This window comes from Gossypium arboreum, chromosome 4 (assembly GCF_025698485.1).
Source record: "Gossypium arboreum isolate Shixiya-1 chromosome 4, ASM2569848v2, whole genome shotgun sequence".
Classification (NCBI taxonomy): Eukaryota; Viridiplantae; Streptophyta; class Magnoliopsida; order Malvales; family Malvaceae; genus Gossypium; species Gossypium arboreum.
The window spans coordinates 33,581,172-33,653,260 of NC_069073.1; the positions used below are offsets into that span (position 1 = coordinate 33,581,172).

The 72,089-nt window shown below is 36.4% G+C and overlaps 1 protein-coding gene across 3 annotated transcripts; it reads left to right on the forward strand.

The window, feature by feature from the left end:
• The first annotated feature begins 21,343 nt into the window (after positions 1 to 21,343).
• On the forward strand, positions 21,344 to 28,636 carry LOC108457872 (uncharacterized). 3 transcript variants are annotated; one of them, XM_017757059.2, is made up of 13 exons: positions 21,350 to 21,518; positions 21,730 to 22,045; positions 22,155 to 22,243; positions 22,699 to 22,807; positions 23,838 to 23,905; positions 24,870 to 24,947; positions 25,478 to 25,542; positions 26,657 to 26,723; positions 26,834 to 27,016; positions 27,646 to 27,702; positions 28,025 to 28,120; positions 28,221 to 28,363; positions 28,433 to 28,636. In XM_017757059.2, exons 2-12 carry the CDS (start codon positions 21,733 to 21,735, stop codon positions 28,359 to 28,361), a joined length of 1,266 nt encoding a protein of 421 aa, XP_017612548.1. In that variant the 5' UTR covers positions 21,350 to 21,518; positions 21,730 to 21,732; the 3' UTR covers positions 28,362 to 28,363; positions 28,433 to 28,636. The 3 variants fall into 3 exon arrangements, 2 of the variants coding, with proteins under 2 accessions (XP_017612548.1, XP_052882428.1); XR_008281205.1 differs by lacking the exon at positions 28,433 to 28,636 and having other exon boundaries at positions 21,344 to 21,518; positions 28,022 to 28,120; positions 28,221 to 28,253; XM_053026468.1 differs by lacking the exon at positions 21,350 to 21,518 and having other exon boundaries at positions 21,544 to 22,045.
• Positions 28,637 to 72,089: the final 43,453 nt, after the last annotated feature.

Genomic DNA, 72,089 nt, shown 5'->3' on the forward strand with positions numbered 1-72,089 from the left:
AAAATAAAATGGAGTAAGCATTACATGCTTAGTAAGTTCGTATAACGAAAACTAAACTTACCAATCTTGTTTATTAAATCTAAACATACAATATCATGTTTTCCATCCATTTGACATAATTGCCTAAATACATGCATTCAATTAAACATATTAGTCACAAAATCTTCATATCAATCAAGTAAACATAGATGAGCTCTTCATACTATTTTCCTTCAAGACATCATTCATTTCATTCTATAATTCTCTTATCATGCCAAGAGGTTTTGTGTCCGTTGAATCATTGAAATTCTGATGGATACTTAAGTGGTACACTTGAGGTGTATGATTCAATAACCCTACAATTCTTTTTCAAGAGTACCCATTAGGGCACTTAATCGTGGAACACACTCTTGAGTCACATATCGTATAACAGGATTACCAGTCCAGGCTAAATCCTTTATATAACGTACGCTCGGAAGAGTCCAATTAGGATTACCAGTCCAGGCTAAATCCTAATCGTAACGTATACTCGAGAAGTATTATATCAGGATTACCCGTTCGGGATAAATCCTTTCTATAATGAGGTCAATAGGATTACTCGTCAGAGCTAAATCCGTCAGCAACAAAAGCAGGACCTCATCCATTCTGGGAAAGCACTTATATTCATCGAAATTCAATATTCAATCAGGACTTAACCTCTTTTTAACCATTTCAAGCATGTATTAAATTTTTCATTATAGCATTCAAATAATGTACATAAATATAAGTCACATTCCATACAAACACAACATTCAATTTAACATATTTACATGCTCAATTAAGTTACACGAACTTACCTCGACACTTCTTCGCGTAAGTAATCTACTAATTCGAAACCTTTTCTTTTCCTCGATCTAATCTTGAATTTGTGCTGTCTGGATCTATATAAATAGCTTTAATAATCAATTTCTCATATTTCATACTCATTTGGACTCAATTTACGTTCTAGGTAAAATTACCATTTTGTGCCTAACTTTTCCATAAATTCCAATTTCGACCTTAGGCTCGGAAAATGAAACTTGTGCAATTTACTCCCTCTACCAAGCCTAACCAAAATCCCATTACAAAATTTCCAGACATGTATTCATAAAAATTCAAAATTTTTCATCAAATTTCACAACTTTACATTTTAATCCCTAAATCATGTTTTTATCAAAAATCACTTTGTAAAAGTTGTTTATCTATCAACAACCTTTCATTTTATACCATAAATTTATAATTTTTAGCATATTCATCCATGACCCAAATTTCATACCTTGATAACTTTTCAGATTAATCCCCCAAATAGATAGATTATACTACCCCGATTCCAAAAATAATATAAAAATTACTAAAAACGGGACTTGATTTCATACCTTTTTAAGCTTGGAATGTTTTCTTCCTCCCTCCTAGGGTTTCCATAGAAATTTTGGGGAAGAAGACATGAAAATAAGATCATAATTTCTTTTTAATTAAATATCATCTTTTAATTTTTGTGATTTCCAATTTAGTCCCTACTCTTTGCTAATTTTTCCATGGATGAGTCACCAAAAATCTACATACTTTTCTTTGATGGTCTAATTACCATATAAGGACCTATAGTTTTGAATTCCATAGCTATTTAATCCTTATAGCTACTAGAATTCAACTTTCACATTTTATGCGATATAGTCCTTCCTATAATTAAACACTTAATCGATAAAATTTTCGTATCAAAATTTTCACACGACATATCTAACATAATACGGACCATATAATAAGATAAAAATAAACTTTATTTTTGGATCGAATTTGTTGTCCCAAAACCACTGTTCTGATTTCACTGAAAAATGGGCCGTTACATTCCTAACATAATGCAAACCATGCCATAATATTAAAACAAATTTCCTTTCCGGCTAGGATTTCTGGTCCCGAAACCACTGTTCCGATTTCACTAAAAATGGGCTGTTACAAAATATACATTACACTATTGCAAATCATGGAGATTTTTTTGTTCGTGATCAGGTACATGTTCTAGAGATATATATATTTAGTTTGGTGTGGAACTGTGTTTGTTTGGGATGTCAAGTATTTCCACTTGGTTTTCATTTGTTTGAAATATAGTTGTATTTAGAATCTTTGAAAGAATTGTGAATTTTAATAATAATGATTTAGCGTGTTGAAAAAAAAACTATATGATTTTCGAGCTATGTTTTTATTAGATTTTAATTGATTTTTAAAATTTTTAATGATTTCTTGTATTATCATGATTTTTATTAGATATTAAAATTTCTTCTCGATTTTGTTAATTTATAATTTTCATTTATAGAGACAAATCAAGACGAAATAGTTTATCTTCTCGAGAAAAAAAGATAATTCCATTGAAGAAATAAAAGTGGGACTGAAAGTGCAATACGAAGAAGAGGCTTATAATCTTTATAATCAGTTTGCTTTGAGTAAGGGGTTTAGTATTCGAAGAGGAAATAAAGAGACGAAGTATGACTGAACTTATAAGACAACGTTAATTTTATGATCAAAATTTGGGTATCATGGACACGAAGATGTTGGCAAAGTGAAAAAATTTAATCGTCTAGAGACAAGGACAGGTTGTCAAGCTAAAATTCATTTTACAATAGAAAAAGGTGTTTGGGTTGTTTCTTACTTTAATGATTATCATATTCACCACTTAGCAACTTCAGAAGAAAGAATTAATTTAAGATCAGTAAGAAAAATTTTAGAAGGACATGGAGATGTTATTCATTCAATGGTTGCTTTAGGAATCAAACAAACAAGTTCATATTCGTTTCTCAAGGAGATTGGGTTTGAAAATATTACATTTACCAAACGAGATTGTCATAATTTCTTGCGAATTGTAAGAAGGAAAATGATTGATGCAGGGGATGCAAATAGCATTATCAATTTTTTTCAAATAGAAACAAGTTGAAGACCTTATGTTTTTCTATTAAATGCAAGTGGACCAGAATACTCGACTAGCTAATTTTTTTTGGAGAGATGAAAGATCAAAATTGGATTACGATTGTTTTGAGATGTTCTTGTGTTTGATACCATGTATAGAACCAATAAGTATAATTTGGTTTGTGCTCCATTTGTCGGAATCGACAATCACTGGAATATGGTTTTGTTCGGTTGTGCTTTTTTATCAGATGAAACCACCGAGTCATTTACTTGGCTATTTGAAACATTTTTAGAAGCCATGGGCCATGGGCAACCAAAGAGTATTTTTACTGATCAAGATCAAGTGATGATGAAAGCATTAGAGATGTCCTCCTAGAATCTTCTCATAGATTATACATGTGACACATTTCAAATAATGCTAATAGGGGGAAACTGTGACAGCCCTAAAGTGACCCTAGTCGGAAAGCGGTTTCGGGACCGCTAAACCGAGTCACCAAATTATTTGGATGTGATATTTATGGTATAAAATATGTGAATATGAATGTGCGAAAATCTTAAGCTTCGATTTAGTAAATTGCATGTGAATTTAGTCAAAAGGACTTGTGTGACACTTTTGAAATGTGATAGGCTAATCTACAAGGATCTAATAGTGCACGTAAACAAAAAGGAGGACTTGCATGTCAAATTCCCCCTTTTTAATTGCTAGTGGCTGGCCATGACAAAGGATGATGGGCAAAACATGTCATAGACATGTTTTGTTGGTGCATCATGGGTGGAAAAATAAATTAAAGAGCACGGGCAAAGAAAGAAAAAAAAAATGGTCTCATCCATGCTCCCCCCCTCCCCTTGCCGTGAATGGAAAAATAGAAAACAAAGAAGAAAAAAAAATGTTCATCCTTTGATTCATCTTTTGGCCGAAAATTTGAAGGAAAAAGGGAAGAAGGGAGTGAAGCATTCGGCTATCCTAGGTCACTATTAAGGTAAGTTTGATGTTTTGCCATGAGATTCATGTATATTTGAGTAGTTAGCTTGAGTTCTAACTAGCCATGGTTCCAATCCTTACTATGTCATGGAGATGATATTCGGCTAAGGTAAGATTGTGTTGATATCATTTGCATTCTAAAAGTGAAGCTTTGTAATGGTGCATGTGATGGTGTATTGATGATGAATGTGTTATGGAAAGAAATCGGTCTTCTTAAGAATATATTTGTGAATGTTTATATTAGTAATAGCGAAATTAAAGAGGTTTGATGTCTTGAACAAATGTTGATTATATGATTCAAAATGAGATATGTCAATGATGAAGTATAATCGGCCATGGAGGTAGCTCATTTTGGAAGTGTGATTGTGGTATATTTTCTTTGTGATTGATTATAAAAAATTTGGCTTAAGTGAGGTAATTGGTAAAAGATGTGTTTATGATGTAATACATATGTTCTCATAAGCTAAGTTATGTATATGTGATATCTTGCATATTGGTTGTTATGGTAAGGTTTGAGATATTGACGTATGAATATGTTTTGTTTGTGGTTCGCAACTAATGGTTAAGTTGTTAAGTTACATGCTTGAGTAGTAAATATGTTAAGAATGGTTCTAAAATGTATATGGATGCCGTGTGATGGTGTTTGATTGGGAAGTAAATTGTTTGATTTAGCTCAAGAGCCTAGAGGGTCAAAGTCGGATAAGGAAAAGAGGAAGTAAACGAATAGCCGTGGATATCTAGTCGTCGACCACTTTCGAGGTAAGTTTTAAGCGATAAATCGTTGAGTAAATTCAATCATAATAGGGCATAATGAGTTGATTTGATAAGATATGATGTGGCCATGATATGTCTTAAACCCAAATGGTAAGTTCATAAGTGTTTGGACTTGGAAATTTAAGAGCAAATTGTAATAAATTGCTTGGACAGCAGCAGTAAGGTGATTTTAGAAAATCACTATAAATTGTTGGTGTGGAATTATAGGCTGAATAAAATATGTAATCAAAGCTTCGTTGGTCTAGTTTCTCATAAAAGAGACCGTGGAAGCAAAGAAATTTCCTATAAAGAGATATTTAATGTTGTGCGGGACAATGTCGGAATGACTCCGAAATCCCCTGTTCTGTTTTTGGAAAATCATTATAATTCGTACAAAAATGGTTATGAGATAAGATTTATATGCTTAGACTCCTTAATGAGTCTAGTTTCAAATGGAGTCAAATAGAACACATTATGAATTCTGTACAATGAAAAATTTGATTCGTAGTGAAGAGTGGTCAGATTAGTCAAACAGTGAAACAGGGGAAACTTTAAGAAATATCTGGTATTGATTGGCCAAACCTAAAATTCTGAAAATTTTATGGGTCGAAGATAAATGAGTCTACATTCGGGGAAAATTAACGGCAATTGATTTTGAGTTTTGTAGCTCCAGTTATAAACAACTTAGTGACTGTTGGTCAGAAAAACTGCTTGTAGTGAATATGTGATTTTGTTGTAAACTTTGATGAAACTATTTGAGTTGCTTATAAGCTATTGCTGAAATTGATGTACAAGAAAAAATATGAAATATGTATGATATACATATATGTGTGATAAGGCCGAATGGCCAATGCGATGAATGTGAAAGTGTATGTATATGTGATGAGGCCTAATGGCCGATGTGGTGAATGTGAAAGTGTATGTATATGTGATGAGGCCTAATGGCCGATGTGGTGAATGTGAAAGTGTGTGAAAGTGTTTGTATATGTGATAAGGCCTAATGGCCGATGTGGTGAATGTGAAAGTGTATGTATATGTGATAAGGCCTAATGGCTAATGTAAAATATATGTGTGATATGCATATGTGGTAAAGCCGAATGGCTAATGTGAATGTTGTAACATGTGATTAAATGTACATGAAACTTGAATTTGTTCCGGTGAGACCCGATGACTACGTGTGGAGATTATGACCGGTAAGACCCGATGACTACGTGTGGAGATTATGACCGGTAAGACCCGATGACTACGTGTGGAGATTATGTCCGGTAAGACTTCTTTTATAAGAATTGCTTATAAAAATACATAATGAAAGGTTAAACAGTATGTACTCCAAGCTTATATGTGAGCTTGATTTAAACTAAACCATAAGGTAGTTATGTGATGTATACGAGAGCAATCTATGAGACTATTCCTATGATTATGATGAGATGTGCATATTTGGATAAAGGGGTGGTATGCCCGAAGAAGAGTGAAATAAAATACGAACAACCATGTTATAACTTGATTGTTATCTGTTGACTTTGCTTGAAACTTACTAAGCATTGTAATGCTTACTCAAGTGTACTTTGTTTCCTCTGCTTTATAGATCTCATTTGGAAGCTACAGTGCTCGGGGATCGTCAGCAACTAGTCACACTATCATTATCCACTGTTTGGTACTGCTATGTTTTGGAATATCTTATGGCATGTATAGAATAGACTAGTAGTGAGAGGATATCTTGGTTAATGTATAGGACTACCCTTTTGGTGTAGGTCATGTACCCTTCGGTTTTGTGTAAATTCAGATAGCCATGCGAAAATGGCTTAGATATACTTTGATCATAGCATTATAATCGTTGTATGTTGTTTGTCAAGAGGTATGGAAATGTTGGTAACGGTTAGCCATGGGAATGGTCATTCATGATCACTTTTGGTATATGTATGACAAACTCTAGTTGATCCATGGAGGATCATGAAATAGGTAAAGTTTACCTTAAAATAGATGCTGGTAGCAGCAGTGACGTGAATGTGAAAAATCACTAAAAATAGTAGAAAGGGAATTAAATAGTGAATAAATTATGTAGTCGAACCTTGATGAATCTATTTTCGTAGGAAAGTAACGAAACAATCATATGAACAGTATGTTAAGAGATATTTAAGTTTTCGTGAGACAGGGCCAGAACGGTTTCTGGATTCCCTGTTCCGAATTTGGAAATTCATTGTAAATTATCCAGAGATAATTAGGAGTCATGCCATATATTTATAGATTCCCCTTTTAGTCTAGTTTCTAAAGAAACAAACGGCATCAGTATTGAAGCCCTGTACAGGGAGATATCCAATTCGTAACGCACGAAGGTCAGTGTAGTCAATCCCTGCAACAGGGGAGAATTTAACTAATAAACTGTACCAATTGGCCTGACCAATAATTCTAGAAAAAAATTTGTAGATGCATATATGAGTCTAGTTTCAGGGAAAAATTACGAAAATGGTTTTCGAGTTTTGGAACTCAAGATATGATTTTTAAAGTGATAGTGACGCAGTTAGCTAACTGCCTGGAAAATTTTAAAATGGACCGTGAAAGTGAATGGTTTAAGCCGTTAACCCCTCGTGTCCGATTCCGCAGCGGACTCGGCAATGGGTGTTACAATTTTATTGGTATCGAGCTACGGTTTAGTCGATTCTAGGACTAACGTAACACGCGTGAGTCTATTTATACATGCCATAAAGTGATAAAATGATAGTGTGACGATTTTTGACTATTAAAATGTGGTTCTTGTATTGTAATGAATCTTGATCCCGATCGAGTGTAGCAAGCTTCGACTATGAGAATTTGTGATATAACTTCACTTAGATACACCTAAATTATTAAGTTGATCAGGTACGTATCATGTACTCGTATTTGAATTTCGATTTGGATTGAACTAAGGGTATAAGCGATGCAATGTTGAAAGAGTTTTATGACTATAAATGTGATTCTTGTATGTGGCTATGGAACTGGAAGTTGAGTGGTCGATAAGCATGTTGTGTTTGTATTCAAGTAATGTAAATGATATACAAATGTGTATTGCTATATGTGTATATGTACATGAGAATTGAGAGTGATGTATCCGAACTAAGTTCCGAAGAGCAATCATACTAGTGACATGTATTCGGGCCTTCGTGCCTAGTAGGCTTTGTGCCGGTAATTTGAGCAAAGTTTAAGTGTTCATTTCTATACGAATTCAAACTTAAATGAGATGATATGTTTAAAAGTGTACATATATGATGTTTTATAGACTTGGTTAAGTCCTTTCAATGGGTAGTAACGAATGAATATGGGCATTACGTGTGCGAATGATTGAGGCACTATGTGTGCGAGATCGATGTCGAGGCACTATGTGTGCGAGATCGATGAATCGAGGCACTATGTGTGCGAGATCGATGAATCGAGGCACTATGTGTGCGAGATCGATAATCAAGGCACTATGTGTGCGAGATCGAGAATTGAGGCACTATGTGTGCGAGATCGAGAATTGAGGCACCTTGTGTGTGCGAGTTTTTCAACGAGCACTAAGTGTGTGAAATGAGACTCATGTAAGACCTCGTGCAGGGACGAAGGCATTGATTTGAGATAATGTGTAAGACCATGCAGGACATGGCATCGGCTCGAGATGTGAGAATATGTAAGACCATATCTAGGATATGGCATTGTAAGAGCTATATGTGCTTGAATTAGTTGAGCCCTTACAAGTAAGTATTCGCTCAGTTGATAAACAAGCTACCGGCCTTTGGCTAAATTGATCTTTTGTGTATGAGCATAAGGGTTGGTAATGTGAAGTAAGTTCTTGAGTGCATAGAGCTTAAATTATGATTTGATTAGATCATGTTTTAAGCAAATTGAAATCACGCTCTTGGTGTGTGGCTATTGAGCCGAAATTGTAAATATGATGAGTGTCTTGTGTTGGAGCTTTGGTAATGAGAATGTAATAAGAATGTGTATTGATTTGTTGATATATGTGCTTGGTTATTCGAATGGTACCCGGCTAAGTCCGAAGGCTTTTGTGCTAAGTTACTAAATCCGGGCTAATTCAGAAGGCAATTGTGCGAATAACTATAACGGGCTATGTCCCGAGGACAATCGAGCGAGTAGCTATATCCGGTTAAATCCCGAAGGGACGTGATTCGGAAATGAGCAATCTTGCTGTAAAAATTTCAATTAATACGCTTGCAAAAATTCCAGCAATGAGGTATGTTCAGTATGTCTTGAATGAATTAAATGTTCGGTGTGTGGAAGTTGAATATTGATATACGACGGAGTTATAAAGGATATTTATTGGGATTTTTGAGTATATGTGTATTTTCGGCCAGGATACAGCTTATATATGGATGAAAATGTGGGTTACAAATATGTGGGTTGATGATGTGAATTATACATGTTAGTATGTGCTTGATATGTGTTTGAAATGCAATTGTGAATTAAATTAAGTGATTATTGCTTATGAAATCAAGGAAATGAGATATATGTGCATACTTGTAGAAATGTTTATGTATTTGTTTTGAGATAAGAAAATGATTTTATAGATCGATGTGAAATCAATAATGAATTACAATTGCTATCGATGAGCTAATGTTTATATGAATATAATTCAATAAGAGGACGTTATTCTAAACTATGCATCGGTAGAAATTTTCGGGGACGAAAATTTCTTAAGTGGGAGAGAGTTGTGACAACCCTAAAGTGACCCTAGTCGGAAAGCGGTTTCGGGACCGCTAAACCGAGTCACCAAATTATTTGGATGTGATATTTATGGTATAAAATATGTGAATATGAATGTGCGAAAATCTTAAGCTTCGATTTAGTAAATTGCATGTGAATTTAGTCAAAAGGACTTGTGTGACACTTTTGAAATGTGATAGGCTAATCTACAAGGATCTAATAGTGCATGTAAACAAAAGGAGGACTTGCATGTCAAATTCCCCTTTTAATTGCTAGTGGTGGCCATGACAAAGGATGATGGGCAAAACATGTCATAGACATGTTTTGTTGGTGCATCATGGGTGGAAAAATAAATTAAAGAGCACGGGCAAAGAAAGAAAAAAAATGGTCTCATCCATGCTCCCCCTCCCTTGCCGTGAATGGAAAAAAGAAAACAAAGAAGAAGAAAAAATGTTCATCCTTTGATTCATCTTTTGGCGAAAATTTGAAGGAAAAAGGGAAGAAGGGAGTGAAGCATTCGGCTATCCTAGGTCACTATTAAGGTAAGTTTGATGTTTTGCCATGAGATTCATGTATATTTGAGTAGTTAGCTTGAGTTCTAACTAGCCATGGTTCCAATCCTTACTATGTCATGGAGATGATATTCGGCTAAGGTAAGATTGTGTTGATATCATTTGCATGCTAAAAGTGAAGCTTTGTAATGGTGCATGTGATGGTGTATTGATGATGAATGTGTTATGGAAAGAAATCGGTCTTTCTAAGAATATATTTCTGAATGTTTATATTAGTAATAGCCGAAATTAAAGAGGTTTGATGTCTTGAACAAATGTTGATTATATGATTCGAAAATGAGATATGTAAATGTTGAAGTATAATCGGCCATGGAGGTAGCTCATTTTGGAAGTGTTATTGTGGTATATTTTCTTTGTGATTGATTATAAAAAAATTTGGCTTAAGTGAGGTAATTGGTAAAAGATGTGTTTATGATGTAATACATATGTTCTCATAAGCTAAGTTATGTATATGTGATATCTTGCATATTGGTTGTTATGGTAAGGTTTGAGATATTGACGTATGAATATGTTTTGTTTGTGGTTCGGCAACTAATGGTTAAGTTGTTAAGTTACATGCTTGAGTAGTAAATATGTTAAGAATGGTTCTAAAATGTATATGGATGCTGTGTGATGGTGTTTGATTGGGAAGTAAATTGTTTGATTTAGCTCAAGAGCCTAGAGGGTCAAAGTCGGATAAGGGAAAAGAGGAAGTAAACGAATAGCCGTAGATATCTAGTCGTCGACCACTTTCGAGGTAAGTTTTAAGCGATGAATCGTTGAGTAAATTCAATCATAATAGGGCATAATGAGTTGATTTGATAAGATATGATGTGGCCATGATATGTCTTAAACCCAAATGGTAAGTTCATAAGTGTTTGGACTTGGAAATTTAAGAGCAAATTGTAATAAATTGCTTGGACAGCAGCAGTAAGGTGATTTTAGAAAATCACTATAAATTGTTGGTGTGGAATTATAGGCTGAATAAAATATGTAATCAAAGCTTAGTTGGTCTAGTTTCTTATAAAAGAGACCGTGGAAGCAAAGAAATTTCCTATAAAGAGATATTTAATGTTGTGCGGGACAGTGTCGGAATGACTCGAAATCCCTATTCTGTTTTTGGAAAATCATTATAATTCGTACAAAATGGTTATGAGATAAGATTTATATGCTTAGACTCCTTAATGAGTCTAGTTTCAAATGGAGTCAAATAGAACACATTATGAATTCTGTACAATGAAAAATTTGATTCGTAGTGAAGAGTGGTCAGATTAGTCAAACAGTGAAACAGGGGAAACTTTAAGAAAAATCTGGTATTGATTGGCCAAACCTAAAATTCTGAAAATTTTATGGGTGGAAGATACATGAGTCTACATTCGGGGAAAATTAACGGCAATTGATTTTGAGTTTTTTAGCTCCAGTTATAAACAACTTAGTTGCTGTTGGTCAGAAAAACTGCTTGTAGTGAATATGTGATTTTGTTGTAAACTTTGATGAAACTATTTGAGTTGCTTATAAGCTATTGCTGAAATTGATGTACAAGAAAAAATATGAAATATGTATGATATACATATATGTGTGATAAGGCCGAATGGCCAATGCGATGAATGTGAAAGTGTATGTATATGTGATAAGGCCTAATGGCCGATGTGGTGAATGTGAAAGTGTATGTATATGTGATGAGGCCTAATGGCCGATGTGGTGAATGTGAAAGTGTATGTATATGTGATAAGGCCTAATGGCCGATGTGGTGAATGTGAAAGTGTATGTATATGTGATAAGGTCTAATGGCTAATGTAAAATATATGTGTGATATGCATATGTGGTAAAGCCGAATGGCTAATGTGAATGTTGTAACATGTGATTAAATGTACATGAAACTTGAATTTGTTCCGGTGAGACCCGATGACTACGTGTGGAGATTATGACCGGTAAGACCCGATGACTACGTGTGGAGATTATGTCCGGTAAGACTTCTTTTATAAGAATTGCTTATAAAAATACGCAATGCGAAAGGTTAAACAGGTATGTACTCCAAGCTTATATGTGAGCTTGATTTAAACTAAACCATAAGGTAGTTATGTGATGTATACGAGAGCAATCTATGAGACTATTCCTATGATTATGATAAGATGTGCATATTTGGATAAAGGGGGTGGTATGCCTGAAGAAGAGTGAAATAAAAATACGAACAACCATGTTATAACTTGATTGTTATCTGTTGACACTGCTTGAAACTTACTAAGCATTGTAATGCTTACTCCGTGTACTTTGTTTCTTCTGTTTTATAGATCTCATTTGGAAGCTACAGGCTCGGGGATCGTCAGCAACTAGTCACACTATCACTATCCACTGTTTGGTACTGCTATGTTTTGGAATATCTTATGGCATGTATAGAATAGACTAGTAGTGAGAGGATATCTTGGTTAATGTATAGGACTACCCTTTTGGTGTAGGTCATGTACCCTTCGGTTTTGTGTAAATTCGGATAGCCATGCGAAAATGGCTTAGATATACTTTGATCATAGCATTATAATCGTTGTATGTTGTTTGTCAAGAGGTATGGAAATGTTGGTAACGGTTAGCCAAGGGAATGGTCATTCATGATCACTTTTGGTATATGTATGACAAACTCTAGTTGATCCATGGAGGATCATGAAATAGGTAAAGTTTACCTTAAAATAGATGCTGGTAGCAGCAGTGACGTGAATGTGAAAAATCACTAAAAATAGTAGAAAGGGAATTAAATAGTGAATAAATTATGTAGTCGAACCTTGATGAATCTATTTTCGTAGGAAAGTAACGAAACAATCATATGAACAGTATGTTAAGAGATATTTAAGTTTTCGTGAGACAGGGCCAGAACTGTTTCTGGATTCCCTGTTCCGACTTTGGAAATTCATTGTAAATTATCCAGAGATAATTAGGAGTCATGCGATATATGTATAGATTCCCCTTTTAGTCTAGTTTCTAGAGAAACAAACGGCATCAGTATTGAAGCCCTGTACAGGGAGATATCCAATTCGTAACGCACGAAGGTCAGTGTAGTCGATCCCTGCAACAGGGGAGAATTTAACTAATAAACTGTACTAATTGGCCTGACCAATAATTCTAGAAAAAAATTTGTAGATGCATATATGAGTCTAGTTTCAGGGAAAAATTACGAAAATGGTTTTCGAGTTTTGGAACTCAAGATATGATTTTTAAAGTGATAGTGACGCAGTTAGCTAACTGCCTGGAAAATTTTTAAAATGGACTGTGAAAGTGAATGGTTTAAGCCGTTAACCCCTCGTGTCCGATTCCGCAGCGGACTCGGTGCGGGTGTTACAATTTTATTGGTATCAGAGCTACGGTTTAGTCGATTCTAGGACTAACGTAGCACGCGTGAGTCTATTTATACATGCCATAAAGTGATAAAATGATAGTGTGATGATTTTTGACTATTAAAATGTGGTTCTTTGTATTGTAATGAATCTTGATCCCGATCGGAATGTAGCAAGCTTCGACTATGAGAATTTGTGATATAACTTCACTTAGATACGCCTAAATTATTAAGTTGATCAGTGCGTATCATGTACTCGTATTTGAATTTCGATTTGGATTGAACTAAGGGTATAAGCGATGCAATGTTGAAAGAGTTTTATGACTATAAATGTGATTCTTGTATGTGGCTATGGAACCGGAAGTTGAGTGGTCGATAAGCATGTTGTGTTTGTATTCAAGTAATGTAAATGATATACAAATGTGTATTGCTATATGTGTATATGTACATGAGAATTGAGAGTGATGTATCCGGACTAAGTTCAAGAGCAATCATACTAGTGACGTGTATTAAGCCTTCGTGCCTAGTAGGCTTCGTCTTGGTAATTTGAGCAATGTTTAAGTGTTCATTTCTATACAATTCAAACTTAAATGAGATGATATGTTTAAAAGTGTACATATATGATGTTTTATAGACTTGGTTAAGTCCTTTCAATGGGTAGTAACGAATGAATATGGGCATTACGTGTGCGAATGATTGAGGCACTATGTGTGCGAGATCGATGTCGAGGCACTATGTGTGCGAGATCGAATCGAGGCACTATGTGTGCGAGATCGATGTCGAGGCACTATGTGTGCGAGATCGATGTCGAGGCACTATGTGTGCGAGATCGATGAATTGAGGCCTTGTGTGTGCGAGTTTTTCAACAGAGCACTAAGTGTGTGAAATGAGACTCATGTAAGACCTCGTCTGGGACGAAGGCATTGATTTGAGATAATGTGTAAGACCATGCCTGGGACATGGCATCGGCTCGAGATGTGAGAATATGTAAGACCATATCTAGGATATGGCATTGTAAGAGCTATATGTGCTTGAATTAGTTGAGCCCTTACAAGTAAGTATTCGCTCATTGATAAACGAGCTACCGGCCTTTGGCTAAATTGATCTTTTGTGTATGAACATAAGGGTTGGTAATGTGAAGTAAGTTCTTGAGTGAATAGAGCTTAAATTATGATTTGATTAGATCATGTTTTAAGCAAATCGAAATCACGCTCTTGGTGTGTGGCTATTGAGCCGAAATTGTAAATATGATGAGTGTCTTGTGTTGGAGCTTTGGTAATGAGAATGTAATAAGAATGTGTATTGATTTGTTGATATATGTGCTTGGTTATTCGAATGGTATCCGGGCTAAGTCCCGAAGGCTTTTGTGCTAAGTTACTAAATCCGGGCTAATTCTCGAAGGCAATTGTGCGAATAACTATAACCGGGCTATGTCCCGAGGACAATCGGCAGTAGCTATATCCGGTTAAATCGAAGGACGTGATTCGAAATGAGCAATCTTGCTGTAAAAATTTCAATTAATACGCTTGCAAAAATTCCAGCAATGAGGTATGTTCGTATGTCTTGAATGAATTAAATGTTCGTGTGTGGAAGTTGAATATTGAGATCTGACGGAGTTATAAAGGATATTTATTGGGATGTTTGAGTATATGTGTATTTTCGCCGAGTTACTGACTTATACATGAATGAAAATGTGGGTTACAAATATGTGGGTTGATGATGTGAATTATACATGTTAGTATGTGCTTGATATGTGTTTGAAATGCAATTGTGAATTAAATTAAGTGATTATTTCTTATGAAATCAAGGAAATGAGATATATGTGCATACTTGTAGAAATGTTTATGTATTTGTTTTGAGATAAGAAAATGATTTTATAGATCGATGTGAAATCAATAATGAATTACAATTGCTATCGTTGAGCTAATGTTTATATGAATATAATTCAATAAGAGGACGTTATTCTAAACTATGCATCGGTAGAAATTGTCAGGGACGAAAATTTCTTAAGTGGGGGAGAGTTGTGACAGCCCTAAAGTGACCCTAGTCGGAAAGCGGTTTCGGGACCGCTAAACCGAGTCACCAAATTATTTGGATGTGATATTTATGGTATAAAATATGTGAATATGAATGTGCGAAAATCTTAAGCTTCGATTTAGTAAATTGCATGTGAATTTAGTCAAAAGGACTTGTGTGACACTTTTGAAATGTGATAGGCTAATCTACAAGGATCTAATAGTGCACGTAAACAAAAAGGAGGACTTGCATGTCAAATTCCCCCTTTTTAATTGCTAATGGCTGGCCATGACAAAGGATGATGGGCAAAACATGTCATAGACATGTTTTGTTGGTGCATCATGGATGGAAAAATAAATTAAAGAGCATGGGCAAAGAAAGAAAAAAAAAATGGTCTCATCCATGCTCCCCCCCTCCCCTTGCCGTGAATGGAAAAAAAGAAAACAAAGAAGAAAAAAATGTTCATCCTTTGATTCATCTTTTGGCCGAAAATTTGAAGGAAAAAGGGAAGAAGGGAGTGAAGCATTCGGCTATCCTAGGTCACTATTAAGGTAAGTTTGATGTTTTGCCATGAGATTCATGTATATTTGAGTAGTTAGCTTGAGTTCTAACTAGCCATGGTTCCAATCCTTACTATGTCATGGAGATGATATTCGGCTAAGGTAAGATTGTGTTGATATCATTTGCATGCTAAAAGTGAAGCTTTGTAATGGTGCATGTGATGGTGTATTGATGATGAATGTGTTATGGAAAGAAATCGGTCTTCCTAAGAATATATTTGTGAATGTTTATATTAGTAATAGCCGAAATTAAAGAGGTTTGATGTCTTGAACAAATGTTGATTATATGATTCAAAATGAGATATGTCAATGATGAAGTATAATCGGCCATGGAGGTAGCTCATTTTGGAAGTGTGATTGTGGTATATTTTCTTTGTGATTGATTATAAAAAATTTGGCTTAAGTGAGGTAATTGGTAAAAGATGTGTTTATGATGTAATACATATGTTCTCATAAGCTAAGTTATGTATATGTGATATCTTGCATATTGGTTGTTATGGTAAGGTTTGAGATATTGACGTATGAATATGTTTTGTTTGTGGTTCGGCAACTAATGGTTAAGTTGTTAAGTTACATGCTTGAGTAGTAAATATGTTAAGAATGGTTCTAAAATGTATATGGATGCCGTGTGATGGTGTTTGATTGGGAAGTAAATTGTTTGATTTAGCTCAAGAGCAGTAGTAAATATGTTAAGAATGGTTCTAAAATGTATATGGATGCCGTGTGATGGTGTTTGATTGGGAAGTAAATTGTTTGATTTAGCTCAAGAGCCTAGAGGGTCAAAGTCGGATAAGGGAAAGAGGAAGTAAGCGAATAGCCGTGGATATCTAGTCGTCGACCACTTTCGAGGTAAGTTTTAAGCGATAAATCGTTGAGTAAATTCAATCATAATAGGGCATAATGAGTTGATTTGATAAGATATGATGTGGCCATGATATGTCTTAAACCCAAATGGTAAGTTCATAAGTGTTTGGACTTGGAAATTTAAGAGCAAATTGTAATAAATTGCTTGGACAGCAGCAGTAAGGTGATTTTAGAAAATCACTATAAATTGTTGGTGTGGAATTATAGGCTGAATAAAATATGTAATCAAAGCTTAGTTGGTCTAGTTTCTTATAAAAGAGACCGTGGAAGCAAAGAAATTTCCTATAAAGAGATATTTAATGTTGTGCAGGACAATGTCGGAATGACTCCGAAATCCCCTGTTCTGTTTTTGGAAAATCATTATAATTCGTACAAAAATGGTTATGAGATAAGATTTATATGCTTAGACTCCTTAATGAGTCTAGTTTCAAATGGAGTCAAATAGAACACATTATGAATTCTGTACAATGAAAAATTTGATTCGTAGTGAAGAGTGGTCAGATTAGTCAAACAGTGAAACAGGGGAAATTTTAAGAAAAATCTGGTATTGATTGGCCAAACCTAAAATTCTGAAAATTTTATGGGTGGAAGATAAATGAGTCTACATTCGGGGAAAATTAACGGCAATTGATTTTGAGTTTTGTAGCTCCAGTTATAAACAACTTAGTGACTGTTGGTCAGAAAAACTGCTTGTAGTGAATATGTGATTTTGTTGTAAACTTTGATGAAACTATTTGAGTTGCTTATAAGCTATTGCTGAAATTGATGTACAAGAAAAATATGAAATATGTATGATATACATATATGTGTGATAAGGCCGAATGGCCAATGCGATGAATGTGAAAGTGTATGTATATGTGATGAGGCCTAATGGCCGATGTGGTGAATGTGAAAGTGTATGTATATGTGATGAGGCCTAATGGCCGATGTGGTGAATGTGAAAGTGTATGTATATGTGATGAGGCCTAATGGCCGATGTGGTGAATGTGAAAGTGTATGTATATGTGATAAGGCCTAATGGCCGATGTGGTGAATGTGAAAGTGTATGTATATGTGATAAGGCCTAATGGCTAATGTAAAATATATGTGTGATATGCATATGTGGTAAAGCCGAATGGCTAATGTGAATGTTGTAACATGTGATTAAATGTACATGAAACTTGGAATTTGTTCCGGGTGAGACCCGATGACTACGTGTGGAGATTATGACCGGTAAGACCCGATGACTACGTGTGGAGATTATGACCGGTAAGACCCGATGACTACGTGTGGAAATTATGTCCGGTAAGACTTCTTTTATAAGAATTGCTTATAAAAATACATAATGCGAAAGGTTAAACAGTATGTACTCCAAGCTTATATGTGAGCTTGATTTAAACTAAACCATAAGGTAGTTATGTGATGTATACGAGAGCAATCTATGAGACTATTCCTATGATTATGATGAGATGTGCATATTTGGATAAAGGGGTGGTATGCTAGAAGGAAGAGTGAAATAAAATACGAACAACCATGTTATAACTTGATTGTTATCTGTTGACACTTGCTTGAAACTTACTAAGCATTGTAATGCTTACTCAGTGTACTTTGTTTCCTCTGTTTTATAGATCTCATTTGGAAGCTACAGGGCTCGGGGATCGTCAACAACTAGTCACACTATCACTATCCTTTGTTTGGTACTGCTATGTTTTGGAATATCTTATGGCATGTATAGAATAGACTAGTAGTGAGAGGATATCTTGGTTAATGTATAGGACTACCCTTTTGGTGTAGGTCATGTACCCTTCGGTTTTGTGTAAATTCGGATAGCCATGCGAAAATGGCTTAGATATACTTTGATCATAGCATTATAATTGTTGTATGTTGTTTGTCAAGAGGTATGGAAATGTTGGTAACGGTTAGCCATGGGAATGGTCATTCATGATCACTTTTGTTATATGTATGACAAACTCTAGTTGATCCATGGAGGATCATGAAATAGGTAAAGTTTACCTTAAAAATAGATGCTGGTAGCAGCAGTAACGTAAATGTGAAAAATCACTAAAAATAGTAGAAAGGGAATTAAATAGTGAATAAATTATGTAGTCGAACCTTGATGAATCTATTTTCGTAGGAAAGTAACGAAACAATCATATGAACAGTATGTTAAGAGATATTTAAGTTTTCGTGAGACAGGGCCAGAACGATTTTTGGATTCCCTGTTCCGACTTTGGAAATTCATTGTAAATTATCCAGAGATAATTATGAGTCATGCCATATATGTATAGATTCCTCTTTTAGTCTAGTTTCTATAGAAACAAACGGCATCAGTATTGAAGCCCTGTACAGGGAGATATCCAATTCGTAACGCACGAAGGTCAGTGTAGTCGATCCCTACAACAGGGGAGAATTTAACTAATAAACTGTACTAATTGGCCTGACCAATAATTCTAGAAAAAAATTTGTAGATGCATATATGAGTCTAGTTTCAGAGAAAATTACGAAACTGGTTTTCGAGTTTTGGAACTCAAGATATGATTTTTAAAGTGATAGTGACGCAGTTAGCTAACTGCCTGGAAAATTTTTAAAATGGACTGTGAAAGTGAATGGTTTAAGCCGTTAACCCCTCGTGTCCGATTCCGACAGCGGACTCGAGTACGGGGTGTTACAGAAACAATCACACACATCCCTTCTTTTTTTTTTTTTTTGTTTCTCATCCTACTAACACTAATATTTTATTGCCCATGCTCTTTATTTTATTAATCCTTACATAATGCATTACCCCAACATGTTTATGACATGTTTTTAGCCATAATATTTTGTCCACCCATGCTCATGGCCGGCCACTACTAATTGGGGGGGAAAATTGACATGCAAGTCCTCCCTTTTGATTTCATGCACTATTAGATCCTTATAGATTAGCCTATCACATTTCAAAAGTGTCACACAGTCCTATGTACTACATTCACATGAAATTAACTAAATCGAAGCTTAAAATTTTCGCACATTCATATTCACATATTTTAGACAATAAATATCACATTCAAATAATTTGGTGACTCGGTTTAGCGGTCCCGAAACCGCTTTCCGACTAGGGTCACTTTAGGGCTGTCACAGATATCCTTATAGATTGTATTACATAGACTATTCAATCAAAATTGGGAGATAGAGAAAGCCTCTATAGACTTTGGAATAACGGTTATTGGAGTCTCATTTAGGGTTGTAAGACTAGAAAAACTCTAGAATACCTTTGAGATCAACATGATAACTTTATGCTTCACTTGAGGTCAACATTTCTGGTAAAAGAAAAGGTGAAGACCATTTGGCTTGAAGACTTTAGTAGGTTTGAAGGACCAGATTACCTTGGCTATATCAACACACAAAACTTCTAATAAAAGAGATTGTGATTTGAACTTTGAGAAACAAGGCCAGGTATGTTTAGCACCCCTAGATGAGATTGCAGAGAATTCCTCAAATGTTGAGAACAATTTGGAGAAGTGCTCTTGAGCTAAGGCCTCAATATTTGTTCTTATCGTGATCCACCTATCGTTCGCATAAAAAGGGACTTACAATTTTATTGAAATTTCTCTTGATCATGGTAGATAGATGGAAGAATCTCGTTTTACATTCTCATTCGATAATCCAATTAACTCTAGATTTTAGAGCCCAAATGGATTCCTTTTTGGAGAAGAGCTCATGGAATTCATTCATAATTTTCTTATGAAGATTTATAAGGAAATAATTCAGCTCTTTAGTTAACGCTTTTTCCGCTTCAGATATTTTAACAAGCAAACAACTCTTTTTCCAAAACACATTATGAAAGGTAAATTTATTCCATTCTAATAGAAAGGTAGTGATGAATGAAATGGTATTAGCCAAGGAATTGTTAGGGATAACCTAGAATCTTTTAAAGATATGCTTAAATTTAGGATGATCAAGTCACATTGTAGGAGTCTAAAGGAGTTCTTCTAAATTTTCAAACATCATTATGAAAATTAAAAGTTTTTTACAGTTAACATGTATGTGAACTAGATAAAAAATAAAAGAAGAATTATGAAAGTGTTGAAGTGTAAGTAAATCCATCTTCAAAGGTTGAAATATTTCACCATTGCTTAAACTTAAATGAAGTTTATGATTTAGTCTTATATGTAAATGAAGCTTAATTTTAATTCTTGAAAATTTTAATTCGTCTTACTTTTAAAAATAGTCCATCATTTGTGTTTTTTGTCAAAATTTGTATCATGTAGTCATTGTGAATCTATTATGTATAGTTGATGAAGAACAAAATTTAAGAAAAAATTAATAATGTAAAATATTGAATTAATTTTTAATTAAAACATTTTAAACTTGGTTAAAATACAGAAAGCATAATTTGGCTAAACAAAAAACGAAAAAGCGGATGCTGTAAAGGAGAATTATGTTCATGTTTATTTGATTAAAGTATTTTAGCTATTTTCAATTAAAAGCTTGGTTAGTTATTTGAGAAAATTTACTATTGTGAATTTTTTTTTAAGATTGAACTAAAATCAAATCTTAGTTAAGTTAAAATTTTAAACTTGAGAAATACATTTTTTTAACGTTTCATTATTTTTCTAATTTAAAAATAAAAATATAATTTCACCTTATAAAACTATTAATATTAATTAAAAATAAATTATTTAATTAGAATAGTTACGATTTTTTTAATTTATAAATAGAATATCATAATAAATATATTTAATTATTACTTAATTTGAAAGTGAATAAAAATGGACACGAAATGAAATCAGATAATTTTTGCAGCTTCTTACAATCCACTTTTAAGAGTTAAGACACGAAAAAAAAAAACAGAAAAAAGAGAGGTAAGAGGAACAGAGAACGAAGAAAGGCAAATTTTATTAAAACGGCAACGCTTTAGAAGGGTTTTAGCATCTTCTTCATCTCTGGTATTCCCCCTTTTATTTCATCCCTTCCTTGTTACTGTATTTTATTTATTTGTTGTTTCATTGGTGTTTTAAAAGTTAAGATCTTAAAAATCATCGGCAAAATAAAAAAAAAAATGGAGCTTTCAGCTTTTTATAATGAAAACCCAAATTCATTATGATCTGAGTTTTCTTTATTTTTGTCTATCAAGTGACTTTTCATTTTTTTGGGTAGAAAATGGAAAACCCAGAAGCAAATCATCTTCCTGAGGTGGATTCATTACCAGATGGCTTTGTTGAGAGTCCTACAGATTCATTGGCTCCAAAAACTCCAATTTTGGAACAAGAAAAGCCTTTGCAATCTGATTATAAAGAAGAGGATTTAGTTGCCACCGAGTTTGGAGCAGGCAAGGGCCAAAAGCAAAGAACATTTCCATTTCCATTGTCTGAAGGGGACAGTTTTAATGGTTCTTTGGGCTCTGTAGATGGTAAATTAGAATGCACTGAGGTGAAAGTTGATCTTGAAGGGGAGTATCAAAGTATAGAAAGATGTAAATTTTCTTAAATTTCAATTTGTTTATGAGATTTTGTCTTTCCATAAATGAAACTTAGGTAGATTCCCCTCCCCCCCTTTCAGTGCTCATCGGTTGATTTTTGCAGCTGTTGAAGGTGTATCAGAAGCAACTTTGACTCCTTTGAAAGAAACATCTTCATCAGAAAGTGTCAATTCGCTGAAAGATAAAAAACCAGTTAGTATATCATAGTGCATTACTAAGTTCTTGCAAATTCTTATGCTTTTGTGTAGTTTGGTATGCGAATTGAGTTGAGTAATGGTATTTATTGCTTATTTATATGGAAAGCATATTTTGTCTCCTTGCTATACTGAGAATAATGTCTGATTAGTTAGTATGTCTTGTCTGGATTATAATCCTTATAGCAGTTCATAAGGATTACAATATGATAATTGGTTTTAGGAATTTGAATGTTTCACTATGTTAGTCTATTTCACAAAGTGTTTCTAGATATCTCCCTTCTTTTTTAATTGCTTTCTTATGTTGGATAAGCTCCTGAGTTGCAACATTGATAGTTCATAACTATACTAAGTTGCTTTAGTTTCAAGAATGTGATAGTCTGTTCACTGAGTTATGTTCGGTTTATTCAGAAGTTATTTTCACTAGTCTTAATTGGGCTGTTTATTCCTCAGGAAACCACCGAAACAAAACGCAAGAATGCAAAACGTACATTCAAATCTGAAAAGGAATTCCTCGAGTTCTCTTTGAAATATCAACAAATTCTTGCAGAAAGAGATGCAGGTAAGTTGAAATAACATTTATGATGTCCAAAAAGTCTTTGTCATGTATAGCTATGAACACATTCATCTAATTACCTAAGACTCTTTCAAGTTTTACCAACACTTTTAGGTCGGATACTAGTTTCTGCCTACTGCTATAGCCTTATGAGTCTTGGATATGGATATGTGTCCAACACAGGTATGATCAGATATTTCCATTTGTATGAGGATCCTTGGAGGTCATATCTCCATATCCATGTGGACATGAGTTTTAGATATAGTTACTTCAACCAAAATGAAGAGTTGGAGTGATGTAGGCTACAGGCCAGACACATGCAGTTTCTGCATGTTGGGTGTTAGAAACTTGAAGAATGAATTAGTTAAGATTCATATATCCAATGAAGAAATTGAAAATCTGTTGGTTCATTTGGTCACTTCAGTTTGCCATGGAATGAGGTTGGTGATAAGTCTTATGATTTCTCTCAAAAGATTATAACCATCTAGCTTACCATAGTGCTGACTTAAACAAATATATTTTAACCTAACTTTGTCTCTTGGAAAGAGTTATTATTGTATGAGTTGTTTTGCAGTTAAGTGTTACAGAGGTTCTTCTGTTCTTTTGTGGTATCGAAGAGAAAAGTCTTTGACTTCTCTCTTCTAGTTTGTTCTTTTCCTCTAGGTTGTTTCAACACTTCATTTTTCTTGAAGTACCTATGTTTGAAGTTCATGTCCAGCCCATTCTAGGACATGGCCACAGGGGTATGGGAATACAATCCTCCAAGGTTCCTCTAAATATATGAAAATCTTGAAAAAATGGAACATATCCATATCTGACACTCAAACCATAGTCCTAGCAATGTAGCTTTTCCTTGAAAACTTTGACCAGCTGAACTTTGAAGCTATAGGTGAATGTTAAGAGTTTAGCAAGTCTTGCATGATATAGATATTTAAGAGGCACATATGACATATTGAAATATTTTATAATGTCTTTATGTATCTTTAATGGCAGATTAATTTTTGTTTCTTTCCTTTTGCTTTGCCTTTGTCTGTAGCTATTGCTGTTCGAGATAAACTTGAATCACTTTGTAGGGAGTTACAACGTCAAAACAAAATGTTAATGGTATGCTTTTCTTTGGATTTTTTATCAATTTTTGATTAATGACATTTGACATTTCGTATTTGTTCTTGATGCACTTTGTTCCTAGTATTTTTGGGCTTTGGATAATGTTACATGTTGCAGATTAGCCTTCAAATTTGTCCCCTTTTCTTATCCTTCCTCTTTCCTGGTTTGGGTCATTTACCCTGCCATCAAAGATACCATGTTGCTAAATTTCAGAGAGAGGGTGGTAGAGTAAGCAGCTAAAATGCAGAAACGTAGGAACCCTCATACTAGGTTAAATGAAAGTGTACTTAATTTTGAAAAGGCCATCAAAGATACCATGTAGATAAATTTTCGAGAGGGGGTGAGAGAGTAATCTGCTAAAATATAGAAACGTAGGAACCCTCATGCTAGGCTAAACGAAGTGTATTTAGTTTTGTAAAGGCCATTGTTGACAACCAACACTTAGTTTTGGATACGAGTACATGTTCTACATGGGTGTGTTCAATTCTTTTTCAAGTTTTTCCATCTTTGGAAGGTCCTTGGAGGCTCATATCCTCCTATCTATGCCCATGTGCATTGGATACCAGTACTTAAAGAATAATGAAGATGTAGCCTTGCACAATCATGGGTTGTGATTTTTTTTTTTTTCAATTTCGCATGACCAGATATAAAATGAAATAAATAAAAATTCTCGACTACTCTTCCTTGGTAAAGTTGTTCATACAAATTTTATAGTAGTACTTGCAGTGATAAAACTTTATATTATTTGTATAACAATTTTGCAGAATGGGAAAAGCGCCTTTCCTTTATTTTACTGTTCATAATGTCTATTCTACATTTTGATATATTAAAGAGATCATTGATCGCCATTTCTGTTTTAAAATCTTCAACTTCCTTGACAAATTTCTGCTTTGTAACTTCCAAGCTATTTGTTTGACTTTCTTTTTATGAAAACACTGATGATTTGTTTGTGATTTTGCAGGACGAATGCAAACGGGTATCGACCGAAGGACAGAACTTAAGATTAGATTTATCAGCCAGGTTCCAGGATGCAATCAAGGTTTAATGACCATATTTTGATATAGGCGGACTTATATAAGAACTCATCCTTGATTTTATAGTCCAACATTTTAGATAGCATATAACTATGAGGAGATTTATGATACAACTCTTTCACCATGTATGACTGATCCTGAAGCATGGGCTTAAATAAATAACATACATGTAGCATAGATCAATGGAGTTGATATGCCAAAAGCTAGAGAAATGGAAATTTGTAAGCAAGAGTTGGAACTTCATCTATTGTTGGATGAATACTTAACAATGATTCCATTTTAGCATATCACTATAGAATCATGATATTTCAGTTCTTTGAAGTCTCTCTTTCTGTGATTTTGTGTGCTTGTACGTGTATTTGTGTTTTCTTCCTGACTCTTCAGTTTTAGCATGAAAGGAAATGTAAATATTTCCTCAACATCCGTATAACATCCTGAGAAACCTTATTTTAATAGTCTAACTTTAGTTCTTTTTCCCCATTTTAACATATTTTATGAGTAACTTCTTAAGGGTTTTGTTTTTGATTTTTTTTAGGACGCGAGCAATAAGCTGGAAGAGCAGAAGGATGAATGTCTATCTCAACTGAAGGAGAATGAGATGTAAGAGCCTGGAAATGCTTGTCTACTTCTTATATGTTTTTCCTATGTTGCTCAGACTTTGAGTTTTTTTTAGGTACTGGTGTTTGACACCTTTTTTTGACATGGGAATGGAGATATGACTCTCCGAAGACCCTCCAAATAATACATGAAATGCTTAGAAAAATTGAACATACTTGTGTTGGACAAGTACACGTATCCAACACTTGTACGTACATCAGTCTAAGTAACATAGCATTTTTTCTTCGTGATTGGTAACATCTAAATATGCCAAGGTTGTGCTTGTGTTTTTGGTAGGGTGGAAAATTGGAAGGATGGATAGAGGAGGGTGGAAAAGCGGAAAGAAAAATAAATGTTAGGTGTGTTTGATAGGAGAGAAAAGTGAGATGAGAGCAATAGGAAAGATGATTTTCTCCATGCTTGTTCACAGAAACAAATCACTCTATATTGACAAGAAAAGAGAAAATGAAGAGGTGCAAATCATGTTGCACATTACAGGATTGTCGATATTTAACCTTTTCATCTCACCTTACAAAGGTTAAATATAAATTTTGTTTTTCTTTACCTAGCCATGTATGGAGGAGAACTTTTTTTTTTTTCTCTCAACTTTTCCATATTTCCTACCTATATTTACTCGAACTTGTGAGTGATTTGAACTTGGTTATATTCCCTTGTCTTTTGTTTTTCTTTTCATGCATTTGGAGGACCATTGTAAGATCATATTTTCATAACCATGTTCTGATATGCATCGGACATGGGTGCTTTAAGAAAAATGAAGAGTTGAAGCAACATAGTTTCCTTCAAAGCACACTGTTGAAAAGAAAAAATAAAAAGTATTTTCCATCTTTTCACTTTTGTTCTCCAATTTTCTATCCACTCTACAATGCAAACTCTGAAAGTTATTCAAATGATCATGTTGCATCTATTCTGCATTCCGAATTTTTGAATTTTCCAACTTAGAATAATTTGGGCTTTTGATCTTTCTTACATTAGTAGCTCCTGATATGTTGGATATTTTGAGTAAAATTTCATAGAATTTAAAGCATCATCCTCACCTATATTGTTTTAGTGCTTGTTCTTCATAATTAATTGAAAATTTGAAATTCTTCATGTATAGGTTAAGAAATAAGTTGAAGGAGTTTGCCGATCAATGTGCCCTCGCTGAACAGCAATATGCACAGAAGGTATAGATTCAGATTTCCTGGTATATCTAAGGAATTCTTTCTCGAAATAATAATTGGTTCCCATTGTCGAGGACTGAACTTACTTTCGCCGTTTTGGATTTTTGATACAGCTAAAGCAGAAAACACTAGAACTGCAACTTGCCAATCTGAAAATTAAACAACATGAAGAGAAATTGGTTGAGGAACAAGCGCAGATGAAAGTATACGCAGAACAAGTGTCGCAGTTATTGGCTACTGAAAAGAATTTACGCTTGCAATTGACGGCTGATGGAGAAAAATTCCAACAGTTTCAGGTTTGACTCTTCCCGTGTCATTTATTGTATTGGTTTTGTTGGCATTTGTTCTCTTTTAGGTTGATGAATATAATATTCTGTTCCGAGTGCTTGAGTCCTTTGTATTGGATGGCTTGATGGATAATCCAGCAGTTAAGGGGACTTATTCTCCTACTTTTTTACGGTAATTGACTATGTTCTTGTACTCGGATGTAACTAAGTGTTGGATATGAGTATATGTCTGATACAGATATCTTATATTTTTCTAAGCTTTTTCATGTATTTTGATAGTTTGGAACCTTTCATTCTCGCCTACATAATGCTAAAATTATGGCATAATAATTTAGTAGAAGGCTACAATCTAAGCGCCATTGTTGATGGAAAAATTGTGGACGTTTTAAGTGCTATTATATACAGAACAGTTGGGGAATGCTTTTTTGATACCTTCTCGAGTGACTAAGGGATAAACCAACCGTCTTTATGTTTGAGGTGTTTTGCTTTGGAAGTGCTTCAACCTCACCATTGAATGCATTTATCAGACATTCTCTGCATATTAACTGTCTAGAGGCTGCAATGCCGAAGCCAGATTAGTATTTCCAGTGTTGCTTGAAGGATAATCATACCTATCTCATTATCTTTGTGATTTGCAGGATGCATTGTTTAAGAGCAACGAGGTCTTTGAAACATTTAAGCAAGAGATTGAGAAGGTACATGTGCCTTAATCTTTGAGAGACATTTCCCTCAATGCACTACATTTCAAATTTTCCTGTTGCTCCATTTGATGATAGCTGGTCACTTGGGCCTGTCAGACATGGGCAGGGTGTATGATATGGGTATCTTCAATATTTTTGAAGATTTTCTTATGTTTGGAGGGTTCGTGGAGGATCATATCTCCTTACTCATGTCCAAATATGCATTGGACCCGAGTGCTGGAAAACGGGTACTTAGAAAAAAGAAGTAAAGAATTGGGTTTTATTATGAATTATGTAGAAGTTAATGACTATTTCCGTTTTTTATATGTAAAAGTAGATGGCAAAATCGATAAAGGAACTGAAGAAAGAAAATGCATTCATGAAGAGCAAATGTGAGAAATCAGATGTTACACTTATAGAACTAGTGGAAGAGGTATGATTGACATATATGAATTTTAAAGCTTTCAGTCTTTGGAACTTATCATATATTTGAAGAAGTGGGTACTGAGAACTTATTCTTTGGATCTGAGTAGCGGGAGCAAATGAAGAAACAATTACAGAAGGTAAAGAATCAGAAAGATAAGCTTGAATCATTGTGTCGATCACTTCAAGCCGAGAGGAAGCAGGGTTCTGCCACAGGCAATAGCTCCTCTGAACACCCGGTCACAGATTAAAGGTAAACTTATATTTAACCAATATATATATATTTGTGATTAATATCTAAAAATATTATCGTATTGTCTAGAGACGTGGAGCCACGAAAGAAGGTTGTAGTAATGGAGTGTAGCATCCCACCCAGCAATTATTATTGTATATATATAACTAGTTTGTCTTTCATTGTAAGGATATTTATGGCAATTTTCTGTTAACTTTCATTTTGAGCTAACAAGTGTTCTTTTAATCCAATATAAAAGCAATACGCTCTGATTTTGCTTGCTTTAATAATAAAGCATTTTGGAATCTTTATTTGATTGATTTCGTGTTATATTTAAATCAGATAAATCAGATATAATTCAATTATAAAAGGGTAAATTGTACTGTTAGTTATTAAACTATGGGTAAGTTTTTGATTTGATCATTTAACGAAAAAAAGGTTGTAGCTTGGTCATTAAATTATTTAAAAGTTTTATTTAAGTCATGGGGATGTTAAAAGAAATGGTATGACTTGTATCAATTGAAAGCTTTTTTTTCTATAATCTTTTGTAATTCTTTTTCATGAAATAATTTTAGATGTCATAAATTTGTAAATTAAAATTTAAACAACTTTTTTAATTTCGAAGAAAATTGATTTGTTAGATCAATGTGGATCTAAGGTATGTTTTTTTATTTACCGATGGATATTGGTTTATCATATTGATTGTTGCATTGTCACTTGGAGTTTGCTAGCAAAACATTTAAAAATATTAACATCACATTGACTTAAATAAAAACTTTTGAATAGATTAGTAATTTAAATGAAAACTTTGAATAGTTTAATGATAAAGTTATAATTTAGTGATTAATAGTGTAATTTATTGAGTATAAAAGTTTATAAAATCCTTTTCTTTTAACAAGCAACAAAAATTATTGTAAGGGTTTTATATTTTTTAATAGTTCATATAATTTTTTTAAAAAAAAGAAAAATATTTTAAATTATAGTAGCAAGGGTTAAAAAATATCTATTTAAAATAAGTTATTTTCGTGGTTAAAGAAAAAAAAAGAAAAGAAGAAGCTATTAAGTTTTGAAGGAGATCAACCTTTACCCTTTAGAAAGCCTTGAGCGGCCTGGTTTACCACTTCTAGTGGACTTAAAAAGAGCCATGAAGAGAGTTAAGAATAAAAAAAAGGTAGAGAATGGTGATAGTGAGGATCAAGAGATGGGGGATGGATCTAAAACCTTGAAAGCCTCTTTTAAAGAAATGTGAATGAGTAACACCAAAAGTTGTGGAGGAGATGATGTTGGTTTGGAGGGTAAGAATATTTTACTTTTAGAAGATGATGTGTGACTATGGAAAGATTGTATCCTGAGATCAATTTTTCTAAAAGGGTGCATGGGTTGATTGATCAAACTATGTGTTAGAAGGTTATTGTTCGACTTCTTGCTATGCTATTGGTTACAAAGCTCTAGTTACTAGATTCAAAAGTATGTGGGAAATTTCTGGTGGTTTCTAGATTGTCCAAATTCTCTAAATTGGAATGTTATGGATGGGTGTTGTCGAGGGGTCCTTTGATGATCTATGGTCAATATTTAGTAGTGTTGCAAGATGGCCAATCGTGCAACAACTCGTACAAGTGACAGACAATCCAAATGCAAGCCAAAGTGGCAGATAGCCTAAGTGAAAGAATATTGGCGGATTGTCCAAGTGAGAATAAGCTTGCGGGAACATAAGCTACGAAGAGCTTGGCAAATTGATCATATACGAAGTATATCAGCGAAGTATGCTTGCAGATTGTATCCGCGAATTCATGAAAATATTTTGGTGCATGTTGCATAAGTTATGTTACATGTGTTTGATAAAACCAATCTTAGTTGGTAGGATTTTTTTGTAACAGCCCGTTTTTGGGTCAAATCGGAATAGTGGTTTCGGGACCACAAATTCAAAGTAGAAATATTTGTTTTGCTATTTCTTTAAGGCCTATAGCATGATAGAATAATTGTGTGAAAATGTCGTTAAGAAATTTTATCGATTGAGTACTCAATTTGATTAGAAGGACTAAATTGCAATAGGTGCAAAATTTGAGTTCTATAGGCTAAAGGTAGTAAATTGTTATGAAACTCTAAATTAGAGGTCCTTAAATGGTAATTAGACCATTATACTTTGGTATGGATAAAAATGAACATGGTTAGGAAAACAATTTTAAAGTTTAAGTGAAGGGCATTTTGGTAATCTAGTAAATAAAGACAAAATAAGCTAAAATAAAAGTGTCCATCTTCTCAAGCCGAATTTGAAGAAGAAGACATAGCTAGGGTTTTAGCCACTTTCAAGCTCGATTGTAAGTCCATTCTTGTCCTATTTTTAACAATTTTTATATTTTTGAGATCGTTGTAACTTGATTTAGCTATTTCAAGGAGTAATTTGAAAGAAAACTAAAGTCTAAAATTTGACCCATGATGAATATGTTTGTATTTTGATGTTTGATGTTAGAGAATACATGTTTATTATTTGTTAAACGACTTTTACATAATGTTTTTAAAAACGTCGATTAGGGATCTATTTGTAAAAAGTTGTAAATGAGTAGAAAAGTGTAAATAGGTGAAAAATGTGGGCTGGTATGAGTATGAGTAATGCTCGACTAGGCTTGGGTTGAGAAGAAATTGAATGAAACTCATTTTACAAGCCTACGGACTAAATTGTAAAATGTTGAAAAGTTAGGGGCAAAAATATAATTTTTGCCATAATATGTTTTTGGGCTAAATTGAATAATGTGATAATTAAATGGGATGAATTTGGTATTATAGATTAAGAAAAACGAAGTTCGAGTCTAGATCAGGGGAAAACCAAAGTAATTGACGAATAGACTCGTTTGGCCTTTTTTGCATCCGAGGTAAGCTCATATGTTTGACAACGTTTTGGTAAGAGAGAAATGTCAATCGAACCTTAGGAATAGATTAGGATACAAGTGACATGTCACTAAGGTTTTATGTTATATGATCCGGGTGCTGATCTTGTACGTCCTACCGGTGGCGAGTATACCGGCATATGTTGCGGTTACTTGACAACTTGTGTGAGCAGCACCGTGTAGGTACGTCTTGACTGACAGCTTGTGTGAGCAGGCCAAATAATGGCTCGAGAACGAGCATATATGTGTTATGAGGTAGAGGTAGCAATGGCTACATATGTGGCACCTTGTATGCAAGGTTTTCCCGTGTATCTGATATTATTATTCCAAGTGGTTCATTGGGTATGGCAACGATGAGACTAAGTATGAAATTATTACGATATGGTGCAGGTATGTACTTTAAGCTTATGATCATTAATTTGTGAAATGACGATTATAAGGTAAGTTTGTGATGGAATGAATTATAATCATGAGAATTTGATAAATTACATTATCTTATGTTATGTTATTTGCATGATTAATGTATGGTAAGGTTTCTTATTTCTTTCATACGAGCTTACTAAGCTATATAGCTTACTCCGTTTTATTTTCCATATTTTATAGTATCGCCAAGCTTGCTCGGATTATGGATCGTCGGAGATTTGCCTCACACTATCAGAACTATCATTTTGGGTATTGATGAAATTTAGCATTTTGAGTATGTGGCATGTATAGGGACTTGGTTATTTTGTAATATGTGTCATTATGATTTTAGCCAAATGATTGGCTTGTAATTTTCAAAGGCTTGTTGTGGAAATTGGCCATGTAAATTGGCTCATTTTGGTTAACTTGGTTGCAAGTCTACTTATATGCATGTATGCGCCAATGCTTTTTAGAGATGTCGTTTACATTGGTTTGCTATTTGTTGATTGTGGTTTAATGCCTTGTCGTGAAATGGGTGAATTGGTTCATTAATATGCTATAACACATTGATGAGTGAATACAATTTGATAGTAGTCTTAATGGTGTTTTTGGAATGTGAGAATGGTATGTTTGATTTGGGTTATTAAAATTTCATGTGCATGTTAGATGATGGTATTGCATTGACATGCACTAGCCATGATTGTGGATGTTTTGGTTGCCTAAGTATACTATAATTTATGTCATTGAAATGGTGTATGTGTTTAAGCAAATAAGGGTGGCAAATGGCTTGGTAAATAGTCTTTATTTTGTCCACACGGATAGACGCGTGGACGTGTGTCTAGGCCGTATGTGACACACGGCCTGTCCCATGGGTATGTGTTTTGGCTGTGTGTCCCCTACACCTTAATTTTGAGAAACAGAATGCTCAGAATTGAGCACACGGGCAGGGACACAGGTGTGTGTCTCAACCGTGTGAGGGACACGGCCTCAGGTATGGGCGTGTGTCCCGACCGTGTGAAGTCTGCACCTATTTTATGAAAATTAAATTAACCACACGACCTAGCACATAGGCGTGTGACTTCAATTTGTTCATGCATTGCAAGTCAAAGAGTTACACGGGTTAGGGACACGGATGTGTGTAGCCACACGGCCTACCCACACGAGCGTGTCCCAAAAGCACACGGGCATGTGACCCTTGTTCATGGAAAAAAATTTCTAAGTTTTGTAAAAATTTCGTGAGTCATCGGTTTAGTCCCAAACCACTTCAAAAGCATGTTTTGGGCCTCATAGGCTCGTATTAGGGATTTTATGATTGAATATGAATGGTTTAAATTTAGATGCAAATTTATGACTTGATTTGTATGATTGTTTGTGATGAGAGTTCGGTAATGCCTCAAGCCCTGTTTCAGTATTGAATACGGGTGAAGGGTGTTACATTTAGTGGTATCAGAGCTATGGTTTAGTCGATTCTCAGACTAACATAGTGTGTGTGGGAGTCTAGTTATACATGCCATATATAATTTGTGATAGTGTGACGACTCTTGACAATTTAAATTGTGTTTTCATCTAGTAAATGGGTCCCAACCAAGAGGTAGCTGATGATGTTAAAAGTAATATGTCGGCTCCCTCCGAAGGGACAGCGCCATCTAAAAGTAGACCAGTAATGGTTAGTCAAGGAGGAGAAGCTAGAGAAGCCTTCTTCCAAAGGATGAATGAGTGGTTTGCCAAGTTTGTTTGAACAAATCCAGCTGCCTAACACCCTCCACCCCCACCTAACCCCTAACTGGTTCCCGTAGCTCCCCAAGGTGTGGAATTGATTAGACTGAACAAACCTCTAGTTGATAAGATTAAAAAACAAAGGGCTGAAGAATTTAGAGCCAATGTTGACAATGATCCCGAGAGGGTAGAGTTTTGGCTTGAGAACTCCATCAGGGTATTAAATGAGCTTTCTTGCACACCGGATGAATGCTTGAAATGTGCTATATCACTACTGAGGGACTCAGCGTACCAGTGGTAGAATACTCTTGTATCTGTCGTACCAAAAGAAAGAGTTACCTGGGATTTCTTTTAAGAAGAGTTCAGAAAGAAATATATCAGTCAACGGTTCATTGATAAAAAATGTAAGGAGTTTCTGGAGCTGAAGTAAGGTCGTATGTCTATGACTGAATATGAGTGAGAGTTTGTCAAGCTCAGTAAGTATGCTCGGGAATGTGTTTCCACCGAGGCTATCATGTGCAAGAGATTCGAAGATGGGTTGAATAAAGATATCAGATTGCTAGTTGGGATTTTAGAGTTGAAAGAATTTTTCGTGCTAGTCGACTAAGCTTGCAAAGCTGAAGAGTTAAGCAAGGAAAAGAGAAAAGTTGAGTTTGAGGCTAGAAACTCAAGAAAAAGACCGATGAATAAATCATTTCAATCTTCCTCAAAGAAGTCGAGGGATTTGTATACTCGTTGAATGCTTCAGCTAGGTATCCCAACAGAGATTGTGGGAAACAATATTTGGGTTCTAAGGTCCAAACTATGTCAATAGCGAGTGTTGGTAATGCTAGGTCTAATAGACCTGAAATTCAGCACTATCGTAGACGACATCCCAGTGAATGTAGGATGAATAACCGGGTTTGATTTAAATGTGGCTCCCAATATCACTTCATTCGAGATTGCCTTGAAATGGCTGAGAAAGATAGTTTTCAAAATGCAAGGCTGAGTGACACTGCCACTAGAGGGAGGCCACCGAGAAATACTGGAAGTGAGAACAGTAGCAGAGGTGTGACGAAAGAGTTAACTACGAGATTAGAGCTTAGAGCACCTGCTAGAACTTACGCTATTCGCGCTCGCAAAGATGCGTTATCTCCTGATGTTATTACTGGTACATTTTCTCTTTATGATACTAATGTAGTTGCATTGATTGATTCTGGATTGACTCATTCTTATATTTGCATAAATTTGTTATCTAGTAAGAATTTTCTTGTTAAGTCTACTTAGTATGTGATTTAGGTGTCGAACCCCTTAGGCAAATATGTTCTAGTTGATAAAGTTTGCAAGAGTTGTCCTTTAATGATTCGGGTCACTGTTTTCTAGCTGACTTAATGCTTCTACCATTTGACGAGTTCGATGTAATTCTTGGAATGGACTGATTGACTCTAAATGATGTTATAGTGAATTGTATACGAAAGATTATTGAATTGAAATGTCAAAATAATGAAATTCTTCTTATTGAACGGGATGTATTGGTTGAGTTATCTATTGTAATTTCGTCAATGTCGGCTCAAAGGTATGTAAGAAAAGGTTGTGAAGCCTATCCTGCATATGTACTGAATACGAAAGTGTCTGAATTGAAGATTGAATCTGTGCTGGTAGTTTGTAAATGTCCGGATGTGTTCCCAAAGGAGTTGTCTGGATTACCATCGATCAGAGAGGTTGAGTTTACTATTGATTTGGTACCGGGAAATTCACCAATATCGATAGCTCCATATAGAATGGCTCTGACCGAATTGAAAGAATTGAAATCTCAGTTTCAAGAGTTAACAGATAAAGGTTTTGCGAGATCGAGTTTTTTGCCTGAGGTGCACCAATGTTGTTTGTCAAGAAGAAGAACGGATCTATGAGACTTTTTATTGATTATCGTTAGCTTAACAAGGTTACGATAAAGAACAAGTATACTTTATCGAGAATTGATGATTTGTTTGATCAATTGAAAGGGGCAACAGTGTTCTCGAAGATATATTTGTTCCGGCTCTTATCAGCTGAGAGTTAAAGACTTAGATGTGACAAAAACCGTGTTCAGAACGAGGTATGTCCATTATGAATTTCTTGTTATGCCTTTCGAGTTAACTAATGCTCCTGTCGTTTTTATGGACTTGATTAATCAAATTTTTTGATCGTATTTAGACAAGTTTGTGGTTGTATTTATTGATGACATTTCGATTTATTCCCGAGATGAGTCTGAGCATATCGATCATTTAAGAATTGTATTACAGACTTTAAGAGATAAGAAATTGTTTGCTAAGTTTAGCAAAAGTTAGTTTTGGCTCCTAGAAGTTGGATTTCTGGGACACATTGTTTCAACAGAAGGTATACTGGTTGACTTGAGTAAGATTTCAACAGTTTTTGATTGGAAACCACCGAGAAATGCATCCAAAGTTAGAAGCTTTTTGGGCTTAGTTGGCTATTATCGATGCTTTGTTAAGGGATTTTCGATGATTGCTACACCTATGAGCAAATTGTTATGAAAGGATGTGGAATTCAAATGGTCTGAGAAATGTCAAAAGAGTTTTAGACAGTTGAAAGCGTTGTTGACTGAGGCACCGGTGTTAGTGCAACCTAATTTGGGGAAAGATTTTGTGATTTTTAGTGATGCGTCGTTGAACGGTCTTGGTTTTGTATTAATGCTAGAGGGTAAAGTGATAGCTTATGCCTCAAGACAGTTAAAACCGCACGAAAAGAATTATCTGAAGCACAATTTGGAATTAGCTACTATTGTGTTTGCTTTAAAAATTTGGAGACACCATTTATTTGGTGAGAAATGTCATATCTTCACTGATCACAAGAGTTTAAAGTATTTGATGACTCAGAAGGACTTGAATCTGTGACAACGAAGATGGCTCGAGCTATTAAAAAATTATGAGTTGGTTATCTTTGTTTGCTTTGAAAGCAATGAATACACGACTAACTTTATCTGATAATGGTTTGATTCTAGCTGAGTTGAAAGCTAGACCGGTATTTCTTCACCAAATTTATGAAGCTCAGAAATGTGACAAAGAACTTCAAGCTAAAAGAGTTTAGTGCGAATCGACTAGTGATTTAGACTATCAGATTGGGACCGATGATTGTTTGATGTTTCGAGGATGGATTTCTGTACCGAGAGACACTGAGCTTATTCAGAAAATCCTTCACGAAGCACATAGTAGTTGTATGTCTGTTCATCCAAGAAGTACAAAGATGTAAAATGATTTGAAGAAATTGTATTAGTGATCGAGTATGAAATGATATATTTCTAAATTCGTATCGAGATGTTTAATTTGTCAACAAGTAAAAGCCGAACATCAAGTACCTTCAGGTTTACTTTAGCCTGTGATGATTCCCAAGTGGAAATGGGATAGAATTACGATAGATTTTGTAACTGGATTACCTCTGACTCCAAAAAAGAAAGATGTTGTTTGGGTCTTTGTTGATCGATTGATGAAATCAGCTCATTTTATTCTAGTACGTACCGACTATTCACTTGATAAGCTAGCTGAATTATACATTGCTGAGATTGTTAGATTGCACGGGGTGTCTAATTCTATTATTTCAGATACAGATCTGAGGTTTACATCTCGATTTTGAAAAAAGTTGCAAGAGGCTTTGGGCACAAAGTTGAACTTTAATACTGCATTCATCCGTAAACCAACGGTCAATCTGAAAGAACGATTCAGGTTCTCGAAGATATGCTATGCTATTTTGTTTTAGAGTTCGAAGGTAGCTGGGAAAAATATCTACCTTTAGTCAAATTTGCTTATAATAACAGTTTTCGGTCGAGTATAAAGATGGCACCATATGAGGCATTGTATGGCTGCAAGTATCGAACTACGTTGTACTGGACTGAGCTCAGTGAGAGACAGATTCATGGGATTGACAGAGTCAGAGAAATCGAAGAAAAAGTGAAAGTAATTCGTGATTGTATAAAAGCAGCTTCGGATAGTCAGAAATCGTATGCGGGTCTAAAATGAAAGGAAATTGAATTTCAAGTTGGTGATAAGGTAATTCTAAAAGTGTCTCCGTGGAAGAAAATTATTAGATTCGGTCGCAAGGGTAAACAGAGCCCGCGTTTGATTGGTCCGTATGAGTTTATTGAAAGAATAGGGCCAATGACATATCAGTTAGCTTTACCAACAGAGTAGAAAGGATCCACAATATGTTTCATGTATCGATGTTGCGTCGTTATTGATCAGATCCTTCACACATAATTTCACGAACAGAGGTTGAGATTTGACCTGATATGACTTATGGTGAAGAACTGATCAAGATTTTAGCTCGAGAGGTCAAACAGTTGAGAAATAAAAACATAACCCCAGTGAAAGTTTTGTGGCAACGACACGAGGTCGAAGAGGCTACGTGGGAACCCGAGAAACCTATAAAAAATAGTACCCAAACCTTTTTTCTGGTAAGATTTTCGGGGACGAAAATCCCTAAAGGGGAGAGTAGTAATAGCCCGTTTTTGGGTCAAATCAGAATAGTGGTTTCGGGACCACAAATTCGGAGTAGAAATATTTTTTTTGCTATTTCTTTAAGGTCTACAGTATAATAGAATAATTGTGTGAAAATTTCGTTAAGAAATTTTATTGATTGAGTACTCAATTTGAGTAGAAGGACTAAATTGCAATAGGTGCAAAATTTGAGTTCTATAGGCTAAAGGTAGTAAATTATTATGAAACTCTAAATTAGATGTCTTTATATGGTAATTAAACCATTATACTTTAATATGGACAAAAATGGACATGGTTAGGAAAAAAATTTCAAAGTTTAAGTGAAGAGCATTTTGGTAATCTAGTAAATAAAGACAAAATAAGCTAAAACAAAAGTGTCCATCTTTTCAAGCCGAATTTGAAGAAGAAGACATAGCTAGGGTTTTGGCCACTTTTAAGCTCGATTGTAAGTCCATTCATGTCCCATTTTTAACGATTTTTATATTTTTGAGATCGTTGTAACTTGATTTAGTTATTTCAAGGAGTAATTTGAAAGAAAACTAAAATCTAAAATTTGACTCATGATGAATATGTTTGTTTTTTGTTGTTTGATAGTGGAAAATACATGTTTATTGTTTGTTAAACGACTTTTACAAAGTGATTTTTGGAAAAAACATCGATTAGGGACCTATTTGTAAAAAGTTGTAAAATGTGTAAAAAAGTGGAAAAAGGTGAAAAATGCGGACTGGTATGAGTATGAGTAAGGTTTGACTAGGCTTGGGTTGAGAAGAAATTGAATGAAACTCATTTTGCGAGCCTAGGGACTAAATTGTAAAATGTTGAAAAGTTAGGGGCAAAAATGTAATTTTTGCTATAATGTGTTTTTAGGCTAAATTGAATAATGTGATAATTAAATGAGATGAATTTGGTATTATAGATCAAGAAAAACAAAGTTCGGGTCTAGATCGGTGGAAAACCAAAGTAATTGATGAATAGACTCGTTTGGCCATTTTTGCATCCGAGGTAAGTGCGTATGATGAATAAGTTCTATTATAATTGTATTTAAATGCTTTAATATTTCATGAATTGCATAAATGACTCTACGAACATGTTCGACAACGTTTTGGTAAGCGAGAAATCCCAATCGAACCTTAGGAATAGATTAGGATGTGACATGTTACCAGGGTTTTATGTTATGTGATCCGGGTGCTTGTCCTATACGTTCTACCGGTGGCTGAGTATACCGACATATGTTGTGGTTACTTGACAGCTTGTGTGAGCAGCACCGTGTAGCTACATCTCGACTGACAGCTTGTGTGAGCAGGCTCGATAATGGCTCGAGAACGAGCATATATGTGTTATGAGATAGAGGTAGCAATGGCTACATATATGGCACCTTGTGTGCAAGGTTTTCATGTGTATCTGATATTATTATTCCAAATGGTTCATTGGGTATGGAAATGATGAGACTAAGTATGAAATTATTATGATATGGTACAGGTATGTACTTTAAGCTTACGATCATTAATTTGTGAGATGACGATTACAAGGTAAGTTTGTGATGGAATGGATTATGATCATGAGAATTTAGTAAATTACATTATCTTATGTTATGTTATTTGCATGATTAATGTATGGTAAGGTTTCTTAATTCTTTCATACGAGCTCACTAAGCTATATAGATTACATCGTTTTATTTTCCATGTTTTATAGTGCCGCCAAGCTTGCTCAGATTAGGGATTATCGAAGATTCACCTCACACTATCAAAACTATCATTTTGGGTATTGATGGAATTTAACATTTTGAGTATATGGCATGTATAGGGACTAGGTTATTTTGAAATATGTGTCATTATGATTTTAGCCAAATGTATTGGCTTGTAATCAAAGGCTTGTTGTGGAAATTGGCCATGTAAATTGGCTTATTTTGGTTAACTTGGTTGCAAGTCTACTTATATGCATGTATGTGCCAATGCTTTTTAGAGATGTCGTTTACATTGGTTTGCTATTTGTTGATTGTGGTTTAATGCCTTGTCGTGAAATGGGTGAGTTGGTTCATTAATATGCTATAACACATTGATGAGTGAATACAATTTGATAGTAGTCTTAATGGTGTTTTTGGAATGTGAGAATGGTATGTTTGATTTGGGTTATTAAAATTTCATGTGCATGTTAGATGATGGTACTGCATTGACATGCACTAGCCATGATTGTGGATGTTTTGGTTGCCTAAGTATACTATAATTTATGTCATTGAAATGGTGTATGTGTTTAAGCAAATAAGGGTGGCAAATGGCTTGGTAAATAGTCTTTATTTTGTCCACACGGATAGACGCGTGGACGTGTGTCTAGGCCGTGTGTGACACACGGCCTGTCCCATGGGCATGTGTTTTGGCCGTGTGTCCCCTGCAGGGACACCTTAATTGGGAGAAACAGAATGCTCAGAATTGAGCACACGGGCAAAGACACTGGCGTGTGTCTCATCTGAAAAATTTCCTAACACTGAGAAAAATTTCATGAAATCATAAGAACACAGAGGTAAGTTCAATTGAGCTTAGTGAGTAAGCTCTTATTTACTTGAGTCTCATCTGAGAACTCTTTTATCTAACTCATTATCTTTTATTCATCAACTTAACTCTAAGGGATACATCCCTTGGATTCTATTCATTATACCATGGGTGTCACGCTTCTTACTGAGGTTATATCTTACCTTTCATATCTTCTGTACCACTCTCGTGTAACTCGTCTTATTCTTTTGTGGTTCCTTAACCATTTTCGTTCTAGAGGGCCTTTCAAACATAATGTTCTAGGTTCGCCACATACTCTGGCACACTCTAGTCTTGTTATTCTTACCATGTTACTATACTAGGTTAGCCAAAACACTTTTTACGGAGCTTTTCTTTCAGAGTTTGTCATACTTATCGTTCCTTCAGAAGACTTTGTATGTCATTTTATCAAACTTTGCCATGGGTTTCTTTCTTTTCGTTCAAAGTTCGCCACAAAGGCATTTCTTTCAAATGGTTTCTAAAAGGTTCATTCTTTAGATGGTGTCACAAAGGCATTCCTTTTCAGAGATAGCCACAAAGGATTCTTTATCTAGAGATTGCCACAAAGGCGTCATTTTCATTAAGTACTTACCACAAAGGCTTTCCTTTCAAGGTCTCGCCACAAAGGCATCCTTTAAGAGGTTCGCCACAAAGGCTTACCCTTCTAAAGTTTTGCGACAAATGCTATCTTTTAACATGTTCACCACAAAGGCTTACTTTCGAGAGTTTTTCCATAAAGGCTATCCTTTAATAGGTTCGCCAACAATGCTTGCCTTTCCAAATTTTTTGCACAAAGGCTGTCCTTTTTCTGGTGTTTTAAATGATAGGGATTTGCCTAAACTCACACTTAGTGAGGTTTGCCCCTCATCATTCTGGGACAGACAGATAACCATGTTAGGTAATAACCTTCCTTTATTCCTCAGGATATGATGCCATAACCCACCAGTTCATGGTCTTACATGATATGGCCCTTCTGCACCATGGTCATGGACTTGTCCTTTCAGAAATTCATGTTTTTAGTCCCGACGGACCCTTTTGATGACTCCGGAGACAAACACAGACTCATTATACATTGATTCACTCATGAAAAACATTCTTATGCTTACCAGACACACATGCACTTCCTGTCAGACTCGTTGTTACTTTTAGACATAAACACACCATAGTCATTCAAATTTACAAGTCTTACATTTCTTATCAAATTCGTCAAATCATATTTTTCCTATTTTCAATCTCATGCTTTGCCCACTTAGCATAGAAGCTTATAGATAAGCATAATACACATGTAAGAGTCAATCTAGCAACTCACCTGTTAAAGATATTAATCAACTTGGGCTCTAGGCCTAAGGTCTTTTTAGAACTGTAGCGACCACTACCTTGTAAAAATAAAAAATTTTCCATTAACACCCATCCAGATAATCTTTACAATCATCGTACCTAGATAATTCTAAAATAGAGCCTTATTTCTTCTTGTACTCATATAGATCTACTTTTGCAGAGTAATAAGACTTACCTTAGCATGAAGAAATCATCAATAACATTCAAGGTCTCAGATCCAACTTAATGAAATACTATCGTTTCGTCCAGCCTTAGATTTCAATATTTTTGAAGAGAGAAGAAGAGAACTCTCTTTATTCAAATTTGAAGACTTAGTAATATACTCTAAGTCTTCGTCGGAACTTGACAAATATCACATCACTATTGAATATGCTAAGTACATCAAGCCAAAAAGGAAAATAGATGTTTTAATCAACTCTCTATTTGGCGTAAAACTTGTTTCAAATGTTCTTTTGTACCCGAAATCTATTTGAATATGCTAAGTGTAACAACTTGATTTTGGGGCTAGTCGAATAGTGGTGTCAGGACCACAAATCTAAACTCAGAGAAATTATTTTATTATTATTTTGGAGTCATAGCATGTTTATAATAGTACATGAAAATTTTGGTGAGCTAATTTTGACGATTGCGAGCCCAATTATGAAAAATGACTAAATCGTATAAAGTGCAAAAGTTCTATTTTGATAGCTAAGGTGTTATTTTATTAGAGAAGCAAAATTAAGGGATTTTAAAGGGCAATTAGACCCCTAGAAATAGAGTGGCCGGCCATAGGAGACATATGTGGTCAAAAATTTCAAAATTTGTTGGGTTAGTTGACCAATTTTAACTAAAATAGAAATAAAATAAAGAAGGATGATATCATCCCTTACTCATCTCTTTTCTCCACCAAAAATTAGCCATTGAAGGGGGTTTGAGAGCTTAAATTTCCATCAACTTGAAGCACTCACAAGTAAGTGATTTCCATGTCCTTTGTTGATGATTTTTGTATTTTTGAGACCCTTAAAACATGAGCTTTCAAATGATGGGTATATCATGCAAAATGGTTAAAGGTCTAGGGTTTTTCCATGAGAGTATTTAGGTTGTTTTATGAAATTTTATGAAGAATATGATTCTTAGTTGTGTAATAGATAACTTTTGTGAAAGGTGTTATCATGAAACACTTAAAGGGACCATTTTGCACAAGTTGTAAATTAAATGATAAATGTGTGAAATAGAGAGAATTTGGGGTTGCTATAAGAGTAAAAAGAGTTTAGCTAAGTTTAAGATGCGAAGAAATTCGATAAAAATTGATTTTCAAGTATAGGGGTAAAATGGTCATTTTGCTAAAGTTTAGGGGCAAAATGGTCATTTTACTGAAGATGTGAATTTTTAATTTCTTAAACTTACTTAGTGATTAAATGAGTGCGTTTTGCTATTATAGATCAACCGAATTCGAGCCTAGACCTGGGGAAAGCCAAGCAAATCGACTAAATTGACTAGTCGCCACATTTTATAATTCGAGGTAAGTTGTATGTAAATAATACAACTACATTACTAATATGCGTGTTGAATTGTATTTGAATTAATATAGCATGAATTGCTTGATTGTGGAATTGAGATGGTATGATGATAATAGAGATGATAGAGTTCCTGATTGAACTTAGGAAATAAATCAGATATTCATGCTGTGACATATGGGTTATTGTTGGCTAATGTAAGACATGTCCGGGACATGCATCGGCCACATTATGAGAGTCAATGTAAGACCATGTCTGGGACATGGCATCAATATTGAGACTAGAGCTAGTGTAAGACATGTCTGGGACATGCATCGGCTACGAGATGATAGTCAGTGTAAGACCATGTCTGGAACATGGCATCGACTTGAGATGTGAGCTAGTGTAAGACCATGTCTGGGACATGCCATCGGCACCTTATCCACATTTAAGGCTTAATGAATATCCGATAATGTTCCAAAAGGTTCAACAGTGAACGTTATGTTCTTAAGCTAATGGGGAAAGTATAATCATGTTGTGAATGGTACAGGTAACTAATTGGTACGTATGAGATATGAGCTCATTTAACAATATGTGACTAGTATGGATGGTAATGAGTAAGTTATGCTTATGCCCACCTTGGTATTATGAGCATGTGGATCATTGATAAAATGTTGTTGTCGTGTACTTACTTATATGCAACTTACTAAGCTTTATGCTTACTCCCTTTCCTTTCTATTTTCTTTCAGTGCTGCCTAACTAGCTCAAGGATTACTGAAAGTCAGAGATATCGATCACACTATCAACAAAAGCATTCAATATAGTTGGATTTATATATTTGAATATGGCATGTATAGGACTTAGACTTTGTTATTTTGTGTCTTTGAGAATTGGCCAAATGTGTTGGCTCGGGTTAGAAACCCTTTAATTTTTATTAAGCTTTGAATGATAGTTAATATTCATTTTGAGTTTATGAAAGATGCATTCTCATGGTTGAATTAATGTCTATTATGGATGATTTAGTTATAGGAGTTATACTTTTTTCGATATTGGTTGGTATTTGTATGGAATTACATATGTAAGGGTGACAATGAGGCTTTGTAAATAGCCTATATTGATAGAGTAGGACCAGTCGCCTATCGATTGGTTTTACCACCAGAGTTATAGAAGATTCACGACGTGTTTCATGTGTCCATATCGGAACCTTTGCATGTGATTACGCCTTCAGAGGTTGAGATTCATCCGGACATGACTTATGGTGAAGAGCCAGTCAAGATTTTAGCTCGAGAAGTCAAACAACTAAGAAATAAGAGTGTAGCACTTGTGAAAGTTTTGTGGCATAGACATGGAATCAAGGAAGCCTCATGGGAACCCAAAAAGACTATGAGAGATCAGTACCCAGACTTGTTCACCGGTAAGATTTTCAAGGACGAAAATCCCTAAGGGGGAGAAATGTAACAGCCCAATTTTGGGGCTAGTCGGAATAGTGGTCTCGGGACCACAAATTAGAAGTTGGATAAATTATTTTATTATTATTTTGGAGTCATAGCATGTTTATAATAGTACATGAAAAATTTGGTGAGCTAATTTTGACGTTTGTGAGCCCAATTGCGAAAAAGGACTAAATCGCATAAAGTGAAAAAGTTCTATTTTGATAGCTAAAGGTGTTATTTTATTAGAGAAGAAAAATTGAGGGATTTTAAAGGGAAATTAGACCCCTAGAAATAGAGTGGCCGGCCATAGGAGACATATGTGGTCAAAATTTTCAAAATTTTTTGGGTTGGGTGACCAATTTTGACTAAAATAAAAATAAAATAAAGAAGGATGATATCATACCTTACTCATCTCTTTTTTCCACCTAAAATTAGCCATTGAAAGGGTTTTGAGAGCTTAAAATTTTCAGCAACTTGAAGCACTCACAAGTAAGTGATTTTCATGTCCTTTGTTGATGATTTTTGTATTTTTGAGACCCTTGAAGCATGAGCTTTCACATGAGGGGTATATCTTGCAAAATGATTGAAGGTCTAGGGTTTTTCCATGCGAGCATTTAGGGTGTTTTTTGAAATTTTATGGAAGAATATGAGTCTTAGTTGTGTAATAGGCAACTTCTGTGAAAGGTGTTATCCTGAAAACAGTTAAAGGGACCACTTTGCAGAAGTTATGAAATAAGTGATAAATGTGTGAAATGGAGCGTAAATAGGGTTTCTGTAAGAGTAAAAAGAGTTTAGCTAAGTTTAAGATACAAAGAAATTCGATAAAAATCGATTTTTGAGCATAGGGGTAAAATGGTCATTTTGCCAAAGTTTAGGGGCAAAATGGTTATTTTATCGAAGATGTGAATTTTTAATTGCTTAAACTTACTTAGTGATTAAATAAGTGCGTTTTGCTATTATAGATAAAGAAATACCAAATTCAAGTCTAGACCGGGGGAAAGCCAAGCAAATCGATTAAATTGACTAGTCGCCACATTTTGTAATTTGAGGTAAGTTGTATGTAAATAATAAAACTACATTACTAATGTATGTGTTGAATTGTATTTGAATTAATATAGCATGAATTGCTTGATTGTGGAATTGAAATGGTATGATGATAATAGAGATGATAGAGTTCTTGTTTGAACTTAGGAAATAAATCGGATATTCATGCCATGACATATGGGTTATTATTGGCAAGTGTAAGACATGTCCGGGACATGCATCAGCCACATTATGAGAGATAGTGTAAGACCATGTCTGGGACATGGCATCAGCAATGAGACGAGAGCTAGTGTAAGATATGTCTGGGACATGCATCGGCCTCGAGACATAAGCTAGTGTAAGACATGTTTGATACATGCATCTGCTACGAGATGATAGTCAGTGTAAGACCATGTCTGGGACATGGTATCGACTTGAGATATGAGCTAGTGTAGGACCATGTCTGGGATATGGCATCGGCACCTTACCCACGTTTGAGACTTAATGAATATTCAGTGGTGTTACAAAGGTTCAACGGTGAATGTTATGTTCTTAAGCTAATAGGGAAAGTATAACCGTGTTGTGAATGGTACAGGTACCTAATTGGTATGTATGAGATATGAGCTCATTTAACAATATGTGACTAGTATGGATGGTAATGAGTAAGTTATGCTTATTCCTACCTTGGTATCATGAGCATGTCGATCATTGATAAAATGTTGTTGTTGTGTACTTACTTATATGCAACTTACTAAGCTTTATGCTTACTTCCTTTCCTTTCCATTTTCTTTTAGTGCTGCCTAACTAGCTCAAGGGTCACTGAAAGTCAGAGATATCGATCACACTATCAACAAAATCATTCGGTATAGTTGGATTTATATTTTTGAATATGGCATGTATAGGACTTAGACTTTGTTATTTTGTGTCTTTGAGAATTGGCCAAATGTGTTGGCTCAGGTTGGAAACCCTTTAATTTGTATTAAGCTTTGAATGATAGTTAATATTCATTTTGAGTTTATGAAAGATGCATTCTCATGGTTGAATGAATGTCTATTATGGATGATTTAGTTATAGGAGTTATACTTGTTTCGATATTGGTTGGTATTTGTATGGAACAATATATGTATGAGTGACAATAAGGCTTGGTAAATAGCCTTATATTGTCCACACAGGTAGACACACGGGCGTGTGTCTAGGCTGTGTATAACACACGATCTGCTCCATTGGCGTGTAGTCTGGCCGTGTAGCCCCTACACATAAAAATTTCAAGTCAATATGCATGGTAATAAACAAACGGGCAGAGACACGACCGTGTGTCTCAGCTGTGTGGAGGACATGGCCCAGCACACAGGCGTGTGCCTTGGCTGTGTGACATTATGAGTATGCCGATGTCAGAAATAGAATGTCCATGTTTTTACACATGGGCTAGGACACGGGCGTGTTGTGGCCGTGTGAGGGATACTTGCCAATGACACGGGCATGTGTCTGGCCGTGTGAAATCCCCTGTAGGTTTGAATTAGAAATTTATTCTACACGGGCGTGTTATTCTTCCACAGGGGCGTGTGCCCTGTTTTAAAGGCAAATTTCTTAAGGTTGGTTTAAGGACCTGGAATGGCTCCAAATAGCTTTCAATGATCGATTTGGGGCTCGTAGGCCCATAACAAGAAGTTTAAGGTAGATATTGATGAAGTTTTAAGTCTGAATCGAGTCTCGGTGACTTGATATTGGTTGTATGCATGAGACCAAGTTAGGTAATGCCTTGTACTCCTCCCCGGCGTGGGTTACGGGTATAGGGTGTTACACTAAGTGTAGGTCAGTTGCTTGAAAAGGGCTATTGTGTTGTGTTTAAGAATAGAGAACGCTTGATTGTTGATCCATGTGGACGTGAGCTTATTGTGGTTGCTATGTCTGATAAAAGCTTTTTTTGGGGTTGGAATGTAACACCCCGAACCCGAGACCATCGCCGGTGTCGGACACGAGGGGTTAGCAAGCCAAGTTCACTTGTTTTGCCCATCCATTGGACATTTCCAGTCAGGCTGGAAAAACTGCGTCACTGTCGCCTTAAAATCATATCTCGAGTTTCAAAACTCGAAACTGGTTTCGTAAATTTTCCTGAATTTAGACTCATATATCCATCCATGGATTTATTTCTAGAATTTTGGTCAGGCCAATTGGTACAGTTTATTAGTTAAAGTCACCCATGTTACAGGGATCGACTGCTCTGACCTTCGCGCGGTATAACTTGAATATCTCTCTGTACAGGGCTTTAATGCTGGTGCCGTTTGTTTCTAATGAAACTAGACTCAAAATGGAATCTGTACATATAAGGTATGTCTCCTAATTATTTCTGGATAATTTATAGTAAATTTTAAAGTTGCGACAGGGAACCCAGAAACCGTTCTGGCCCTGTCTTACAATAGCTTTAATATCTCTTAACATGTAACTCCTATGACCATTTCGTTTCTTCCATATGAAAATAGACTCATCAATGTTCATTTACATAGCTGATTCACTATTTAATACCATTCCTACAAATTTTGGTGATTTTTCACATTCACGTTACTGCAGCTGGCAGCATCTGTTTTAAGGTAGGTCTTACCTATTTTGTAGTCTCCATGAACCAACTAGTCTTGCCTTACATAGGTCCACATATGATCATTTTAACCATGCCAATGGCTGATCATGTGACCAACATTCCCATTTCCAATTCATAGTCACATCATGACACCATATATATATATATACAAACCGCAAATAGTTTAAGTTGATACTTCACTATTACGAGCCATTTTCGCATGGCCGTATACATATACATCATAACATATTTAAACCAACAAGGGTAGTCCTATACATGCCATTTCAAGTTCAACCAAGAATTTATACCAAAATGGGGGCTTGATAGTGTGGATGACTTGACTTCAACGATCCCGAATCCGATTGCTATCGAGCGAAATCTAGAAAACCGAGAGCCAAAGTAGCGGAGTAAGCATTTTTATGCTTAGTAAGTCTCAAGGAATATAATCAACTCTAATTACAGCAATACATTCACATAGTTAAATGCATCATTTCATTAATGCACATTCACATAATCATACTTACTTCACCATCCCAACTCTTATGTTCATACACAAATAACGGCTTCATTAAGGCCGATAACTCGTTCCATCATAGGAGCGGATATTCACACGCTCTTACTCCTAGCGCATAAGCACACACCGCACTTACCTTGTCATTGGGAAATTTCACAAGTGCATTAGCTGAAATTTTCCAGCAAGCTTATAATTTTCAAATCACATACCTTGAGTTTAACCGGATGTCGCTACTCGATCAATCGCCTTGGGACATAGCCCGTTATGGTAACCCGCACCAAGGCCTACGGACTTAACCCGGATATCACGATTTGCACAAATGCCTTCGGTCTTAGCCCGGATATCACGATTTGCACAAATGCCTTCGGTCTTAGCCCGGATAGAATGACTTCATACGAATGCCTTTGGTCTTAGCCGGATGTAGCCACTAGCACAATTGCCTTGGTCTTAACCCGGTTATAATTTCCAGCATAATTGTCTTGAGGCTTAGCCCGGATATCATTCAATTTCTCATGCACACATACATCAATAATCATTGGACATACATATTTATTTTCGTTACTAAGGCTCAAACACAATTATAATCACTAACATAATCGCCGGGACTTAGCCCGGGTATCATTCGAATACTCATACACACATAAATCAATAATCAATACATCCATATTTCATTCCACATAATTCAAGTAAGGTCACTTCTTGAGGACTTACCTCGGATGTTGTCGAACGGCTTTTACGGCTATTCGATTACTTTTTCCTTCCCCTTGTCCAATTGTGGCCCTCTTAGCTCTTGAGCTAATTCAAACAAATTCAATTTATCAAAACCTCATTGTGCTAGCTTATGGCCGAATATGACAAGGAATTTAAATGGTCATATGGCCACCCTTTAGCTTGAATACACAATGGTCATGCACATTTTATACTACATCAAGCAATTCAATACAATTTATTCGAGCATCAAGGAAAAGCTAAGGCCTTCAATAGGCTACCCAAGGTCAATATACTTGTCCATGTTGAGGCCAATTATGCACTTAATACCACACAAAAACAGCATGCATTTTACTAGTTAATGCTTTGCAAATTGTAGCTCAAAACTTACAATATAGCATCAAGCACTCATATGTGTGCTAGGCGAATGTGCTTACAATTTCACAATTATTCTTCAACATCTTCTTCTTTAAACAAACTTATTCATCACTTCCTTCATAACCAAAACATCATGTGCAAACATATATATACATATATGAGCATGGCGAATTTCAAGGTGTCCATAGCCATCCAAAACACAAATTTTAACTAACATGCAAGAAGCATGAACCATGCTCATGAATGCATCATGGCGAATATGACAATCATGCTCCTTTTCAACTTCAATCATGATAAAACAAAAAGAAAGCTCAAAATCTTACTCAAGAGTAGACAATCCATCATTGCATGCATCATCATCAAGCTTCACACTTAGCATGCAATGGCTTTATCACCATAACAACTTTGGCCAAATACCATTTCCATGGCTTAACAAAGATTTGAGCCATGGCTAACATGCACATCAAGTTAGCAACCAAAACATGCATGAAACTCCTAACACAACCTCATACATACCTTAATCTTGATGCAAACTTAGCCAAATCTCCTTCTAGATCTTTTCCAAACCAAGCATGAAGCAAAATCCTCCTTCTTCCTTAGTTTTGGCTCAAAGAAAGGATGAACAAAATTTTTTCTTTCCTTCTCTACAACTCACGGCAATGGGGGAATTACCACACTCACACACATTTTTTTTTCATTTTTTATCACCCATACACCTTTGTTTATTATTTCACCCTAATGCACCAACAAAACATGTTTCATGACATGTTTAGCCCATCCTCCCTTGTCATGGCCGGCCACCACCTATAAAGGGGAATTTGACATGCAAGTCCATTATTTTGCATGCATGCTTTAATTAGTCATCACACATTTCCTATCATACTTTCAAAGTTCATTACTAAGTCCTTTCTTGTGGAATTCACCCTTATAACACTAAATCAATCATCATAAAATGTCATACATGAGCACACATATATTATAGGCATCAAAATAAATTTTAATTATTTTTATGCCTCGGTTTTGTGGTCCCGAGACCACCTTCCGACTAGGGTCAATTTTGGGCTGTCACAACTCTCCCCACTTAAGAAATTTTCGTCCCCAAAATCTTACCGGTAAATAGGTTTGGATATCGCTCTTTCATAGAGTTCTCGGTCTCCCAAGTAACTTCTTCTATCCCGTGCTTGAGCCATAACACTTTTACTAGCGGAACCCGCTTGTTTCACAACTCTTTCACTTCGTGATAGGATACGAATCGATTCTTCCTCATAACTCATATTAGCTTGAATTTCAATTTCGATGGACTAATCACGTGCGATGGATCGGATCTATAGCGCCAAAGCATCGAAACGTGAAAGACATCGTGAACCTTTTCGAGTTCGGGGCAAAATCAAACGATATGCCACTGGATCGACTCGCTCGGATATCTCATATGGCCCAACGAACCTCGGGCTCAACTTGCCCTTACTACCGAATCGAGTATCTTTTCCAAGGCGATACCTTGAGAAACACTTTATCACCCACCGATACTCGATATCCTTGCGCTTCAGTCCGCGCACGACTTCTAACGATCGGAGGCTATCTTGGACTTTCACGGATTACTTTCACTTTTTCTTCAAAGATCCCTAATCAAATCCACCCCGAAAATCTTGCTTTCACCGAGCTCGGTCCAAAACAATGGTGTACGGCATTTACGACCGCATAAGGCCTCGTAGGGTGCCATCTTAATACTTGACCGAAAGTCGTTGTTGTAAGCGAATTCAATCAACGGCAAATACCGCTCCCATAAACCACTAAACTCGAGGACGCAACATCTTAACATATCCTCAAGTATCTCGAATTATCCGCCGGATTGACCATCGGTTTGGGGGTGAAAGGCGGTCTGAAATGCAACTTGGTACCCAAAGCTTCTTGCAACTTTTTCCAAAATCGCGAGGTAAATCTCGGATCTCTATCCGACACGATGGAAATAGGCACCCGTGTAATCTCACAATCGAGAAACGTACAATTCAGCTAATTTGTCAATTGAAAAATCCGTGCGACGACGGGGACAAAGTGGGCCGACTTAGTCAATCGATCTACCACGACCCAAACCGCATCCTTCTTACTTGTCGACAATGGCGTCCGGATACAAAGTCCATTGTGACTCGATCCCATTTCCACTCGGTATCGTGATTGGTCAAGTAATCTCAAGGCACCGATGTTCCGCTTTCACTTGTTGACATATTAAACATCTCAAACAAAGTCGGAGATGTCTCGCTTCATACCATGCCACCAAAACCGACGTTTCAAATCATTGTACATCTTCGTACTCCTGGATGGATTGCCATTCGGCTACAATGGGCTTCATTCTGAATTATCGAAATGAGTTCAATTCTTTGGAACACACAGACGACTTTTGAACCTCAAACAATCGTCATCATCGATTTGAAACTCGAATCCTTGTTTGGAACACACTCGGCCGCTTTTGTACCAACTCGTCATCGACTTTTCGAGCTTCTCGAATTTGATGTATCAATAGTGGTTTGGCTTTCAATTCAGCTACTAACACACTATCGGATCGAGCAGACAAGTGCACGCTCATCGCTCGTAAAGCAAATAATGATTTACGACTCAAGGCATCCGCAACCACATTCGCCTTTCCGGGTGATAGTCAATGACCAGCTCGTAATCCTTTAACACTCGAGCCAACGTCTTTGTCGAGATTTAAGTCTCTTTGGATCATCAAATATTTGAGACTTTTGTGATCCGAGTATACATGGCACCTTTCACCAAATAAGTAATGTCACCAAATCTTTAAGGCGAATACGATGGCGGCCAATTCGAGATCATGAGTCGGATAATTTTTCTCATGTGGCTTTAATTGCCTCGACGATAGGCCACAACTCGACCTTCTTGCATTAATACATAACCTAACCCAAGTAGAGAGGCGTCGCTATAGATGACAAGCTCTTTGCGGACTCGGGTTGCACTAGAATTGGGGCTTCATCAAATAAGTTTTCATTGATCGAAACTTTTTGGCATTTCTCCGTCCATTCAACTTAACATCCTTTTGGAGTAAGCCATCATCGGCGTGGCTATCGTTGAGAAGCCTTTTACAAATCGCGGTAATAACCGACAAGCCCCAAAAAGCTCCGAACCTCATAATATTTCTGAGGCTTCCAATTAAGTATGGCTGAAATTTTATTGGTCGACTCGAATACCGATGATACCACATGACCCAAGAAGCTAACCTCTCTTAACCGTAACTCACACTTGTGAACTTAGCATATAATTGCTTATCCCGTAAAATTTGCGGTACTAACCGCAGTGTTCAAGATGTTCGGTCTCATTTCTTGAATAGACCAAGATGTCATCAATGAACACGACTACGAATCGATCCAAATATGGTCTAAAGATCCGATTCATTAAATCCATAAATACCGCAGGGCATTAGTGAGCCCAAACGGCATCACTAGGAACTCATAGTGACCATATCTCGCTCGAAGGCGCGTCTTGGGTACGTCCGAATCTCGGATTCGCAATTGATAATAGCCCGATCTCAAATCTATTTTCGAGAACACCGAGGCTCCCTTTAGTTGATCGAACAAGTCATCGATACGTGGCAACGGATATTTGTTCTTTATTATCGCTTTATTATGTCGACGATAATCGATGCATGTACCGCATGGTTCCATCCTTCTTTTCACGAACAACTTTGGCGCACCCTAAGGCGAAAAACTCGGCGAGCAAAACCTCTATCCACCAATTCTTGCAATCGAGCTTCCAACTCCTTTAATTCCGTTGGTGCCATACGACACGGAGCTATCGAAATTGAGTGGTACCGGTACCAATTCGATGCCAAATTCTATTTCCCGAACGGTGGTAAACCCGGCAATTCTTGTGGAAAACATCCGGTATTCACAAACCACGCGCAGATTCGGGTTTCTTTTTCGATTCCTTGTCATCGAGCACGACGCAAGGTACGCCGCACTCTTTTCTTACATATTTTCGGGCCAACATTGCCGATATTACAACTGGCAACCCCTTTAAGTCCGTAGACTTAACCCGAATTATCTCGTTATTCGCGCACCTCAAATCGATAGTCTTGCTTTTACAATTTACGACCGCATCGTGCATGGTCAACCCATTCAAACCAAGAATAACGTCAATTCATCGAACGGCAAAAGCATCAAGTCCGTAGGAAGCAAGAACCTCGGAACACTAAGGGACTTTTCTTGCACACTTTGTTGACAAGCACGTAATGACCCAAGGGTTTGACACCGAATTACAAACTCGATGAGACCCAATAGGCAAAGTCTTCTTTGGATGCTAAGGTTTCACATATATAAGATTGAGTAGAACCGGGGTCAATCAAAGCAATCACATTAGTATTGAAAAGAGTGAAAGCACCCAGTAATGACATCCGGAGAGGCAAGATCCTCGGCGTGCTGCGCAGATGGCATAAGTCCTCGCAGAGCACGAGCCTCGGATCGATGGTAGCATCTCTAGATCCTCTCGACCGCCACGACATTGCCCATATTTCTAGGTGGCCTACCTCGGCAAATGGTAGCACCCGAGTTTCCACTCGACTCACATTCATTCAAGCATCCTCGGGCAATCCTTCCTAAAGTGGTCGGCCGATCCACACTTATAGCAGAGCGATCACGAAACCAACACTCCCGAATGCCATTTGCCACAATGTTGACACTCCGCCTCTCTACGATCATTTCCACCATCTGGCGATCAAGTGACTCGTGTGGTCACAGGGGTCGATCGCGTCCTCGTCTAGAAAAGCCCAAAGCGCCTCTAGACCGGTTCACATCATCTCGAAATCTCTTGTGCTGTTGAAGAGACTTTCCGAGGACCTCTTCGAATTCTCCAATTCCCACATCAGCTTTTTGTTTCTCCTTTCTAAGCTCTTCGACTTTACAAGCTCGCTCAACAAGTACTACGATCTCTCGTATTTCGAGAATGCCAACGAACATCCTTATATCATCATTCAGCCCATCCTCAAGCGTTTACACATAATAGCTTCGGACGAAATGCATTCTCGCGTGTATCGGCTAAGCCTCACAAATTTTCGTTCATAGTCGGAACCGACATAGAACCTTGCTTAAGATCAAGAAATTCCTTCGCTTTTGGTCGATGAATCTCGATCGATATACTTTTTTTTTTTTTTGAACTTGGTTTGAAAGAATTCCCAAGTCACTTGCTCTCTAGGTACCACGAAGTCGAGTACTCCACCAATAGTAGGTGGAATCACGTAGCAAGGAGATGGTACACTTTAAGCACTCATCGGTGTACAAGATAGCTCATCGAGCACCGGATAGTGTTGTCCAACCAAAATTCAGCTCGTTCGGCATCATCATCATCCGTAGCTTTAAATTCAGTGGCCCCATGTTTTTGAATCCTATCGATTGGGGCTTACTTGACCTTATTTGGTCGATTCACGGAGGTATTGTAGTCTTGGGGTTGCATTTGTCGGGAGTGGAGGTTGTGGGACAGTAGTGTTAGTTCGAATGTATTGATTAAACCATTCGCTCATCACACTATAAAAGGCTTGCCTAGCCTCATCATTCGGATTGCTGGCCATAGGTTGAGAGTCCGCGGCGCTGTCCCTTGTCGGGAGCAGGCGCCACACTCTCCACATCATCAGCTATTGCTCGGTTGGGATCGGGATCCATTGCTATAAACAAACTCAAAGTCAAATTGTCGAAATCACCACACTATCGATTCATCATTTAATGGCATGTATAGCTAGACCCCAAACACCTCACGGTAGTCCTAGAATCGACTAAACCGTGGCTCGATACCAATAAAATTGTAACACCCGAACCCGAGACCATCGCCGTGTCGGACACGAGGGGTTAGCAAGCCAAGTTCACTTGTTTTGCCCATCCATTGGACATTTCCAGTCAGGCTGGAAAAACTGCGTCACTGTCGCCTTAAAAATCATATCTCGAGTTTCAAAACTCGGAAACTGGTTTCGTAAATTTTCCCTGAATTTAGACTCATATATCCATCCATGGATTTATTTCTAGAATTTTTGGTCAGGCCAATTGGTACAGTTTATTAGTTAAAGTCACCCATGTTACAGGGATCGACTGCTCTGACCTTCGCGCGGTATAACTTGAATATCTCTCTGTACAGGGCTTTAATGTTGGTGCCGTTTGTTTCTAATGAAACTAGACTCAAAATGGAATCTGTACATATAAGGTATGTCTCCTAATTATTTCTGGATAATTTATAGTAAATTTTAAAGTTGCGACAGGGAACCCAGAAACCGTTCTGGCCCTGTCTTACAATAGCTTTAATATCTCTTAACATGTAACTCCTATGACCATTTCGTTTCTTCCATATGAAAATAGACTCATCAATGTTCATTTACATAGCTGATTCACTATTTAATACCATTCCTACAAATTTTGGTGATTTTTCACATTCACGTTACTGCAGCTGGCAGCATCTGTTTTAAGGTAGGTCTTACCTATTTTGTAGTCTCCATGAACCAACTAGTCTTGCCTTACATAGGTCCACATATGATCATTTTAACCATGCCAATGGCTGATCATGTGACCAACATTCCCATTTCCAATTCATAGTCACATCATGACACCATATATATATATATACAAACCGCAAATAGTTTAAGTTGATACTTCACTATTACGAGCCATTTTCGCATGGCCGTATACATATACATCATAACATATTTAAACCAACAAGGGTAGTCCTATACATGCCATTTCAAGTTCAACCAAGAATTTATACCAAAATGGGGCTTGATAGTGTGGATGACTTCGACTTCAACGATCCCGAATCCGATTGCTATCGAGCGAAATCTAGAAAACTGAGAGCCAAAGTAGCGGAGTAAGCATTTTTATGCTTAGTAAGTCTCAAGGAATATAATCAACTCTAATTACAGCAATACATTCACATAGTTAAATGCATCATTTCATTAATGCACATTCACATAATCATACTTACTTCACCATCCCAACTCTTATGTTCATACACAAATAACGGCTTCATTAAGGCCGATAACTCGTTCCATCATAGGAGCGGATATTCACACGCTCTTACTCCTAGCGGCAAAGCACACACCGCACTTACCTTGTCATTGGGAAATTTCACAAGTGCATTAGCTGAAATTTTCCAGCAAGCTTATAATTTTCAAATCACATACCTTCGAGTTTAACCGGATGTCGCTACTCGATCAATCGCCGGGACATAGCCCGGTTATGGTAACCCGCACCAAGGCCTCACGGACTTAACCCGGATATCACGATTTGCACAAATGCCTTGGTCTTAGCCCGGATATCACGATTTGCACAAATGCCTTGGTCTTAGCCGGATAGAATGACTCGCACGAATGCCTTGGTCTTAGCCGGATGTAGCCACTAGCACAATTGCCTTGGTCTTAACCGGTTATAATTTCCAGCATAATTGTCTTGGGCTTAGCCGGATATCATTCAATTTCTCATGCACACATACATCAATAATCATTGGACATACATATTTATTTTCGTTACTAAGGCTCAAACACAATTATAATCACTAACATAATCGCCGGGACTTAGCTCGGGTATCATTGAATACTCATACACACATAAATCAATAATCAATACATCCATATTTCATTCCACATAATTCAAGTAAGGTCACTTCTTGAGGACTTACCTCGGATGTTGTCGAACGGCTTTTACGGCTATTCGATTACTTTTCCTTCCCTTGTCCAATTGTGGCCCTCTTAGCTCTTGAGCTAATTCAAACAAATTCAATTTATCAAAACCTCATTGTGCTAGCTTATGGCGAATATGACAAGGAATTTAAATGGTCATATGGCCACCCTTTAGCTTGAATACACAATGGTCATGCACATTTTATACTACATCAAGCAATTCAATACAATTTATTCGAGCATCAAGGAAAAGCTAAGGCCTTCAATAGGCTACCCAAGGCGAATATACTTGTCCATGTTGAGGCCAATTATGCACTTAATACCACACAAAAACAGCATGCATTTTACTAGTTAATGCTTTGCAAATTGTAGCTCAAAACTTACAATATAGCATCAAGCACTCATATGTGTGCTAGGCGAATGTGCTTACAATTTCACAATTATTCTTCAACATCTTCTTCTTTAAACAAACTTATTCATCACTTCCTTCATAACCAAAACATCATGTGCAAACATATATATACATATATGAGCATGGCGAATTTCAAGGTGTCCATAGCCATCCAAAACACAAATTTTAACTAACATGCAAGAAGCATGAACCATGCTCATGAATGCATCATGGCGAATATGACAATCATGCTCCTTTTCAACTTCAATCATGATAAAACAAAAGAAAGCTCAAAATCTTACTCAAGAGTAGACAATCCATCATTGCATGCATCATCATCAAGCTTCACACTTAGCATGCAATGGCTTTATCACCATAACAACTTTGGCCAAATACCATTTCCATGGCTTAACAAAGATTTGAGCCATGGCTAACATGCACATCAAGTTAGCAACCAAAACATGCATGAAACTCCTAACACAACCTCATACATACCTTAATCTTGATGCAAACTTAGCCAAATCTCCTTCTAGATCTTTTCCAAACCAAGCATGAAGCAAAAATCCTCCTTCTTCCTTAGTTTTGGCTCAAAGAAAGGATGAACAAAATTTTTTCTTTCCTTCTCTACAACTCACGGCAATGGGGGAATTACCACACTCACACACATTTTTTTTCATTTTTTATCACCCATACACCTTTGTTTATTATTTCACCCTAATGCACCAACAAAACATGTTTCATGACATGTTTAGCCCATCCTCCCTTGTCATGGCCGCCACCACCTATAAAAGGGGAATTTGACATGCAAGTCCATTATTTTGCATGCATGCTTTAATTAGTCATCACACATTTCCTATCATACTTTCAAAGTTCATTACTAAGTCCTTTCTTGTGGAATTCACCCTTATAACACTAAATCAATCATCATAAAATGTCATACATGAGCACACACATATTATAGGCATCAAAATAAATTTTTAATTATTTTTATGCCTCGGTTTTGTGGTCCCGAGACCACCTTCCGACTAGGGTCAATTTTGGGCTGTCACATGGAACTTAGTAACATCTAAGCCTTTATAACTTCAGCAAATGAATTTGAGTTATGGCATAGGGGAATGGGTCATGTTAATTACAGGTCATTATCTCAGTTGTTTAAGGATGAGTTTGTTGAAAACTTGTCAAAAATGGTTGAGCATGAAAATGTCTGTGAAGTTTGTCAATTTAGAAAGCAGAGTAGAGTAGGTTGTCGTTTCCTATGAACAAGGCTTGGAAAGCTTCTGAAAAGTTTCACTTGGTTCATACAGATGTGTGCAAACCCATGAGAACTCAATCATTAAGCAACAATATATATATTTTTTGTTAATTTATGATTGTACAAGGTTTTGTTGGGTTTATTTCTTAAAAATGAATTCCAAGGTTGCTCAAGTATTCTAGAAGTTCAAGTTAGCAATTGAAACTCAGTCTAGGTGCAAAATCAGAATCATGAGGTCTGATAATGGAATTGAATACACCTCAGGGAAGTTTGAGAAGTTTTGTGAAGATTCATAGATTGGACACCAGCTCACTAGTATTTATACACCTTAGCAAAATGGTGTAAGTGAAAAGAAAAACAAAACCATGATGGATATGGTGAAGTGCCTCATGTTTAAGAAAAAATTGCCTAAGATTTTTTGGGCTGAAGCTATAAGTACAGTTGTTTATCTTCAGGATAGGTTGCCAACCAAGGCTGTGAAGGAGAAGACTCAGTTTGAAGCTTGGTTTGGCTTCAAACCTTTAGTTTCTCACTTGAAAGAAGGCACAACCTGATATTTTTTGTGGGCTATAGCAACAACAAGAAAGACTATAGAGTTTTTGATCCGTCATCCAGCAAGGTGTTTGCAAGTAGAGATGTTGTGCTTGTTGAAACTACAGCATGGAATTGAGACAAATTAGAACAAGAACAAGGCAATGGAAGTAAGATGGTTATAATTGATGAAGATGAAGTGTATAAAGAAGATGAGATCGATATTGATGATTTTCCAGTAATGGAGACTTGACCTATTAGTGAAATTTATGAAAGGCCTGATATGACAGTTTTTGAACCCATCAGTTATGAAGAGGCTGCATCAATAGAATACTGGAAGAAGGAAATGCAAGTTGAGCTGGAAATGATTCACAAGAACCAGACTTAGTAGCTTGTTGATAAGCCACCACACAAGAGAGTTATCGATGTCAAGTGAGTGTATAGAACCAAGCTCAATGCTGACAGTTCACTCAATAGAATGAAGGTAAGGTTGGCTGTGAAATGGTTCAGTCAGTAATATAGGGTTGATTACATGGAGACCTTTGCACCAGTAGCAAGACTAGATACAATCAGGCTACTTTAGCTTTGGCAGCATGGATGAATGGTAAATTCATTAGTTAGGTGTTAAATCAGCTTTTTTGAATGGGTACTTATAAGAAGAGATTTATGTGGAACAGCCACCTAGTTTCACAGTTAGAGAAAGTGAAGAGAAGGATTGCAGGCTTAGGAAAACCTTGCATGGGCTAAAATAGGCTCTAAGGGCTTGGTATGTAATGACCGATGAGTACCTGCAGAATTTGGGATTTAAGATAAGCCTAAGTGAACCAACTTTGTATGTAAAGGTAATGGAAAAGGTCACAACATTAATAGTTTCTTTATATGTTGATGACTTATTGGTAATTGGGAGTAGTGATAACTTGTTGAATGAGTTTAAGGTACAGATGAAGAAAGTATTTAAGATGTCAAATCTAGGAGAAATGAGGTATTTTCTTGGGATGGAGGTGCTACAAGTATAGGAAGGGATATTTATCAGCCAACAGAGCTTTTCCTTAAAGATTTTAAAGAGGTTTTGCATGGAGATATGGATATTTATAAGTGTGCCAGTGATACTTGAAGAAAAGTTTAGCAACAATGATAAGTTTGAGATGGCCGATGAGAGAGCTTACAAAAGTCTCATTGATTGCTTCTTGTATTTAACTACAACTCGACCTAAAATTATGTATGCAGTGGGCATGTTATCAAGACTTATGCAATGTTACAACACATCGCATTTTAAGGCTACTAAGAGGGTGCTAAGATACATCAAGGGATCCGCTAATCTTGACGTATAATTTGAAAAGGAAAAACCATTAAAGCTAGTTGGCTACATCGACAATGATTGGGCAAGATCAATAGATGACATGAAAAGTACCTCTAGTTATCTCTTTTCACTTGGATCTGGAATATTTTTATGGAGCTTTAAAAAGCAACAGATTGTTGCTTAGTCGTCAGCTAAGGCAGAGTATTTAGCTTCAGTAGTAGCGATAAATCAAGTTATTTGGAAGAGAAACTTCTTGGTGACTTGAATATTTTTCATGTTGAAGTAACACATATTCTGTGTGACAATCAATCCACCATTGCAATTGCGAAGTATCCCATTTTTCATGAGAAGACAGAACACTTCAAGATAAAGTATCTGTCACACCGAAATTTCCAAATTACCCAAATTCAAGAAGGAGTCAAGGAGTTGATTAAGTAGTAATGGAAAGTTAGGGGTACTAGAGAGAAATTTAGAAAATTTAGTGGATGGTTGGGAGAAATTTCAACTCCAAATCTAGTTTGGTTAGGTAGGAAACGTAATAATTAGGATTGTGTGATAGTGACAGTTTGTGAAGATTGCGCCATGAGAATATATATATATATATATATATATATATATATATATATATAGGTTGGAGGATGAGAGAAGAGGGGGGATTCCGTAATCTTGTTTACACATTCTTCTTTTCAAAGTCATTATCATCTTCTTTAGTTGTCTTGAACAAGAAAAAAACTGTAGTCGTGAGACACCCTGCATATTGCAGTAGTCGTAGGCCTAGATGTCCAGGAAGGAGAAAAATTGAGGGACTGCTGCTAGGTCTAAGGAGACACTAGCATTCGAGCAACCACGGTAACAAGGATAAGGAAATAATGTGAGTTTTCTGTAGCCAGCTTCTGGATGATAAACAATGATATGTTGCTTGCATGAACTAGTGAATGCATGAGTAATCTATGCATGAATATTGTTGTTGAGTCATAACAAGTTGATTACTGTTGTTTTAACATAGCTAATAAATATATGCATGTATTACATGATAACTAGGGTTAAACCTCAATGGGATAGAAAAATTTAAGAGGGGAAATAGGAAGTGAACGTATTAGTTACCGCCACATGTGAAGCTCTCAGGCCTTGCTATAATAGCCTAAACCCGATTGAGTAGGTTCAACCCGAATCTAGTGAGCTACATTAGCCACCGAAGTGACTCTTCGTTAACTCCTAACCTAACCTCCAACACACCACTTACCTGTGACAATAGTGCGTTAAATAAAAACACTACAGCGAAATTATTTTAATACATAGAATGTAAACATATGAGCTTACTAAACATCAAAGGAAAGGTTTGCATGTCAAACAACAGAAAAACTTAAGAGTTCGTATACATCGAATAACATAAGCTCACTTAGAAGCATTCAACATGGGTTCAAAAACACAAAGTATCAGTTCATACAACAACATAGGTTCGCATACAATAGTATATGTTCGCTAGATACCAATAGTTTGCATAGTACCTAAGTTCGCAACATGCATTATAGGTTCGGAAACAAACAATCTTTTCAACGAGAGGTATCATACATGTATGGGTTTTCACACTTTAATAGGGTTTGTATGCATGCATGGGTTCGCTAAATCAGGGGTAATCATGTAATTTCTAGAATCGCAAATATACAGGGATCGAAGAAAATGATACTTAGCAATAAATTTGACTTGCATATTTTAATAGTATATCAACGTAACAGTCGTGCATGAAAAACATTGATTTTATTCATAACAAAAGATTATCAAATATTCTAAGTCATAGTTCGCAAAACAAAATAACTATAACATTAAAGGAACTATTTAGATAACAGAGTCAAAATATAATAAGTCTAAAACCCTCATAAAAATAAACCCCATCGCCAATGTTTCTAGGTTCGTCAATATCTAGTCAGGAGTGAGCTTCACCAAGTCATCTACCTTGCTACCTGCTTATTTGTGACGGAAGAGAGGAATGGGTGAGTTCACTGAAAAATCAGTGAATAATCAGGAATAAACAAGGTATGTTATAAATCATTTCATGTGCTGAGTTCGCGAGTGAGGATGAGAAGCCCAGTTCGCAGATCCTATCAGAAAACAATAGTTGTAAAATAGTTTCACATGTGTTTCTAAAATCATATTTAAAAACTTAGCTTGTTCTTTTTCAAAAATAGAACTTATACAACCTGAAGTCATGCTCACATACTTATCTTATCAGAATGGCTGAAAAACATAAAATATGTTCTCACACATAACACACTTATCAAAATTTTTGTCTTGTGGAGAAGTGAATCTCCTTATAACGCCTCAGAATGACAAAAAGAGTCATTATAACATCTCCCATAAGTGTAGGCAAAGTAATACACTCTCATATACACCAACATGTCTCAGCGAATGGAGCGTAGCTCGACATTCCCTTATCTCTCCACATGTCCTAGGGCCTCAGTGCCCAAAATCACAAAAACAAATAGGTGAGTACTCAAAATCTTTTTGTATACCAATATGTCCAATATGGATCGCAAATGAGTACGTACAGAAACACATCATACAGCATTCACATAAAGAACTTGCTTATCACAGAGAGCTCGTACAAAAGCTCATAAAAACAAAATTTATAAAATCGTTCTATAAAACATACTTAAAAACATTGGCTCACTTAGGAGCTCGCATAAAACATAATTTTGAAACACAGCTTAAAAAAACATATTTTTAAAACAGATTCTTAGAACTTGAAAACATGGTTTTGTTGAAAACTTACTTTTGAAGCTTAGTTTAAAAAATAAAGTTCTTGAAACCATCACAATTCACACACAAGATACAAACTTTAAACATTCATAGTGAAAATCATGATAGTGAACATACTTATGACTATTCAAATCACTCACCGAAACACTGAGAAACTAGAAAAGCTTGGCTTTACTTTTATCCTTTCTAGTGGATGGTCTGGCTAGTTCGCAATATAAACAAACACACAGATTACTTAAACAGACCATACTTATAGAATTCACACATGTAAGCGAACCTAGATTTTAGGAAAATCACCTAACAAGATAGAGACTTACCATGGACGCTACGAACTTGCCTTAGAACATAGACTTAACGATAGGATATTCAATGAGAGAATTATCATGAATTAAGGTCGTATTTATAGACCTAAGTGTCTTGGAAATCCTAGGATACCCTACTTGACTTAGGAAATGTATTACTTGCACATACAGTTTTCCTAGATACACCATATCTTTATTTTCTAATTCGAGCCTGACTCAATCTTTGACTTGCGAACCCTAGTTCGCAACTGAACTGGTGAACCCCCAATTCACAACTTACTTGGTGAACTTTAGCTCACCAAACATACTGGAGAACACAATTTCAATAAATCTGGCGAATCCCTTACTACATCTTTTAGCGTATACTGCTCCGTCAAAACACTTGGCAAACTCCTTGCTGATACTCTTCTAGCGAGTTTCCCAGTTCGTTGAAGCACTAGCGAACACTTAGTTCGTTGAAACATTGATAAAGCCTTACTTGCAAGGCCAAAACTTCCAGGTTTGATCTCTAGATGTTACAACTCTCCCTCACTTAAGACATTTAGTCCTCGAAATGTTCAGCTTCAACTAGTTGAGGGTATTGTTGCTTCATTGATTCCTTTATTTCCTACATAGCTTCACTGGTCTTGTGGTTTCTCCATAATAGTTTGACTAAGCGAATCCTCCAAATATATCAAAAAACTTATAAATAAACAGAACATACAATACATCAACTCCATTATTGAATATTAAACCTTTTTTTTTATGACGTATTCTTACATAGGATATACATCAATTGAAATAAATTTCCCTATCAACCCTTTTTTATTTCATATATGTGGCATTAACATATTAATCTATATGATACTCGTATATTTTACATATTAATACCAAATAAAAATAAGCATTCGATTTTAAGTAAACTCGCTTCTTTCCTAGTCTATTCGGCAGATATAAATCATTGTACACATTCACAAACTTACACCTAATTAGGAAGTTCATATAGCCATATACATATGTATATAGCATCCATAAATTTGAACATCTTTATACACATGTAAGGCATATAAAAATTCAACTAATATGATAAGGCTGAATGTCATGTACACATGTCTTAACTTAATCCATAAGTGAACACCAAAATTTATATCATGCATATGTCTTAATCTTTACCTAACGATTTCATAATTTACCTTAACTAAAATAACATCCATAATGAACCATACGGCCGAATACATAAAATCATCACAAATATCGTGTATTTTGGTTACACTCTCGATATAGACTCAATACAAGACCAAACATATATATAACCTAACCAATATATTCATGCCACATCCGGATTCAACAACTAACCACAAAATGCAAACATATTGCATAAGTTATAATCAACTAGGACACATTACATAATAATCAAAAAGAACTTAAATCATAATCCAACAAAACCGAAACTAAACATAGAAATTAAGCCATTTTTGCATGGCCTTATACATAACCAAAGTTCATTATTTCAAAACTAAATCCAGCCTATACATGCCATAGTTTCAAAATGCAATTATAAAATACCGAAAGCGGTCGATAATGTGATAGATTTTGCTGACTGTAACACCCCGAACCCGAGACCATCGCCGGTGTCGGACACGAGGGGTTAACAAGCCAAATCCACATGTTTCGCCCATCAATTTGACATTTCCAGTCAGGCTGGAAAACTGCGTCACTGTTGCCTTAAAATCATATCTCGAGTTTCAAAACTCGGAAACTGTTTTTGTAAATTTTCCCTGAATTTAGACTCATATATCCATCCATGGATTTATTTCTAGAATTTTTGGTCGGGCCAATTGGTACAGTTTATTAGTTAAAGTCACCCATGTTACTGAGATCGACTGCTCTGACCTTTGCGCGTTACAACTTAAATATCTCTCTGTACAGGGCTTTAATACTGGTGCCGTTTGTTTCTAATGAAACTAGACTCCAAATGTAATCTGTACATATAAGGCATGACTCCTGATTCTTTCTGGATAATTTATAGTAAATTTTTAAAGTTGTGACAGGGGACCCAGAAACCGTTCTGGCCCTGTCTCACAATAGCATTAATATCTCTTAACATGTAACTCCTATGACCGTTTCGTTTCTTCCATATGAAAGTAGACTCATCAAGGTTCATTTACATAACTTATTCACTATTTAATACCATTCCTACAAATTTTGGTGATTTTTAAAAACCACTCCACTGCTGCTGCCAGCATCTGTTTTCAAGGTAGGTCTTATCTATTTGTAGTCTCCATGATCCAACTAGTCTTGCCATACATAGGTTCACCTATGACCATTTAGCCATTCCAATGGCTGATCATGTGACCAACACTCCCATTTCCAATCCATAATTACATCATGAAACCATATATATATATACAAATCACAAATGGTCTAAGTTCGTACTTGACTTCTACGAGCCATTTTCGCATGGCCGTACACATATACATCACAACACAATTGAACCGACAAGGGTAGTCCGATACATGCCATTTCAAAGTTCAACCAAAATTATACCAAAATGGAGGCTTTGATAGTGTAGATGACTTCGACTTTAATGATCCCGAATCCGATTGCTATCGAGCAAAATCTATAAAACAGAGAGCCAAAGCAACGGGTAAGCATTTTTATGCTTAGTAAGTCTCAAGGAATAAAATCAGCTTTAATTAAAGCAATACATTCACATAGCCAAATGCATCATTTCATTAATACACATTCACATAATCATTCTTACTTCACACTTCATCATTATATACTTTCACAAGGTATCAACCACTTCAATAGTTGATATTCGTTAGTCGATTGAGCGAATGTTGCTCAAACATGTCGACTTTTCAATGCACATATAAACATACCTTATTCTTTGGGCTTTTCGAGCGTACTAATTGAATTTATTACAGCAACCAACACTCACCTCCAGCCCAAGCTTCTTGAATACAACCGGATATAACCACGTGCACGAATGTCTTGGTCTTAGCCGGATAGAACGACTTGCACGAATGCCTTGGTCTTAGCCGGATGTAGCCGCTAGCACAATTGCCTTGGTCTTAACCGGATATAATTTCCAGCATAAATGTCTTGGGACTTAGCCGGATATCATTCAATTGCTCATGCACACATACATCAATAATCATTAGACATTCATGTTTCATTTTACATAATTCAAGTAGGGTCACTTCTTGAGGACTTACCTCGGATGTTGTCGAACGGCTTTTACGGCTATTCGATCACTTTTTCCTTCCCCTTGTCCAATTGTGGCCCTCTAAGCTCTTGAGCTAATTCAAACAAATTTAATTTATTAAAACCTCATTATGCTAGCTTATGGCGAATATGACAAGGAGTTTAAATGGTCATATGGCCACCCTTTAGCTTGAATACACAATGGTCATGCACATTTTATACTACATCAAGCAATTCAATACAATTCATTCAAGCATCAAGGAAAAGCTAAGGCCATCAATAGGCTACCTAAGGCCGAATATACATGTCCAATTTGAGGCCAATTATCCACTTAATACCACACAAAAAAACAGCATGCATTTTACTAGTTAATGTTTTACATATTGTGGCTCAATACTTATAATATAGCATCAAGCACTCATATGGCCGATTATACTTGCAATTTCACAAACATTCTTCAACATTTTCTTCTTTAAACAAACATATTCATCACTTACTTCATAACCAAAACATCATGTGCAAACATATATATACATATATGTGCATGGTCAATTTCAAGGTGCCCATAGCCATCCAAAACACAAATTTTAACTATCATGCAAGAAGCATGAACCATGCTCATGAATGCATCATGGCGAATACATCACAATCATGCCCCTTTCAACTTTAATCATGGTTAAACAAAAAGAAAACTCAAAGTCTTACTCAAGATGGCTACAAAGAAATTTCAAGAGTAGACAATCCATCTTTGCATGCATCATCATCAAGCTTCACACTTAGCATGCAATGGCTTTATCACCATATTCACTTGGGCGAATTTCATTCCCATGACATAACAAAGATTTGAACCATGGGCTAACAAGAACATCAATCTAGCAACCAAAAACATGCATGAATCTCATGGCACAACCTCAAACATACCTTACTCTTGATGCAAGTATAGCCAACCTCTTCCTAATCCTCTTCCAAACCAAGTATGAAGCAAAACTCCTTCCTTATTCTTAGTATTTTCGGCCAAAAGGAGAGTGAAAATAGATGAACAAAAAAATTTTTTCTTTGTTTTGTTTCTCTCATGTACGGCACAAGGGGGAAAGCATCCACACTCATCATTTTTTTTTCATTTCTTTACCCATGCTCTTATTTTATTATTTCTAACATCCACCACTAGCAAAACATGTTTAAGACATGTTTTCTTTTGCCCATCTTCATCACCATGGCCGCCACTTCCTTCTCTTTGGGTAAATTGACATGCAAAACCATTCTTTTACATGCATATACTATTAGACCATTGAAGATTGGCCTATCACCTTTCAACAATGTTTCATATAAGTCCATCTTAATAAATTCACATAGAAATGATCAAATTAATGCATGCAACTTTCACACATGCATTTGCTAACATCATAAACATAGAATATAACTTTTAATTACTTATAAGACTCGGTTTAATGGTCCCGACACCACTTCCCGACTAGGGTCAAATTAGGGATGTCACAACTCTCCCCACTTAAGAAATTTTCGTCCCGAAAATCTTACCGTAAATAGGTTTGGATATCGCTCTTTCATAGAGTTCTCGGTCTCCCAAGTAGCTTCTTCTATCCGTGCTTGAGCCATAACACTTTCACTAGCGGAACCCGCTTGTTTTGCAACTCTTTCACTTCCGTGATAGGATACGAATCGGTTCTTCCTCATAACTCATATTAGCTTGAATTTCAATTTCGATGGACTAATCACGTGCGATGGATCGGATCTATAGCGTCGAAGCATCGAAACATGAAAGACATCGTGAACCTTTTCGAGTTCGGGGCAAAATCAAACGATATGCCACCGGACCGACTCGCTTCGGATATCTCATATGGCCCAATGAACCTCGGGCTCAACTTGCCCTTACTACCGAATCGAGTATCTTTTTCCAAGGCGATACCTTGAGAAACACTTTATCACCCACCTGATACTCGATATCCTTATGCTTCAGATCCGCGTACGACTTCTAACGATCGGAGGCTATCTTCAGACTTTCACGGATTACTTTCACTTTCTGTTCAGCATCTCTAATCAAATCCACCCCGAAAATCTTGCTTTCACCGAGCTCAGTCCAAAACAATGGTGTACGGCATTTACAACCGTACAAAGCCTCGTAGGGTGCCATCTTAATACTTGATTGAAAGCTGTTGTTGTAAGCGAATTCAATCAACGGCAAATACCGTTCCCATGAACCACTAAACTCGAGGACGCAACATCTCAACATATCCTCAAGTATCCGAATTATCCGCTCGGATTGACCATCGATTTGGGGTGGAAGGCGGTCTTTGAAATGCAACTTGGTACCCAAAGCTTCTTGCAACTTTTTCCAAAATCACGAGGTAAATCTCGGATCTCTATCAAACACGATGGAAATAGGCACCCGAGTAATCTCACAATCGAGAAGCGTACAATTCGGCTAATTTGTCCATTGAAAATCCGTACGTCACGGGACAAAGTGAGCCGACTTAGTCAATCTATCTACCACGACCCAAACCGCATCCTTCTTACTCACGACAATGGCGGTCCGGATACAAAGTCCATTGTGACTCGATCCCATTTCCACTCGGGTATCGTGATTGGTGAAGTAATCTCGAAGGCACTTGATGTTCCGCTTTCACTTGTTGACATATTAAACATCTCGAAACAAAGTCGGAGATGTCTCGTTTCATACCATGCAACCAAAACCGACGTTTCAAATCGTTGTACATCTTCGTACTCCGGGTGGATTGCCATTCGGCTACAATGGGCTTCATTCAGAATTATCGAAATGAGTTCAATTCTTTGGAACACACGACGACTTTTGAACCTCAAACAATCGTCATCATCGATTTGAAACTCCGAGTCCTTGTTCAAACACACTCGGCCCGTTTTGCGCCAACTCGTCGTCGACTTTACGAGCTTCTCGAATTTGATGTATCAATAATGGTTTGGCTTTCAATTCAGCTACTAACACACCTTGTCGGATCGAGCAGACAAGTGCACATTCATCGCTCAGAAGCGAATAATGATTTACGACTCAAGGCATCCGCAACCACATTCGCCTTTCCGGGTGATAGTCAATGACCACTCATAATCCTTTAACAGCTCGAGCCAACGTCTTTGTCGCAGATTTAAGTCTCTTTGGGTCATCAAATATTTGAGACTTTTGTGATCCGAGTACACATGGCACCTCTCACCAAATAAGTAATGTCGCCAAATCTTTAAAGGCGAATACGATGGCGGCCAATTCGAGATCATGGGTCGGATAATTTTTCTCATGTGGCTTTAATTGCCTCGACGCATAGGCCACAACTCGACCTTCTTGCATCAATACACAACCTAACCCAAGTAGGAGGCGTCACTATAGATGACAAACTCTTTCTTTGGATTCGGGTTGCACTAGAATTGGGGCTTCAGTCAAATAAGTTTTCAGTTGATCGAAACTTTTTCGACATTTCTCCATCCATTCGAACTTAACATCCTTTTGGAGTAGCCGTCATCGGCGTGGCTATCGTTGAGAAACCTTTACAAATCGTCGGTAATAACCAAGCAAGCCCCAAAAAGCTCGAACCTCGGTAATATTTCTCGGAGGCTTCCAATTAAGTATGGCTGAAATTTTATTCGGTCGACTCGAATACCGTCAGATACCACATGACCCAAGAAGCTAACCTCTCTTAACCGAACTCACACTTGTGAACTTAGCATATAATTGCTTATCCGTAAAATTTGCAAGCACTAACCTCGGTGTTCAAGATGTTCGGTCTCATTCCTTGAATAGACCAAGATGTCATCAATGAACACGACTACTGAATCGATCCAAATATGGTCCAAGATCCGATTCATTAAATCCATAAATATCGCGAGGGCATTAGTAAGCCCAAACGGCATCACTAGGAACTCATAGTGACCATATCTCGTTCTGAAGGCGATCTTGGGTACGTCCGAATCTCGGATTCGCAATTGATAATAGCCCGATCTCAAATCTATTTTCGAGAACACCGAGGCTCCCTTGATTGATCGAACAAGTCATCGATACGTGGTAACGGATATTTGTTCTTTATCGTCGCTTTATTAAGTCGACGATAGTCGATGCACAGCCTCATGGTTCCATCCTTCTTTTTCACAAACAACACTGGCGCACCCCAAGGCGAACAACTCGGGCGAGCAAAACCTCTATCCACCAATTCTTGCAACCGAGCTTTCAACTCCTTTAATTCCGTTAGTGCCATACGATACGGAGCTATCGAATTGGAGTGGTACGGTACCAATTCGATGCCAAAATCTATTTCCGAATAGGTGGTAAACCGGCAATTCTTGTGGAAAACATCCGGGTATTCACAAACCACGCGCAGATTCGGGTTTCTTTTCGATTCCTTGTCATCGAAAGCACGACGCAAGGTACGCGCCGCACCCTTTTCTTACATATTTCGGGCCAACATTGCGATATTACGGTGGCAACCCTTTAAGTCCATAGACTCAACCCGAATTATCTCATTATTCGCGCACCTCAAATCGATAGTCTTGCTTTTGCAATTTACAACCGCATCGTGCATGGTCAACCAATCCAAACCAAGAATAACGTCAATTCATCGAACGGCAAAAGCATCAAGTCCGCCGGAAAACAAGAACCTCGGAACACTAGGGACTTTTCTTGCACACTTTGTTGACAAGCACGTAATGACCCAAGGGTTTGACACCGAATTACAAACTCGAGAGACTCAATAGGCAAAGTCTTCTGGATGCTAAGGTTTCACATATATAAGAATGAGTAGAACCGGGGTCAATCAAAGCAATCACATTAGTATTGAAAAGAGTGAAAGTACCGGTAATGACATCTCGAGAGGCAGCATCCTCGCGTGCGCGTATGGCATAAGTCCTAGCAGGAGCACGAGCCTCAGATCTGATGGTAGCATCTCTAGAT

Excerpts from the sequence above, each read along its gene's own strand:
- LOC108457872 (XM_017757059.2), top strand. The coding sequence starts at position 21,733 with ATGGAAAACCCAGAAGCAAATCATCTTCCTGAGGTGGATTCATTACCA. Across the intron at positions 22,046-22,154 it reads GTATCAAAGTATAGAAAGAT|CTGTTGAAGGTGTATCAGAA; the intron begins GTAAATTTTCTT and ends TGATTTTTGCAG. Across the intron at positions 26,724-26,833 it reads AACAGCAATATGCACAGAAG|CTAAAGCAGAAAACACTAGA; the intron begins GTATAGATTCAG and ends TTTTTGATACAG.